We start from the raw sequence: 69716 nt of genomic DNA on the forward strand, positions 1-69716 counted from the left end.
TTTGTAATTAGTATTTTAAAAAATATTTTTTTGTTTTTAATTAATAATTTTAACACATTTGTAATTAAGCACCAAAAAGAAAAAATGGAAAGTACTATGTTATTAGAGGGGTGAAAAAGTAATTAAGCACTAAAAGTGTTTTTGGGAGAGGAAAAACTATAAATTTTAGCTTCTACTTTTCAGAAGTGATTTTGAAAGCACTTCTAACAAGTTAAAAATTTCAGTCAAAAATAGCTTATTTAACACAGTTTTTCTTTCAAAAGTGCTTTTTGAAACCAGAAATATTTTTTTTAAGCAGTGCAACACAGGCCCGAAATCTACATACAAGTTTGAGAGCCACCTAAAGATCAACAAAGCACAACCTTGTTTTTATATCAATATACATGCAATAATGTAGGTGAAGGAAATACCTAATTGGCCATAATAAAGTAGGCCAAACTTAAATCATAAAAATTCACCAAACTCTACTTTAACTCAAATATTTTAAAAATATCAATTAAAGATAAAAATAAGTATAATTTTTTAGTTAAATTTTATTATCAATTGTTGTATTATGTGTAGTTTGTGGATTTAATCTCTATATATTAATTTAGTTAATGTCAGTAATGTATTTATCGAACTAATCGATTTTAATCTCTTTTTCAAAATTTAAATTTTTAGTCTTGACCTGAAGGATAACAATCAAATTCATTTGGTTAAGTTTTACTATTAGTTATGTACCATATGTAAAAGTTGTAGATTTAGTCCATGTTCTTTAAATTGATTATTCTTTGTATTTATACTTTTCGAGTTTTAAAATCTTAAATCTTGATACAAATGATAGCCCTTAAGTACATTAACTGACTTCTTTTAGTAAAATGTGTGAAAACGACAAATTGCTATAAAATTACGCATGCGATAATATGTTTATTGCATGAAATTTTGGAAATAATAGAACTTAATGAATTTAATAGTTATCTTTTTATCATAATTGAAATTTCAAATTTTTGAAAATTGCAGAGTTTAAAAATGATCAAATTAAAATTTAAGGATTATATACACAATTTACACATAGTATAGAGATTAATAGTGTAATTTAACCGAACTCATCAATTAAGTTTGTTTTAACCGAACTCATCAATTAAGTTTGTTTGGTTAAAAAAAACTTATGTTATGTTTGGTTGAAGTATTATTTTTTCGACATGTTTTAATCATTGGTTAGCTATAAACTATTTACAATTGGTAATTTTTTATCACTTATATGGCTTGGTTGTGGGAAAAAAATGATTTTTTTCTTATATTGAAGATGTATTATTTTTTATAAGAATTTTTACTTGTAGTAATTATCATTATTATTATTATTTTGGACGTAAAGAGGTTCATTTCATATAACAAGAGTCGTTACAAATGGAGCAAACATTGGCATTTAGCCTAAGACAATGGTTCCCAATAACCAAGATACCCAACATAAGCGATCAACCCTTTTAAAAGCATAAGAAGAGGAGGAATCATCACCAATAATTTATGCTTCAGCCACTATCGAAAAATATTAGTACGGATGATCTTCGTTATTGAACGACCTCCGTTTTCACTGAAGACCTTGCTTACAAGGAGAAAAACAGTGAAGCACGAGACGGAGTCAAGCATCCTCAATCGCCAATTGGGAGGCATCGTAAGAGAGCGGAGGCTCAGAGCCACCCCAAACCGACCAGAATCAACCATCGATGACATTTAACCTTGATTAGCAACCAAACAGTGAAGCGGCAGAAATCTTGGATCTAGCGGAAAACAAAACAACAAAGCAATATCTGGAGGCTTTTGGCACCACCATCCATCCACCATCCGAAAGTCGCAACAAAAAAACTCTCACCTAAAGTGGAGGACATCACCAACACTGAAACACTACACTGATCCCTCCTTAACAAAGGCCCGCTCAAAAGAAGAGAAACGAGCCACAAAAGCTCAAGCAAGGCCCCCAAAAGGGGTTATTAAACTGAGAGGAGGCATAAAAAAGACAGCAGGAAAAAGTAAGGGACAACCAACCACTGGTGGCAGGTGGTTGACAATCTAAAGCAAGCATAGGTGGAAAGAGCTGGAGCGGTGCTTATGGTTTCAAAGAAAACAAAGAGTTTTAAGTTCTATATTAGTACCTCATTGAACTATCTTCTTTTTCTTGCAAGTCCTGTAATTATTCTTCTTTATTTTGGTAGAAAATACACAAGTTCAAGGACCTAGTTATAATAAGGCTGATGGGAGCCTATATTAACGGTTGCTCGATGAGCATCTTCTTCAAATAAAGATTGAGTAGGATTAGGCGGGTTTTCAAAAGCCGATAACCTGTTAAGATCACTAGGAACAATTTTGGCCATGTAATCTGCCAGTCTATTATGCTATTGTGAGACATGTTGAAATTTAATATGTTAATCTTGCTTGCATAAATCATGTATTAAACGAAATTCAGAAAGATTATTACCAGCCACATAACCATTCCCAAATATATCAATTAACAATGCATTATCGCTTTCGGTCATAATCTTGCGAAATCCTTTCTTCCAAACTAGAGTGAGTTATTCATTGTTATGAATATAGGTTCTTGAGTTACAGTTAGGTAATACAGTTATATTGTTAGACTGTTAACGTTAGTTGTAAGTATCTTTGTGTATAAATAGTCTGTAAAACAACTCTTGGAAATATACTTTTGTGATATCTTGACATGGTATCAAGAGCTAGGGTCTTGCAATTTTTTAGCAATGGCTACAGAAGATACTTTGACGAATGATACTCCCAGGCATTCTTCTAACTCTGGTAATCTTTCTTTACCCAATATTCAGTATTTTTCCAAACATGATACTGTCAAGCTAGGAGAACATAACTTTCTCCTGTGGAAACATCAGCTTCTACTGATTCTTGAAGGATATGGTCTTGAGGGTTATGTTCTAGGAACTGTTTCAATTCCTTCTCCTGTTGTTTCTAACAATGAAGGCCAACTCATTGACAATCCTGAGTTTATTGCTCATAAGAGGCAAGATAAATTTTTGGCGTCTTGGTTGTTGTCAACTGTTACAGATGAAATCTTGGTTCATCTCACGATGGCCAAAACCAGTTTTAAAGTTTGGAGTACTGTTGAAAGACGATGTGGGCAAAAGTCAAACATAAAGATTGCTAATATGCGTCATTCTTTATACTCAATCAAGAAAGAAGGTCTCACGGTTAAAGAGTATGTGCTTAAGGTTAAACAGATGAGTGATGACTTAACTACAGCAGGCAGTCTGGTTACTGAGCAAGAACAAATCAGTATCATTTTGGCTGGTCTTTCTTTAGAATATGAGTCCATTCGGGTTCTTACGACTGCAACTACTGTTTCTCTTGATCTGTTAACTGACATGATGCTTGATTGTGAAGCAAGACAGGTGGCCTCGCTAGTTGATGTTCCTATGCAAGCTAATATGGTGTCTCAAGAAAGTTCGGATAAATTCAGGTCGACTGAAGTATATACTCGTTCTTTCTCAAATCCTAAAAAGGGACAACGAGGCTCGGGTCGTAGCTGGGCTCGTGGAAAAGGTCGCAATGGTGGCAGAAGTTGGTCTCGGTCTAGACCACAGTGTCAACTTTGTGGTAAGATCGGTCATCTAGTACAGACTTGTTATTATAGATTTGATGAGAGTTTTTCTGGTCTAGAAGCTGGTCATTCGGTGCAAGCCAATTATCATGACACTAATCATCAATGAGTTTCTTCCTCATCTCCGTGTTCTTCAATGCCTCATTGTTGTGGAATGTTTTCACCTAACTCCACTGCTTCAGGACAAACTACGTCTCAGGGGTCTTGTTCAAGTTCATTTGACCAGATGTGGTACCCCGATTTCGGAGCAACAAATCATATTACTCCTGATGTGTCCAACCTCACTACTGCCACTCCCTATACAGGTACAACAAAAGTCTCTATGGGTAATGGTGAACTGGTCTCTATTAATAATATAGGTTCGTCCACACTATTGGCTGGTTCTAAGATCTTACGACTTAGAAATATTCTTCATGTTCTTAACGTTTGCAAAAATTTGCTGTCGGTTGGACAGTTCGCAAGGGACAATGATGTATATTTTGAGTTTCATCCGTTCTTATGTTTTGTGAAGGACGTACAGACAGGGGCGATACTATTAGTGGGCCGCATACATAATGGACTTTACAGATTTGATGTCTCACGAGCCACTCCTTCTAATGTTTCTACTGGTTCTTTCAAGTCTGCTGGTGCACAACAGTCCAGGTCCTTTTCTCTCAACAATTCACAACTCAATTCATCCATGTCGATGTGGCATGCCAGGCTGGGTCATCCATGCAATGGTGTTTTGAATCGTGTATTACGCACTTGTAATATTCCTATCAAACGTACTGATTTACCTCATGTATGCTCCTCTTGTCAACTAGGGAAAGCACATAAGCTTCATTTTAATAGCTCAAAAACGGTGTATACATCACCTTTTGATCTTGTTGTATCTGATATCTAGGGGCCGTCACATATAAAATCAAGTGGATATTCCTATTATGTAACGTTTGTTGACATGTTTAGTAGGTACACTTGGTTGTATTTTCTAAAGACAAAGTCTGAAGTTCTACAGTGTTTTGTTCATTTTTATCTAATGGTCAAGGTACAATTCGGACGTTCCATTAAAATGCTTCAAAGCGACTGGGGAGGAGAGTATCGAGTACTGACAAGTGAGCTTTCTAGACTTGGGGTTCAACACAGAATTACGTGTCCTCACACCTCCGAGCATAATGGAGTTGCTGAAAGGAGACACAGACAAGTTGTTGACATGGGGCTTACACTCTTAACTCAAGCATCCATGCCTTTGGAGTTCTGGTCTGATGCTTTTGCGCATGCTGTTCACCTAGCAAATCGGTAACCTACACCTGTGCTTCATCACTGCAGTCCTTATGAAAAACTCTATAATTTACATCCTCCTTACACACATCTAAAAATATTTGGGTGTGCATGTTTCCCTTACCTGCGACCGTTTAATCAGCATAAGCTCCAGTTTCGGTCAAAGCGGTGTGTCTTTCTAGGTGTCAGCTCAAATCACAAATGTTACAAGTGTATTGATGACGGGGGTCGAGTTTTCATTTCACGGCATGTGATATTTGATGAATCACAGTACCCCTTTGCAGGTGGGTTTTCTACAAAGACAGTGTCAAACTCCATCCCATGCAGTCAACATCAATCTTTTCTTCCTGTGGTTCTACCCACTAAGTCTAATACTCACATGGGAAGGTCTCATTTAGAGCCAACGAACTGTTCTCCTTCCCATCTTTCGCCAGTTCAGTCATTTGATGGTCCTGTTTCTTCTCCAGCAAGAGCCTCATCCACGACGACTTCTTCTGATGATTGCTTAAGGGAATCAATTGGCAATCGACATCCTATGCAAACACGGTCCAAGAATGGCATCTACAAGCCGAATTTTTTTTCCTCCTCTTTGGCTGAGAAGGAGCCCACGACTATTTTTGAAGCTTTTCAGAGTCCTCACTGGACAGCAGCAGCTCAGGAAGAATATAGTGCTCTTCTCTCGAACCACACTTGGGATCTTGTTTCTTTCCCTGAAGGCCGAAGGGCAGTTAGCTGTAAGTGGGTTTTTCGACTTAAGAAGCATGCTGATGGTTCGATCGCAAGGTACAAAGGTCGGTTGGTAGTAAAGGGGTTTTTGCAAGAAGCAGGTGTTGACTTTCAAGAAACTTTCAGTCCTGTTGTCAAACCTACTACAATACGGGTGGTTCTTACACTGGCGGTGTCGTTTTGCTGGGCTTTACGACAAGTAGACATTAACAATGCCTTTTTGAACGGGGATTTAAGTGAAGAAATCTATATGGTGCAACCACCAGGATTCGAACAACAAGGAGCCTCGGGTCAGCAACTGGTGTGTCGATTACGAAAAGCCTTATACGGTCTTAAACAAGCACCTAGGGCGTGGTTTCATAAACTTAAAGAGTTTCTACTCAGTCACAAGTTTATAACTTCACGGGCTGATAGCTCTCTTTTTATTCATCACTCAAAGTCAGCATTGATGTATGTCTTAGTCTACGTGGATGATATTGTTGTTACAGGAAGTGACACTGGTTTGTGCAAGAGTTGAATGCTCGGTTTTCTCTGAAGGACCTTGGCAAACTCAACTATTTTCTTGGCATAGAAGTCTCTTTCAATAAGGAAGGTTTATTCCTAAGTCAGAAGAAATACATCTTAAAGCTCCTTCAAAAAGCTTTCATGCATCAGTTAAAAGGCACTCCTACACCTATGACTACAAATTGTAAGCTGTCAGCCATGAAGGGAAGTCCAGTTGAAGATGAACATTTTTACAGAAGCATTGTCGGGGCGTTGCAATACGTCGTTATAACAAGGCCAAAAATAGCGTTCTCTGTCAATAAGGTGTGCCAGTACATGCATAAACCACTGGACTCGCATTTTAAAGCAGTGAAGAGGATTCTGAGGTATTGATGGGTGTCGAATCCACCAATATAAACCTACGCCTTAGTTTGCAAATTATGCAGTATAGGGAGTAGGGTCAATCCCTCAGAGACTGGTTTACTGTAAATTGTTGCTCGCTTGACCAGATTTATGTCGGGGCAGCTGTCGTGCCCAAGACGTTCGGGGAATAAAAATTTGAAAACCTAAAATTAACAGAAAAATAACGTCAAAAGTAAAATTTGAAAACAGAATAATAAAAACCGTGAAATAAATATTAAGAAAAATTAATTAGAATGAGCTCAGCTTTAGGCGCGAATTTTCCTCGTCTTTGAACCGATCCTCGAAATTGGATGAACTCCTCGTTTCCAATAAGCTAGTTATAGCTACCAAGGACGCCTCGGACACCAACTCTTCCTTGTGTAAATTAGTTATGGAACGTCTAATAACTAATTCTTACCGATCGAACAACCACGAAACGTTCGTGATTTAGAACTCCGGTAGCTTTGCGTTCTAGAAGAGCCTAGCTCGAACCAATGCCCTCAACCGCGTGGGACATTTAAATCCGGTTACTACTTCCCTTGACGGAACCAAACAGTAATCTCCACTTGGCACGCCAATGTGTTCACAGAAAACCGATTAGAAACGTTCCTTTCGGAATTCCAACTGTACGTCTAACCACACTAAATCAAACGACGTCTTTTTTGACTTAGTGTTGATCTGACTTTATGAGTTGACAAAATCATACTCTTAATCCGGAGAAGTAATAAGTACTGGAATTTTAGAAGTTAAATGGCTCGGGTTCGTAACTCACAGGTTTTAACGAGGCTAATTTCGGCCTAAAGCTGAAAATGGGTTTAGTTGGCTAAGGTTTAGGGCATGTTGGTATTTGATAAATTAAATAAGGTGGAAATGGTGAAAAGATGGGTGATGTGATTGAGTATGGGGGTTGGAATATATTAAAGTGGGGTGGTTGACTATTTGGAAAAAAAATTGAAAAAGGAATTGCAAATGGCTTGATTTGGTGATTAGCTACTGGAAATTAAAAATTGAAGGAAAGGAAACTAAAAAACAACAATGCTACGTGAGAAAAGAGAGAATGTATTGAAAGACAAGAACTTAATATTTTTGATTGATGATTGGTGAACAATGTAGCCTCTATTTATACTAGTAGCTTTACTAAATTAGGAGCCAATTAGTCATAGAAAATTAAGGAAAAAAATATTCTATGATATAAAATCAATCCCAAAATAATCTCCCCCACTAAGTCAACAAAATTTTCAGCTAATTAATATTGGAAAAATTCTACTTTGCCCCTCCTTATTTGCTTATTTCTTTAATTTAGCCCAATTGTTTCCTTTTTCTTCTATTTAGTCTCAAATTGCATTCCTACACAAAATTCAATAAATATGGCAAAATTAGTGGTGCATTCTCATAAATTAACCAATTTAATTACATAAAATATGTAACTTTAGCATTTAATCAGGTATCTTAGAGGAACGTTAGATCATGGGTTTTATTTCACTCGATCTTCGAAGCTACTGTTGGAAGGGTTTTCAGATGCCAACTGGGGGTCTGATCCTGATGATCGAAGGTCTACATCCGGGTTCTGTGTGTTTCTTGGAGGCAATCCCATCTCATGGTGCTCGAAAAAGCAACCGGTGGTTTCCAGATCAACAGCGGAAGCGGAATATAGGAGCCTTGCTCACATTACTGCAGAGCTTAGTTGGATTCAGTCGTTATTGTCTGAGTTGTTTGTTCCGAAACCTAAAGCCCTGGTCTGGTGTGATAGTGTTGCTGCTATTGCAGTTGCAGGAAATCCAGTCCTGCACTCTAAATTTAAACACGTTGAGTTGGACCTATTCTTTGTACGAGAGAAAGTTGCAAGTGGAATGCTTCAAGTTGGTCATGTGTCTAGTAAAGATCAAGTAGCAGATATTTTAACAAAGCCACTGTCTGAAGGAATGTTCAACAAGTTCAGAACTCGACTTCGAGTAAGTCACAAGGGTTGAAAGGAGAAGAAAGATTGAGGCATGTTATGAATATAGGTTGTTGAGTTACAGTTAGGTAATACAGTTAGATTGTTAGACTGTTAACGTTAGTTATAAGTATCTTTGTGTATAAATAGTCTGTAAAACAACTCTTGGAAATATACTTTTGTGATATCTTGACATTCATATATAGCTCGTGTTTCAATCTGAAAAAGGTCAAATACACCGACCTTAATAGCAAAACCAAACCGACAACCTCCTGTTGAATCTCAAAGAATACAACCAATAGCAGCATTAGAGTACTGCAACAAAAGTGCGCCATTCGTATTAAACTTCACCATTCTTCCTCAAATGGATTTCTATCAATTTTAAAATATATATGTTAAATATTTTTTTCGTAATAAGTAAATGTTGCATTAATTTTCATATGATTAATATTTGATCTGAAAATTTTCAATTCCAAAATTAAGGTTCTCACATATTTTTTTCTAAAAAAAATATTTTTATTATTTTGATACAAGGTAATTGTCACCCTAAGCCTACTTTTTGATATTTTTTAACCTAACCTACTTGTAGGATTTTTAAAACAATATCCCTAATTTCAAACTCTATTTGTACTAGCTCAAATTAAAAATTTTAACATTAATTACAAAATATAAATTAACAATAAAAAACTTAATTATACTCAAATTCAACTCCACCACCAATCAAATAAAATTCAATTTTTTTAAAACTAACTTGATTATAAATTTCATTACTTATTTTTTGAAAGAATGAGAAATTAATTACTTTATATTAAATTTCTCAAGAATTAATTATAATAATTTGTTTAGATTAAAAATTAATCTAACTATTAATAAACATATGAATTTAAATTGATTCATTTTATCAATTAGTTACATATAATTTATCGAATAATAAATATTACTAATTTCTTAATATTTGTACAGATAAAATTTAACACTAAACTTTTACATATAAATCCCTTTACTGCTTTCAGGCCGACTTAAATTAAACCCAAATAATCCACACTTCTAAGCCCATCTACCGTTACATTTCCCGCTACAAAATTTCCCCCTTTCGGCAGTTAAACGCAATTTTGTCCTTAAGTTTAAGTTTTTAAAATTAATTATTATATTTTTTATTTTTTTAAAATTTCAAAATTCAGTTACATATATTAACAATATTAAAATTCTTTTAATTTTTTAAATGGTTGAATCTAGTGACGGAAGGAGGGTCTGGCCCTAAAATAAAATTTGTTCATTTAAACCTTTTATAATTTATAAAATTTTAAATTAGTAATGATAAAATTATATTTTATTCTTAAAAAAGGATAAAATTTTTATTTAATCCTTTAAAAAATATAAAATAAGACTATTAAAATGATAAAATTATATTTTTACTATTATAAAAATATATAATTTCATTTTAATCTCCTAAAAAATTATCTCACTTATTGAACCTAAATTTTAAATTTTGAAAAATAAATAAACTAAATTTTAAAAATAAAAATAAAAATTTTAAATTTTAAATTTTAAATTTTAAATTTTAAAGAGTATAAAGATTTATATCATATTTTAACTAAATCAATAATATCTTAATAAATAATTTAAAGGGAGCCGTTACTAGTTAAAATTAAACCCCCTATTTTTTCGTAATCTCCGTTATCTTCTCTCTAGAAAATCGAAAACCACAGCGAAGCTAGCACACTCAACAACAGGGAGAGAAAAAAAGGGAGAGAGTGCTCTTTGCCTTATAGTTAGCTACTGATCGGAGCTTCACCTTTAGCTTCATCGGCGTTATTTCGTGGCGGCGAAATCAAAGTTTCGGTTCTGTTTGATTCAGTTGTGGTCGGTTTCGTTCTGATTTTAGCTGCATTCGGCGTTTCGGCTCATCGCAAGGCTTCGCTCTTTTGTTTTTGGTACTGTTTGGCTTTGATTTTCTCACTTTCTTACCTTATTCCTTTGTTTCGAATGTGTTTTTTCATTTTCTTTAAATGGCAGAAGTTTGATTCGGTTTCTTTTTGTCTCGTTGATTGCAGTCGTTAACTGTGAAGAAGCTATTTGCAGCTATTTCTGGAGAAGAAACATATAAATAGATCGAAATGATGAACTATATATGAAAGGAGAGAAAGACAAGAGGTGATAATGGACGATAGAGGAGGTTCCTTTGTAGCTGTTAGGAGGATTTCTCAAGGTCTCGAGCGAGAAAATTCATGTCATTCAACTCCTGGTAATGAAGCTCTGAATTCTAATTTAAATCCGCTTTTTCTTTTTCTTTTTATTTTCCGTGTTTCGCTTTGTTTTCTTTCTAAGAGAAAAAAGTAAAAGAAATAATATTTTAAAGAGTCGTCTCTTTAGTCTTTTAAAGCTAGAAAACGTCTTTCCTTTTACTTTTACTTTTTTTTCTTTTCCGGTTAATAAATTACGAATCTGCAATTTAAACTGCGAGGTATAGTCAGCTTTGAGTGTTTCCAAAAACAATCTCTAACTTAATGTGCGATGATGCTCAAATCTGTTTTGGTGAGTTTCCTTTTTTTTTCTGATATTCTGTTTAGATGTTTCTTCTTTGGATTTTTTAAAATTTTAACTGAATTGTTGAATATATTTTTTTTGTGGTATTTCATGTGTATATTTGATAATTACTTCATACTCTAAAGATTGGGGGGCTTAATTGCTTGGCTGACTGTTATCTTCTTGTTTCAAACCTTTTTGCGTGAAATAGAAAAATAATAACTGTAGAGAAAGTGATCCGGTTGGTACCAAGTGAATTAGGTGTGCTTTTCCGTTCTCATTTATCTTAGGTTGGCTATGGGGATTTGGATTATAAGAATAAATAAATAAAAGAAGTAATTGTGTGTTAAAACACATGTAACTGCAACATTGATGGATTTTTTAGATGTCTATCTAATAGTGAATTGAAATCATTTTCATATTTTTATACCTTTCAAATATAACTAACTGAACTTCAACTAATTTATACATAACATATTAATTTCGTTCTCTCAATTTGTATAGTAAATGAAATCTAAATCCAAAATTTTAAGCAACTAGATTCTTCCTCTCTTATTGAAGCCATTCGTTAGTGCAGTTTAAGGTTGCAAGATTCATGCTTGATGAAGTTTTCATATATCAATTTTTATCTCTTTCCATCAGATTATATTGCATGCTTTTTTTGTTTATAGTTCAACAGTTTAGTATATCAGTTTTTAGGACTCAATCTTTTTTTTGCTTTAATGATTCTATGCCTGCTACTTACAATGAAGATTTTACAATTTCCTTGGTGGGGTGTAGTTATCATTTTCTATTTTAATCTTGGTTGGAGATTGTTGGCTGATGTTTTCTCCTATTTTCCTTTTCCATTTGTCTTATTTTTGCTTCTATTAGCTGCTGAAGAGAACCATCTTTTTGAAGATGAGGTTGTGCTTGGTACTGGTAATTTTGAAATTGTTAAAGCAGTTGAATGAAGAGATAGCAACTGCATTTTCATTATTAGAGTTTTTTCTTTTTGTTACAGCTGAGGTTGTGGCAGGATCAGCAGCATGGTTGAGCAGAGGCCTTTCTTGTGTTTGTGCACAGAGAAGAGAGAGTGATGCTCGTCCATCATTTGATTTAACCCCTTCTGAGGTAGTATTTACGATCTGATCAATAGGTTCTCTTGCTTACCTTCCCTGCAACTTGGTATGATTTCTCCCAAGTTTACTGCTATCATCTGAACCCAACCTTTGCGTTTAAACTCTATTATTACTGAAATTGCTCTCCCATTAGTTGACTCTTGGGATTGTTTTCCATCATTGTCGAAGTATTTGAAAATGGCATGCTCCTTTTTTGACTTTCAAGCTTCATGTTTTTTATTTTCTTGCAAAAATCCAAAATTTACTTGCATTTACTGGAACATTTAATCTTGGCATTTATGCTGTCAGGAAGAATGCTTGCAGAGGCTGCAGAACCATATAGATATTGCCTATGATAGTTCAATCCCTGAGCATCAGGTATCAGTTTGTGATGATGCTATTTACACTTACACCGCAATTCTAAATCTATAACTATCTCATTCATTATTGCTGCTTCTCTACAGGAAGCTTTAAGGGCCTTATGGAATGCTGTCTTCCCAGAAGAAGAGCTACACGGCTTAATATCCGAACAATGGAAGGAAATGGGGTGGCAAGGGAAAGATCCATCGACAGATTTTAGGTAATGTAGTTCCCTTTTATCTGTCCATATCTCTGTCTGTAAATGATTATCATATTGGTAAGTACATCTTAATTATTGGATGTATCTTGCAGGGGTGGTGGTTTTATATCATTGGAGAACCTGTTATTCTTTGCTAGGCACTTTCCGGTATGTACTTTTACTTATCTTGTGTTGCCTAACCCACAATGCCTTGTTTTTCGTAATTCTCTTCTGTTTTTGCATGGTCATTGTGTTTGGTTTTCTTGGCGATTTTTGCAATATCAAAATTAAGCGTACTTGGATTTGTATTGCTATATACATGCAATGATTACAGGTATTTCAAATAGGTATATATATTATGATTTCTGGAAAGTATTTCATGTACATTTTAAAATCTAGATATGATCTTGCTTTGCTACTTCAATAAATTTTACTTTATCTTTTGGTCTTTGTTCATCCAATGCTAAGGTGTTTTTGAACATCTCAATGCAGAAATCCTTCAAGGATCTCCTTTGGAAGCAGGAAGGTGACCGGTCAGCGTGGGAATATCCCTTTGCCGTGGCCGGTGTGAACATTACATTCATGCTTATTCAGATGCTTGATCTTGAAGCAGGTAATGTATTGTTGAAAATAAAAGTGATGTTCTCGAATTCTTGTTTTATTTCCTAAGCATCCATTAGGATTGGTATTTCATATTTTTAATTGATTAAAACTGCATGCTTCACTTCTACAGTCAAACCAAGAACAATGGTTGGAGCAATTTTCTTGAAGTTCCTCTCAGGGAATGCCAGTTTATTCCGAGTTTTTGCACTTTCTATGTTTATAATGTTTTTGTGGAAATTTATTTCTTTCCCAAGTCACTTAGGGCTAGTTTAGCAATGCTTCTAAGAAGCAATTTTGGGACAAAAAAACGTTTTTGAGATAAAAGCATTCCTAGACAAGACGCTTTTGAGAGAAAAAATGCTTTTCAAACGCCAAAAATTGGCTAAACACAGAAGCAGAAAATTTGAGCTTTTCTCAAAAGTGCTTCTTAGAAGCATTGCTAAGCTAGCCTTTAGACTCCAATCTAATTATACTCCTTTTAAAGTAAATTAGCGTTGGTTTTTTACCTTTGAATAGAAAACGAATCAGCATTTGACCTTCTCTATTGTATCGCATTCAAGCTAATGGATCGTCAATGGCTTGCTATGTGTGCATCTTACATGGACTTCAATGTAAGTTTTCTTGAACCAGAAAATTCTTTTTGGACCTAGGATGATATTAAAATGAAGGCGACCTCAAATATTTCTAGCTTGAATTATCCATCTATCTGTCTATGACTGTTTTTTGTTTGGTTTTCACAGTGCCATAGACCTGCTCTCCTATAATCAAATCATTCTTTCTCTGGTATTTGGTTTTACAGACTGTGATGAAAGCCACGCGTCACCAACTGGAAAGGGAGTTTTTACTGGAAGATATAACACGTCTGGAGGAACTGCCCTCGTACAGTCTTCTTACACTATAGTTGAAAGGTACTTCTTTAACTATACTTCTTTTGTGAATGGCAAGAGCCAGGATGCATGCTATGAATGAACATGTTGCCCTTTTCTGCCTTTAACCAAATGTCTTTTAAGCTAGATACATGTGCTTCATTTCAAACAAGTGGAATTGGTGTTCCCTTCTGATTTCTTAGAATAAGAAAGGGTTTTCGATTTTGGGCTATAGTCTTAGGAAGAAAGCTGAGCATGCTTGTTTTAGCCTCGTGAGTCTCAGTATCCACATCCGAAAGAAAATCAGTCCAGAAATCGATAAATTCTACTAATGGTCCTCTCTAATGTCTTTTAAGCTAGATACATGTGCTGCATTTCAAACAAGTGGAATTGGTGTTCCCTTTTGATTTCTTAGAATAAGAAAGGGTTTTCTGTTTTGGGCTATAGTCTTAGGAAGAAAGCTGAGCATGCTTGTTTTAGCCTCGTGAATCTCGCTATCCACATCCGAAAGAAAATCAGTCCAGAGCGATAAATTCTACTAATGGTCCTCTCTAATGTCTCTGTTTCAGTGTCTAGTTAACTAGGGATAGATAGGATGTTTCAGTCTCACGTCCAAAAATAAATAACTAAAGAAGAGATTTTGGGTTATATATGTGTAGACATTGCATTCGTTATGCAAAAGGAGGGTAATTGGGAGTAACAATTTGAATTGTGGGTTTGGGTTTTTTTAGATCCGATTCGTTTTTTGTGGATTCGGATGTTAAAATTGTTACCCGCTGCTGATTTAAAATGGATGCGAATAGACACCTCCAAGTATTTGAATTGCATTGCTTATTTGAATAACGGTTTCAGAATCCAAATCCACATTAGAATTGTAGATTCGGAATCAATTATCTTACAGATTCAAGGATGATTGGTTTTAAATTTTTAAAAATTCATATTCGGATTTTTCTGAATTCAAATATTATCTCAGATAGATGATTAAAATCTTAAATTTGAAATTCGGATATTTAATTCAGATTCAAATTTGGATAGTGATAAATGAGTTATGATTTTTAAGTAAATTTACGGATTTGAATAAATAAAAAAATACAAATATTACATTGATTAAATCGTTGGTTCTAGATAAGTTGTCAGGGTAGATGGGGTGGATACACCGAAACACAACCTCAAAGCTATTTGAAGGGCAGACAGGGCAGGTTACCATGATGTAGAAATCGTGAAATTAGATGAGAGAATTGTCAAATCAAGCACCCAAATGAGTAGGCAAAAAGATGTTTCAATTCAGCATTGGAATAGGACGATAATGGTCTGGTCCCACGACACTAGCCAGGCTGATAGTACGAAATTGGCCTTACCAGTCATCCATATGATGAGACCAATAATCAATTCAACTCTTGGATCTCATACGTGCCAATTAGCTTAGATTTTATAATACACCACCACAAGTGCATAAAAATATTAGTAAGTATATTATTTTGATATTTAATGTTTAATTTGATACTTATATTTTTTCTAATTTAATATTTAATTTTTTTTGTCTTAATTTAACATGAATTTAGCTTAAAATTTCAATGCACAATTTAGTAATTGAACATTAAAATCAACAGTAACCCAATAAATAATAACTACTATTGTAGTTTCAACCAAGACCACTGGAATGGATGGGACAGAATTTGGCCTTGCCTAGCCTGAAGGGTGACAAAGCTATCAGGAAGAAAAACATTCGCCAAGAGCCATACGAAATTAGACTGTTATTTATGAAACACAAAAGTAAAAATTGAAAACAGTGTGTAAATGGTAATTGGTTTAAATACTGATCAAAACTTTAGAAACTAGAAAATACAAAACTGAGCATCACTAGTTAGCATTTCTTTTTTGAGGGAGAGGGGTGGGGCAGTAAAATACTGCTAAGATCACAGTATAACAACACTACAAGAAAAAAAACTGAAATATACATCCAAAACATAAAGAGTTCTTCAAGACACCCTTTGGCAACAGGAAACCAGATTATTTGAGTTCATTTCCTGCCCAAAATTTTGAAGAACCCAAAAATTCCAAAACCAAAAAGTACATAGAAATTAAAATAAAATAAAGCCATGGAAATAGTTAGTGGGATTCTAGAGAAATCTCACTTGCCACCTAAAGTAGGGAAATGACTGCGGTCTTCGATGGAAGGTGCTGCTGCCATACTACTTCTTGCATTTCCTCCACCAAACCCTCTTGAGCTATGCCCGCGACCTTGATCTTGACCCTGAACCCGACCCCTTCCGCGTCCACTTGGATTGTAGTACCTCTTCCTTTCAGCAGGCTTCAGAAATTCATTAATGCTCAAAGACTACAACCATTACCAAGTAAATAATAAGGATCAGTACATGCCATAAAGACATTTTTCGGAATTAAATTACAAAATCACTATAAAGAGAAAGGAGCACATTTGCAAGCTATAACTTATGGATAAATTACAAAATAATCATCCAAAGTTTGCCAAGTGCCCAAGTCTATAAAATTAAAAAAGCACAAAGTGTGCTGCAGTCCAATGAACTTAAATATTGGCTCACATGAAACTCGAAAAACAGGAAAATTGTAACACGGGTTGTATAAAAGGATGTACGAATACCTTCTTAGCTCTCTCTTCTTTCTCATAAGCCTCTTTTCTCTTATCCTTATCAGATCCCTGTAGTAGACAATTGAAGGCACATATGATTAATAGTCAATACATATTTGCAAACTAATAAGTCGTCGATGATAGAACTCCCGAAGGAATCACCAATGATGAAGATTTCATCATTACTTTTCTTATTTGAAAGCTGTTGCATTGACTCAAACTCCTTGGCATCTACTTTTCTTCCCTCGGTTTTCAGTGCCTGCAGAGCCTTCCTCTTCTCTTCCATCAGCTTTTCATATTCCTCAAGAGTCATCACCTATTAGTATGACAATTAGAAAAGATAGCGGATATCTATATTAATCCGACTCTTCATGTTCATTAAGTATCCATGCTTTACATATATTAGAACATGAGTTTAGGGGTATGATTCTCCAGATACATGGAAGCATTTGGAAAAACTCAAGCATACTCTTGTTGGACTCATATTTGTATTGACACTCACCACAAATTCAACAACATAGGTAGACATCAATGACAATCTAAAATGATAAATTATCAGGTGAATCAACCTTTTCCTCGGGTTCTTTTTCTTCAAGTTCATTTGTAAGGCTCTCCTTGTCAGCATCTCCTCCATCACCATCTCTTGCCAGCTTCTCATCACCTAAATTCTGATTACCTTCATTGGCAACTTCTTCAGTCACCCTAAAAGGCGTATAATGATGAAAGAAGAACAAAACTAAGTAATGATTTTGTTTAATTTTACAATACTATTGAAGGTTCAAACCATTGACACTTTTAAACACTAAAGATAGCTCACCGAGCAAGTTCATTAGTTTGAGTTCCCCAATTCCCACGACCAAAGCCTTCACGTTCGAGCTCATTTCTATAGACAAGAACCACAAATGAAAAGCATGAGTTCCAAGATCTGGATAGACTAATATGCAGGATATGTCAAGATAAAGATAAACAAGACTTCATTTACCCGCGTCCAGTCCCACTACTGCGTTCATACACCCTGCGAGGTCTCTCCCCATCTCCAATTTCCCCATTACTGAAACCACCACGGCGACCACCACCACAATAAGGTCGAGGACCACCGTAGCCACCACGCCTTTCAGATGGCCTTCTACTCTCACCATCTTCAGGTGCACCTTGACCGAGTTCAGCACTGTTGCTGAATGAATTCTCATCATTGGCAAAATCACGTCTGTATCCACCACTGCCACCACGCCCACCTACACATCCACGCCCACCACGGCCTCCACCACGAATACCTTCACTCTTCGCCTCCCTCACTTAAAAAAAAAAATCAAATGCACATAAATAAACTATAATCCCAAAAAGCTATAGGAATCACAACACATTCACCATGTCCCAAATCTTATATAATACAAATTATTAACCTATAATAATAATGCAAAATTCTTCAAACATTATGATGGAATGGATACATGAATTGCTATATACTATATTCATACGAGTTATGTTTCTTGTGTAAACTATCATAGAAATAACCAATCAAATTCTATTCTCTACACCATAAATGAAACCCAAATATATTAAAATAAATCCATTCAAACCCATTAAAAAGGGTAACTTTAATATTACACAACCAATTAAACTAAAGACCCAACACATAAAAATGATTCAATTTTTGCATATAAAATGATGGAAATCCTTCTGCTACAACATTGAAGCAATAAAGCTGGAACGGTAACTTCCTTTTTTAGGGGAAGCTTACCAGCCTGAGCAGGAGGGAGAGGCTTGGAGGGAAGCTTAGCCTGCGGCTTCGTCTGAGATTGAGCCTGCCCTTTCTTAGGGACGCTGGAGGGGGCGGTGGCAGCAGCCTTTTTCTGAGCGGCGATCAGCAATGAGAGCTCCCCAGTATCATCATCACCCAATAAATCAAACGGGTTGGAGCTCGACATTTTTCTTCAATAAAAAAACACTCAAACTAATCCCTCCAAGCGCTTTCTCTCAAAGATAGAATATTTCCATAGTTTAGTATTTTAATAACATGCAAAATCAGACAAATGTTGGGACGAGTAGATCTGCGAGATAGAAAATATAATGAAGAGAGAAAAACCCTATATTAGCCGCGAGAGGAGAGAAATTTTAACTGTAATCAATTCTATTTTATAATGGTTTGGTATGAATTATGATACTTTAAAACTGACTTTATTGATCATTTTTATATACAAACGTATGGTTTTTTTTTTGAACTTTTTTTCTCACTCAACTATAAAGAATTTTAAAATCATTGTCCAATTAATTGTCTTCATTTTTTTAATCCAATTCTATTAGCTCTTTTAACTTTTCTTTAACATTAATTGATCATATATGTTATTTTTGGTATAATGCTTAAAATTATTTATAGTCTTTCGTCAAACCTTTAAATAGAAGGATATTGCGCTTCAGCAAATTCGAATTTACATCTCCTGCATGGACAATAATACCAATGTCAATCAAGCTAAGACTCAATCGGCTTACTCTTACTTTTTTAATTTTACGATAGAGATATTATAACAAAATAAAATATGACACGGGAATTTAAAAATTAATATAATAATAAATTTAGTCTTTAATATTTTTAGATTATGTTAATTTGATCATTGTTTTAAATAATTAACCTTTAACATTTACTCGAAAAATTTATAATTTTTTTACTTCAGATTTTTTTATCTTTTTCGTTTCTCTATTTTCATCCCTATTATTTTTTATTTCCATTTCTTCTCACTCAAACTTTCTCTCCTACATGAAATCTCCTTTTAATTCATCGTAGGTCATAAATTTAGTTTTCTTTTTAGATTTTTTATTTCGGGTTGAAAATTTAATTTTAATTCAGCGGGTTATTTTAAGACATGCCTTGTTTACGTTCAAGCCTGTTTCATTATCAACATTATCACCGTCATCGTCGTCCACATAATTATCATCATCACTGTCATCTCAAACAGGGAGCAGTGGTTCATTAGGAGGGCTTAACCATGGTGATATGCACTCTTCATATTCCATTTAATTTTGTTGATGCTCTCATCGCAAGTAACAATATTTTCACAATATATAATATTATTTTTATTTATTTTTTGAGGTAAACATGATATTACATTTTGTACTTTTTCATAATATATAATAATTTAATTATATTTTATATTTAATTATGTGTTTAAGGATCAATTTAATAAAATTTACAAATAAGGATTAAATTTATTGAATCATTTAAAATAAAAATTAAATTGATAAAATATATAAATATTAAGAATTAAATGTGTTATTATACCAGTTAAAAAAACCGCGTTACCATTTTCGTTAACCATTCAAGAGTAACCAAAACAAAAACATTAATGACAAAATTAAAAATTTCTATAGATAATCAAAATAAAAACACGTTAATAATTAAGGAACTAATTCTATAGTTTACCCTATAATTGAACAAGAAAATTTGCCAAACCTTACTCAATAGGCTTGGCCCAATTAGCACCGAACTTGGACAAAGATTTTTGTACCACAAACTGGCCCAACTCAAATTCAATTAATTAAAAAAACATTTTTAAATATTTTATTACTTTTTTAATAGTAAAATGGATTTTTTGGACAGGTCAGTCTACGAATTTGGAAGATCCTTTGAAGTTTATACGATATATCCCTGCCTCTAGGAGTTAAGTGCTTCAAGACTAAAAAAAAATCTCAGCAATGCATACATGCATACATATATATCTATATCTAAAAGTAATATATATATGAGGGTAGATTTAAGGAAATGAATTAGGGGATGGAAAACCAATGTATGCCAACAAAATTTTATAAGCTTTGCGATGTCAAAACTATTATTTTACACATCAATGCACAAGGAATAGCAATGTGGTACATTGATACAGTGTTGGACTCTTACTTCCAGAAAATAAATTCAACTCCTACTCACCTCATCTTTACTCCAATGGAAGCATGTACATATTTGGATCAAAATCCAGGCAAAACTGAGAGATCTACCACACCTTTTGGAAGGTCTGCAATTTTCTTAAGCAAACACAACCTGTTCTTTCTAATTCTTTCATCCTCCTGCACATAAACATGACGTATCAGTAAAACATTATTTTAAACTGAAACAGATAGGGGGGTCAAGCATGCTCTTGCACCACTAGAATATGATCCAATCTTAATCATGAGATCACAGGCTTGCAAGTCGTTTTATTTAATGTTTATATTAACCAACTTGAGCTTAAAAGCTATGCTACTCCCCAACTCACTATTTTTCTTAAAGTAAACATTTCCGACACCCATGTCTGACACATTCTTATTTCTGATACCCACAGCTGAGTCCAAATAATATAGCATAAAAGTGCTCAAAGCAAGTTACTTTTAAAGCAAAATGTCTGATCTCAGAACTTGAATCTAACTCAATTTTAAACTTTACCTTGAATTGGTGGTATTAGTGTAATACTAAGGCAAAATTAACCACCAAAGCTTTCTTTGAAATACCATCAAATAACTTAAAATAACCAAACATGCCGAGGCATCCCAAATAAAATTGTCAAAGTACATTCTAAAGAAAAGCATGGTGGTTGAAATAATTTAAAGCGGTATTTTCTCCTTTAGCCTTAACAAACTATGTATTATAAATAACACGAATAATATGTGAAGACAAACATACCACCATCACAAAAACTTGATTAAAAAAATCTTCCAATGGTTGTACTAGCTCTGAGGATACTTCAATGAAGTCATCAACCTCGATACCTGCATTATCAGAAAAAGTTAGATATCCGGGTTAGTTGGGAAAGATGTTATTCGATCAACTTAAATCAGAGTGCCATTTTTTATACAAATGACAACTTGCAGGCTGCTAATAGACTGATGAAAATACCAGGGTGAATTTTGTTCTCAACAGACAAGAAAGTGTCCCATAATGCTCTCTCTTCATTTGTTTCAAATGCAGTAGCATCCACCTAATGAACACGATTAAACAGCATTAGATTCCAGAACTTGCAAGTGATGCATCTCTATGAATCAATCAAAGATTTGTGATAACTTGTTGTATCTTGATGACCTAAACAAACTAGAAATCTTACTAAGAGGGAGAGAACAGCAATTTTCAGTTTTCAGTCAAGATCTTAATACAGAGTTTCACTATCAAATTGGGGTAAAAACTAACATGCACATTAATTTGATCTAAAGCTATTTGGTATTTCTTTGGTGTACCCAAGGGAGTAACAGTACCTCAATATCAGCATCCACCTCCTTTCCACGGACAATTCTAGTTGGACGAGAATAAGCTTCTACGACCTTGGGGAAAAGATCTCCTTTCGACAAGGCTTCCAACTGCATTCATTTATTTTAATATGCTATCATATAATATTTGAGGATACTGGAAATGGGTGAGAAATGAAAATCAAAAGGGAGGGGGAGGGGGGCCTTTCCATCTTTTATCAACATGCCATGAAAAAACTCAAAAGAACATTGGGCAGCTCCCTAACAAGGAAAAAGAAACAAAACACACAAACGCACAGGAAGGGCAGCTCAGGGTACGAGACTCCAGCATAAAATGAAAACATAATACATTCCAACTAGACAATATCAGTCACTGCAGAAATGCATTTAATTCAGGAACACCTTAATCTATCTCCTACGCAGAGAGCAAACCTTTTTTATTTATTATAAAAAACAAGTAAATTCAAGCCATACGCAAATAAAGTGTGAATAGCCTGCAGCAAGAATATCAGAAATAATATCACCTAAACAATTAACAGGCTTTTCCCATCCATTAAAAATGTCTTCATAATTCAGACAATCCCTTTTTAGTATTAAAATGAACATTATTTTGGGTGTTCTTCAGTCATTTAATACACAAAGATAGCTTCCTACTATGGCCCCGTGTTAGTGTCAGTTATGAATTGAGGGGCATCAATAAGTCTCATTTCGGACAAAACTATCATAGGTATAGCTGGTCATTGTTGAGAGACATAATAAACGAATACTTCAAGTAAATTGAAACCAGATTCACTTACTTTCCATGCTGTTTTAGCAGCTAGACAAGGCAAGTTAGCACGCTCTGCAAGGGCGGAACGAACCACTTCTGGACTTATTCCCTTATCAACCTGTAAAAAGAATACAGCCTATCTGCATAAAGTTCTCTAGTGGCATGATAGTTGGCAAAACCTACACTAACTTTACTTTTGTTTCATTCTTAAATTGGAGGTTTTCCGGTTCAGATGTAATTAACAATAATATATATTTTACTGGAAGTAATAAATCCAAAAATCATTTTATTTTATTTTATTTTTAACAAAAACTCAAAACATATTTAAGCACAGAACATCCCAAGGTTGAAATAAACTGGCTAACTAAACATCATCCCTACTTTTCCATTCACAGTGTCGTTAAAAGCATTTAACCAAACAAAGATAATTTGAAGAAATCTTTAACACAAAAAATTTATACACACCAGATATTGCTCTAGTCTTCGTGTAACAAACTGATATACCTGAAACAGGAAAGGAAAAAAGGATTAAGTTCCACATCATAAATTGATGTTTATGACTAACATCACATGATGCATTTAGAGATGTACAATCACATAAGTGGAATTGGCAATCACTACAGAGGAAGTAAACATGACATTGTATTCTGACAGAAAAAGAACTTGCTTCTTACATCCTCTATTGTGGTTGCATCAACTTTAATGGGCTGAACATCAGCAGCAAGTTCCAGAGCATGTTTCAAATTCATATTTTTATCCTTTTCCACCAGTATCTGGACCTGCACTTAACAAGTTTAATATTATAACAGTAAATATATTATGGCCTTAAAAGAGTTTTATGTGCTTAACAGATCAAATACTTACTAGGCCATAAGAGATTCTTCTTAGGCCAAATGGATCGCTAGTGGAGCTAGGCTGACAACCAGCAGCAAATAAGCCAACAAGACTGTCAAGTCTGGGGAAAAAAACATCTAATCAACTTAGAAGCAGAATTCTACTCCATATAAATGAGTAAGCAGAAAGAACAGAAATAGTTTCATATGAACTCGTACATAAGATAAAGAACTTGGACTGTCACTTATCAGTATTGGTGGAGGGGATTTGGGGGGTTGGGGGCTTTTTAATTATCAAGGACACATGTTATGTAAGATCCAGACATATTGCAGATCTTCATCATATCCCTACGCTATTTAGAGATTGTTTAATCTGTTAAAGATATTATGGCATTTTAGGCAGTAGGGGTAAGATGCAGCAATTTAAGCTCCTATTCATTTTCATGAAATTTAGAAAGACGAAATTTAAAAATCTAGGAACCTTTACATTTATGAATCAAAGGCTACACTTTCTTTAATAGCCATTTCCTTTGAGCAAGTTTCAAAAGCCTAGTGCTAAGACTCTAGTCATAAGAGCAGCCACTTCATGAACACTAGTTGCTCAAGTTTCATTAATTTGTTTTAGCTTCTTCAGACCTTCAAAAGCTTCCATGGCAAAAGAAAGGAGTGCGGTAAGGACAGTAATTAGGTTTTAGTTTTACTCAACAAATAAACAAATACTATATACACATTGAGAGAGGTTTTGCTTTATATATTTTCTTTTGCCATCATTCAACCCTTCATAAAGCGGCTAGCAAAATGCAGAAGTTTAAGCTTAAAGTCATTAATTAATCCGACCTCTGACCATTGATATTTATAAAAAAGAAATTGTACTGTAAAGGCATATTGCATTCGTTAACTTCAATTAGCTATATTTCTAATATGCATGCACAGCAAGCAATGAGACTAAGAAAGGGGTAACAAACACATGGATGAAAATTTACCGGTCAGCTATTGCAAGAATTATTCCCACATCACTTTTGGGGAGCACATCTCCAGAAAACCTAGGAAGTGTTATCTCAAACAAGGCCTCAGCAATCTATTACAACAAAAGTACCAAAAATGTCAGATGCTTGGTAAATTCACTACAGGTAAAGAGCACATAGAAGTCGAGCAGTATGAAATATTTCATACAAGCATAGAAAGAGATGGGAAGAAACAACCTGCTCTGAATAGCCATCTCTAAGAGCATAATGACGGGCCATTATGCCAGAGAGTGAAGTAAATTCAGTGACAACAGCAGTAGCAAGATCTGACATTGCAAGTGATGCAGCCTCCTTAATAATCAGAAGCATATCTTCTTCAAATCCAAAGCCCATGCTTAGCTTGCAAACCATGCTTTCAACTCGTGACATCTTGTCCAGAATTGTTCCTAACTTCTCCTATCATTTCATATCATCAAATTATAAAGGTTATTGTACTTTTAACCTTTCTGTACAGCCTAGTCCCAATCTAATCCTAAGAGAGAGAAAGACCAACAGACAGCTAAGGGTTAACATCATTTGTCACTTCCAGATCATTTTATTCTTTGATATCAATGTTCAGATGTTCACCCATAAAAATTATATACTACGTACTAACTTCATCCAACCTTTACCTTTTAATGTTAAATAAGGTAAAATTGACATTCTGAGTTCAAATTTGATGAAGAAATTCTAGACATCACCAAAAAATTCTAGCAACAAGTAATCTATGTTTCACAATATACATAGAAAAAATTAAAAAAATAAAAAAACTTACATGAAAAAGAATCCCCTTCAGTTGAGTACGGAAATCCTTAAATCTTTTATTTGTATCCAGCTCATAGAAAAATTTGGCATCTTCATATCGAGCTCTGCAAAAATAAATAAAAATTTTACTCCCTGTTTAGATTTTATCGAGGATCAACAAAGATGTAAAGAAAATTTTGCTAACAAAAAGCCTAGCTCCAGGTGATAAGACAGCAACCAAGATGGCAATTGATCAAGCATCTTGGGTTAAAACATCCATTCTATGCAAAAATTCTAATTATGAACTCTTAATGGAAGAACATAAACAAGGATCTATGTTTAATTCTATTCACTTCACTGTGAACAAGAAGTAACAAATTAGTTAAAACCTGAGAACAGCTTCATTTCCTTTTCTCACCACCATCTCATTGATTGCTCCGTTTGCTACCTATATAAACCACAATGTTAACTGATGAAACCATCAAAAGCAAACTGACAACTTTTCTCAAAAAGCAATTCTTACCGCAATGAAGTAGGGCAACAGCTTTCCATTATCATCAGTAATGGGAAAATACTTTTGGTGCTTCTGCATAACCTGCATTTGTTGGTGCATAGCATTAGTCCATATAAAAATATCATCCTATAGAATACCTAAGCATGCAATAAGATCAGTCAGTTAACTTAAAGAGCCTGGAAAGACATACAATCGCATGTGGGGAAAAAAAGTCACGTATAAATTTAGCCAACAAAACAGTCACACGGGATTTCTCAACAGCTTACCATAGTTAAAAGATCGTCAGGAAGCTCTAAGAAAGACTCTTTAAACTTTCCGAGCACAGGAACAGGTGCTTCAACAAGATTAACAACCTGGTAAATCAATATACTGTAAGAACAAGTCTCTTTGCAAGAGAATTCAACAAAGAGAGCAGCAATTGATATTTGCAAGAATTACCTCATTGAGCAAGCTTTCCTGAAAAGCAATATTTCCGTTGACACTTTTTGCTAATAAATGTGAGCGCTCCAAAATTGTTTTCTTTCTATCCTGTCAATAGACATTCAGTACAGCTTTAAAGTCCAAGAAGAAAGAAAACAGGAGTTTATAGAATCAAAATCCTGATAAGTAGAATATATGTCAGTACCTCAATATCAATACCAAGTCCAGCATTCTTCATTATACTACAATAAGATTCTGCACTTTCTACCTGTGGAAAGCATTTCAAAGCTTAATAAAAGAAGTGGCACAAGCACTACACGATGTTTCATAATGTCCAACGTAGTAGTGCAACTCCAATAAGTTTTCCATAAGCACTTTAAAATAAAATGTTAGGTTCCATCTGCTTAACTCTGTCCACTTAATGATTGTGAAACGATAGTGAGACAAAATCAATTAGATCAAATAATCATTTGGAAAGGAGATTGATTGTTCATTATTTCATCATAATGCTTACAGATACCACAGAAAAATAATCTTTCAGTACTTCATATAAAAACCAGATTAAACTGGTGGAAACAAGTTGCCATATATACCATGACAGTAGCTGTTGCAGTATTACGAAGACCATAAGATAAGTTTCCACTACATATCAAAAAAGAAAATGGTAAGCAGAAAGTAACATCTGACCATTAGTAAGGAGGAGAGGTTATATTAGCAATATATAATTATAACTGAATTACCTCAAAATCCCAGCAAATGTAAATGGAACCACTGCATCTCCATGGAGGGACATAATCCAACGAATAGGTCTGCTGAACATGACCTATTTTAAGAAAGCAAAAAAGAAAGGAAAAATAGCATGCTCTTTAAGATGTCTAAACTGGTAAGAATAACATATTATCCTCAGATTATGTTTCAAACAATTATGCAAACACAAAAACAGAGAACAAACAAGCCTTGAATAGAATATGCATTGCTAATGTTCACATAGACGAGAATGAAGGAGAAAAAAGAAATAATAGAAGTACCTGTGAGTTCCAACGCATCGACTTTGGGAAAGTTATTTTAGCAAGCATTCTGGGCAATTCTTCAGATAAAACCTAACGTACACAAAAGATGCTTACAAAGATAAACAAATCAAAATGTCATAGAAGCCCTAGTAAGAATGAGGCAGTTCAAAAGAGAAATGAAATAACAAAGAAAAGAAAGGGACTATCAAGGTGAGAAAAACTCAATGATATAGAAAGCAAAAGAGAGATCAGAACTCAAACCTCCAAAGCAAATTGAGCGGATTCTTTTACACGGGCATAAACATACTCTGTTTTCCCTGAAAAGCATTTATTATAAGAATAAAGCAACAAATCCATAAGTAACCATGATCTTTTTCACTGACAACGGGAACAAACTCAGGCTAAAATAAAGATTATGTTTACATGCAACCAAACCAGTTTCCATTAAATTGGAAGATGATCAGGTTTTTGCAGAAAACAGAATTTTTTTCCTTTTTGCAGATAAAGCAAATGCAATGATACCATCTAAACATGAAAAGATATTGCATGGAGCTGTACCAAAGATATCCTATAATAATTTGTTCCACTAATGTAAGGGCAAGGACTGTTATAAAGTACATAATATACCTGAAAGGTAAATAATTTCTCTTGATTAATATAGTAACAGCAAGACAATTGTTTATACCAATTAGGTACAATTCATTGCTCTGAATTTGAGAAATTTATACCAGTGGGAACGTAAGAAGCATTTTTGTGTTTGACCAAAAAAAAAGAATCACTTCTTTTACAACATGACATGAAACTTAGGAGATCATAATAAATGTTGGTGAAGAAATACGCAATGCCTGTTGTTTTCCTTCCTATTTGATGTTTTTATCATGATTGTAAGTTGTAACGTGTCATATTAAGTAATTTTATCAAGAAAATAGATGAAGCACAGAATACTGAGACTCAAGCCATATGCAGGAATCAAAATTGACTCACCGTCTGCCTTTCTGAACAAAGAATCTAGTGGAACAGCATATCTGCGGCAAAAACCCTCAGCAGCCTGCAGTAAACAACAAATTTCATATAGGTAGAAACCAAAATAAAAAGAAAAAATGCAAAACTCTAAGGGAACTGCCAGAATCTTCACTACTGAAGTTATACAGCCCAACAACCAAAATCACCAGACAAAACATCATACTTCCTTCTTCTCAGTAGAAAAATATATAGCAAAGCATAATAAGAGGCGACCAAAACCTTTGTAGGATTTCCCTGAGGGTCAAAGGCTTTCAAAGCGGGAGGTCCCCGAACCTCAAGCTCATTCTCTGCTTGCTTTGGACAAAGACTTTCAACAGATATCTGAAACGACAAAACAAGGCTTGGTTATCTAACATATAAAAGAATTTAAGCATCTACCTGGTGTACATGCTCATAGAGGAACTTCCACTAAATAAATAAAAGACATAACAATAAAAATTAATATATTAGCAATCTGAAATGCATCACAATAAACATTTAACAATTCTGACAAATGCATCCCTATAATACACTTTAGGTATGTCCACACGGGATGCCTTGTTATACATCATGATATTATTCAAGAGTACTTAGTCTTTTTAATTTAAAATGGGTTACTTGGACCAGCTAACATAAGAGATTCTTAAACATCAAATAATATATTGACAATGAGGTTACACATTAAAACTTACAAGTGCAATCAGCTTTATATACACTCTTTCAAGTCTACATGTATAACCCCAGTTCATCACGTCACAATTCAAGGTTTAACAAACTCAACTTCTTAACAGCAGCATCCCCAAAACAGACAGTATTTAAATAGACATGCAAAATAAGAACTACTGTAGACTACAAAATCACGCAAAACACATAGTTGTACCACTAGTCTGCGAGGAGTGCCAAAAGCCTGAATGCCACCATGGTTCAATCTATGTTTTTCAAGTAGCTGCAACAGTAAATCTTTAAGCTGCAATGACCAGAACCATATGTTCAGTCAACAACAAATATTAAATTAAGCAAGCGCCCATCCCATTGATAAAGATGCATATAAAATGGCCGGTAAAATATAAATCAAATACGCAACATGTCAGAAAGAGAAAGATGAATGCTCCATAAAAAATCAATCATACTTGCTGGCTTGCGTTAACTACATCATGAGGTGGCATCTCTTCAGTCCCAATTTCAAGAACAAACAATCTTGGATCATGGTGCACCTGTAAAACATAATTAAGATAAACAAAAGATATTAATGAAGGTGAAAAAACAGTAGAAATTGTGTTTTGAATTTAAAGATACGGTTATCAAACACTCAAGAAAACGAGAACCTTAAAAGAAACTATAGAAATAGCATTTAACAGAACTTTCAATGTGGAAAAACTAGAGCTGGATAAATAGAAACATTTCCAAGTTTCAACCAGAGAGGAACAAAAGATAATGTTTGGACTTGGGGGAAAAACAACAACAATGGTGGAGGTAATCTAGAGCATTTTTTGTCCACAGGTGCAGGATAGGAAAATGTCAAGAAGATAACACATTTATTCTGGAAAAATAGAAAAAAAAAAAAATTGGAGGGAAATTTATAAAAGCATCGACTGGTATATGTGTCTTAGTTATGTGTTCATTTATAGAAGACATATTTACATTAAGTTAAGAGCAATGTAACATAGATTTCTTCCATTAAGCTATGTTCAGTTAACATAGAATGCCTCCAGCCTCTATGCTTCCAGCTTTATAAGAAGAGGGAACAAGGAGGCATCACCAATCCACTTGTATGAAGTACCCCATCACTAGCACTCCAAGCACCAATGCACTGGGGCGGTCTGGCTTATTGCAATACAAAACTATACATCATCATTTCAAAAAGGACATGTAACAGAAGACTGAAGCCAAAACTAAAAGTCTACAACAATGGTGTACCCAAAGTTGAGCTACAACAGCACTATAAGTAGGCTGTTTGTGCAAGGATAACTTTCCCAAATCTTATAATTGGCATGTATCTAGGATCCATATAACTACATAAAAATTGAAAGAGCAAAAACAAAGAAATAAGACATTAGTTACAAGTAAGCTCCCAATAGTCTAAGAAGTGCTATGACAAAGAGGGGGGGGGGGGAAGAAATATTTAGACTAACCTTTTTGACTGCTGCCTCCAGAACCTCTTTAGGACATACATGGTCAACAGATTCAGAGACAACACCCAAAGGATGTCCAAGAGATTCTCGTGTCTTTAACCAGAGTAGAGCACATTGACGGGCTAAACTATAAACCAACAATGACAAGCACCATGAGAGATGCAGCACTAGAACAAGGAAAAACAACTAAAAGAACAGAGCAATTTCTTTTGTTCAAGGGGAGGATTAATCATCTATCAATCATGCAGTCCATGCCTCGAGACTAGAATGAAAGGGAAAAACAATTAAATAAACAGAGCAATTTCTTTTGTTCAAGGGGGGGGGGTCAATATCTATCAATCATGAAGTCTGTGCATCTTATAAATTTTTCTGTTGTAGACATAGATACAATGTAGAAATAGTATGTCTATCCAAAGGTTTCATATACTGGCTCTACATATACAGGATAGGAAGTATGCTTAACATATTGGGCCTTCTGTATCTCATCAGTTTCCAATATGCATAAAATGATATAATGGCAGAAAAGTATCATACCTGCGCATGCGACCGAAATAACGAGCACGCTCTGTTACTCCAACAAAGCCTCTAGAGTCCAAGATATTAAAAGCATGAGATGTCTTCAGAAGCTGGTCATACCTAGCATGTTGTTGAGAAAATGTTAACTTGAAAGGAAAATAAATAAGGAAAAAATAAGGACTATAAAAAGGTTGAAACAGTAGTAAACATACGCAGGAATTGGCAATCCTGAAGCAAGTAAGGAACGAGCTTCTTCCTCAAAAAAATCAAAATGCTTTTGAATATGGTCAACACTGGCATGTTCTAAATAATAAGCACTCATCTCCTTCCTGAAAGTACAATTCAATAAAACAATCATTCGCATTTTACATTAACAGTAACACAAAAGCATTTCCAACCATTAGGCTGCAGATACTGATGAATTCAACAGGAATAATAAATTAAAGAAGATAATCTAAGTTTGGGTTTCTTTGGGGAATCAATGTGTATCAAGCTATGGACCTTCAACACAACTCTTTGACCTAAAAGAATTCTGAAAAGAAGGTGAAAAAATTTACTCATTTTCCATGAAAAGTTCACCATATGTGATCCCATCAGCATACTGAATTTTCTTAAAATGATCGACACCCTGCAAAATGTAACAGAAGTAACTTTAGGCACACTAAAAGAATAAAATAAAGCAGAAGAGAAGAAAGATGAACAATGTTATGAAATTCACCTGAAGTAACATAAGTATACGCTCAAGGCCATATGTGATTTCAACAGATATTGGTGACAATTGAAGACTTCCAGCCTGAGAGAGAGAGAGAGAGAGGAACAAGCTCATAGTCTGAGTAGTCGCAACTTTCAGAAAGAAAAACGGGACACATGTAGATGTCAAAGAACAAACCTGCTGGAAATAGGTGAACTGAGTGATCTCCATACCATCCATCCAGATCTCCCAGCCCAAACCCCATGCACCCAGTACCTGTAAGAATGTGAGGACAATAACACCAATTTGATGCTTAAAATATCATAGTTTTAAAATGCTCAAAGTTAGAAGGCAGCTGGTTCTAACTGATTACATGAAAGTATGCAGATTGGAAAACATACATACACATAAAAGAAAGCCACCATGAAAATAATCATATTACCGGGCTCTCCCAATTGTCCTCAACAAACCGTATATCATGCTCACTAACATCAATACCTGATACATACAAACAAGCATTAAAAGGCCAGAAATTCTTATCACTAACACCAAGGTATATTAAAAAAATGATATAAAATTACTAAAAGACTCTAAGAAATCAAAGAAAAAGCTAGAAGTTCTTATATTCTTCAAGCTTACATTGTTCACAAGCATTGATCTATATTGTTTTCATATTCTTCATTTTTATCTCTTCCTTATCTTATCTTCAACTTTGCTAACACTCTTCTACTAGAAGATTTATTTTGTTTGCAAACATATCTTAAAATGGGATTGTGTAATCTTGAAAGAATCATACTTAAGAATATGGGTAGAATTCTTAAGGGGATTAAAGGTTTCTATCTAAGCATAGAAGATAGAGACTGTAAGGTTATACCTTAACCACAAAGGTAATTTCTCATTGGTGAATTTGGGAAACACCTTGGAAAATAAGTGCCAAGAAAACAGGACGTAGGTGCTGACCTAAAGGACCAAACCTTTATGTATCGAGTGTTTGATTCTCTATCCCTTAACCCTCAACTTATTTATTTTTACTAATCATTTTTTATTCTTGTCATTTCTGTTTATTAAGTTCATTAATTTGTAAAATTTCTTTAGAACCAATTCAGCCCCACCCCTCTTGGTTCAATCCATATTTGGGCTAATACAATCCTTAGGCTGCATAAGAATGAAGCTATGATACAAACCATAGCAAGTTCCACAAAAATAAATCGAATGAATAAGATTAGCACAAATGAGAGCAATGGCAGCATTAGAAAATTATGGCAACTTACAAGTAGAAACAAGCATCTAAATAGCAAAGCTCACCACTGTATATCAAGAATGGAAGAAAAGGAGGTGAACTAAATACCTAATGCTGAAAGGCTACGAATAAAGAGGTCTTGAGAATTTCCTGGATCAGGCTTTAGTATAACCTGAAAACAGTCAAGGAAAAAGGTGTGAAAAGATAAAGGAAACTACAAAATGACTGCAAAGAAACAGCTTGATAAATCATTAAATTATCATAAACCCAACCTATTCAATAAACCGCACAAACCTGAAATTGAGTGTGGCGTTGGAGCCTGTTAGGATTTTCCCCATAACGACTGTCATCTGGCCGGATGCTAGGTTCCGCATACCTTCAATAGAGAACTCCAAATTCTCCATTAGTAATTGGACATTAAAAGTTCAATGATGCATGGTAGATGCCATTCAGTATCTGAACAAGAAATTAACTATAGATGTGCTCTTTCAATAAAATAAAATAAAAGTCCAATTAACCCTAAACCCTAAGTCCTGAACCCAAAATAGAAGAAAACATAATTGAAAATGGATGGACGAAAGTCCATGTAACACTGGCCAATAACTTGCAACAAAAACATCAAAGCCTTCCCCATTCTATTTAAGACAGACATGAGACATGTAAAACACACCCAAATGGAAAAAAATGTAATCATGAAAATCAGACTCAAAAATACAAAGGGTTAAAATGCATAAGTAATTTATTTAAGTTCAAGAAACTTGCAACCATAAGCATACTTACGCAACATTCCATGGTTCTGGACCAAGAACTCTCAAGTATGTCAAAGGATTCATAGTCCCGGCTCCAACCTACTCATTAGATACAAAACCTTAATGAATACTGACCGTCAATTAACAATAATTGAAAAATCCAACGAAATAAAAGTAAGAAAAAAGTGGAAGAATATAATGATAAGGACAATTATGCTAAATGAGCTTCCAAATGAAAAGAACTTAAAAAATCCGCCACAAAAACACTTTCAAGCAAGTAAGAAGAAAACGATAAAATAATCACAGCAAAGAAATTAGGCCATTACTGCTACATTACCTCGGTGTTGCTGCATTGCATTATAGCACATCCAACAGACGCCCAATATTCCTATCAAATTAGCAACAATTATACATAGTTTCCGTCGCTAAATACTTTAATTAATTAATAATTAGTTAATTAATAGAGTGAAAACAGTCATCAATATAATGTAAGTAGTAGTTATGAGACCTGGAGCCTTTGAATAGCTTGTTGAAATGTCAGAACAGAAGCTTTCTTCGGCTCATCGCTGGCATCTGTCGAGGACTGCTGCTGAACTGAAGAAGTGTGAACTGCGGAGGCGGCGGTTGTTCGGCGGAAGTAGCGGCGGTTCAAAGGCGGCGGAGGCGCGGTGAGGATGGCATTGGGCTTGGCGAGACGGAGGAGAGAGAAGTAAGGAGCGTTGGGCTTAAGAAAGGAAATGACTAAGGGGAAAGCAAGGGTAGCCATTGCTGCTGGAGCAGTTTTTTGAGGCTCGGATTAAGCCTTTTGGCTTATCCAAACAAATATATGTATTAGTTTCTGTGTTGGATTGAATGAAATGGGAATTGGATGAATAATTAGGAGAAATTGGTGTGGTTAATGATGGTGCGAGGTTAACACAGAAACATAAAACCCTACACTTACTAGACAAAGGATAAAGAAGATAAGGTGATTTTTCTTTTACATTTTTTATTTTTGCCATAAAAATTAAAATTTAAAAATTTATTATTATGGTAATCATCTTTTTGCCAGGTAGTTATTTATTAGCTTAAATTAATATAAAAAAATAACTATTAGAGAAATTATTTTATGGACCTTCCCATCATATGTATATTTTTTATTTAATTATTTAATGATATTTTAATAAATTTTTTGTTATTAATATATAATTTTAGTAATTTTTTTACCCAAACTCCTAACCGTTCGAGATTTAATGTTCTAGTTCATTATTTGAAATTCGAGGTTTGGAATTCATGAGTCGAGTTCTGAGCCAAAGTTCAGGGTTCCAAGATTTTGGTTCGGAGTTTAAAGTAAAAATATTAACAAAATTATGTGTTAATGACATAAAAATTTGTTAAAATGTCAATTAATATGAAACATGAATAATGCGGTGGTAAAAGTCCATCAAATAATTTATTCTAAATCTTCTTTTTGAGAAATAATAAATTATATAATTATTTTTAATTGCATTTGATGCCATTTACTCAATTTTCTTTTTCTTAAACACTTCTACTGCTAGGCTAATACATAATAATTACACCAATTAATAAATTAAGTTTTCTTTTTTTTTGTATAATTAAGGTATTCTTTGTCTATTTTATAATAAATAAAAATCTTTTTAGAGCTTATTACCATTCTTTCAATAACATCATATTCAAAATTTGAATTTGCATTATCTCACTAAAAATGTACTTTACCTTAATATATATACATAGCATATCTTTACACAAGATCAGTCTTTGTGAGGAGAGGGGGAGGTGGAGCGGAAGAGGTGATGATCGTTGAGGAGAAAATAATCCTGACCTTCCCAAAATGGTAAAATTGTCTTTTAACTCCCTAAAAAATTTATAATTCAATTTTCATTATGTTTAATTCTTTTCTACCGTCACCCCTATTTGTGGAGCTAACTTGAATGAAACAAAACACTTTTTTTCAACAAATGGAGTACAGAGATTCATCAACTTCTCATGATCAACCATTTATCTCTTCGGAGAGTACCAAAGTTAAAAAATTAGTCATCGATACCAATAATTAATATCTTCGTACAACCAAACATAATTAGAACTCAAGACACCTACAATTTATCTGATATTGTGAGAATTCTATAATCAGAATGCCTAAAACATATAAATAAAAATATAACCAACAGCTACTAATAATAGTTTAAATTATATATAATATAGTAATGAATTACTTTTGTTAGTGAATTTTTTAAAAAACTTCACTAAGATTACAACTAATTAATACTTTACTGATATTTATAGACATTAATTAACAAAATATTATATGAATATATATTTTAAACACAATTATAACCAAAAAAATAATTCAAATACAAACATATAAAATTACTCATAACGATTTTTTGGACAGTTGAGACCTACCAGTTCTTTATTTGCCAAAATAGCAAGCAGAAAAAATAAAGCCCATTTCTTTTAGGTCACACAAAAAAAACATGTTACACATAAGCATACTCAACAAAGCATGCACCGCAAATCAAAATATAAGACCCTTTTGAAACTTGTTTTCAGTGTTTAAACAGTTTTTTTTCTTACCCTTTGCTACACAGGCACGTGTCAGTCACACGTGCTTCTCCACTTCTACGATGTGGAGCTGCTTTGTATATTTCATGGAGATGGTGATGCAGGCGACGAGGTGTTGGAGGCATGTTGCTCGTCATCTTCAAACCCAAATTTACCATACAACCCCTGCACCATTAAAAAGTAGCAAGTGTCAAAAGGAAAACCACATTAATCGCAATCAAAATGAGTAAATAAAATATTGGTAATCCCAAGCTGCTTAAATTTGAGAAAAAAAATTTTATATTTGACTCCGAAGACGAAGCTTGAGTAGATTGACCTATAATTCCGATTAAAATGCTTAACTTGAACTCATGAGCCTAAATTCAATGTTTCTTTAAACCGGACAATGGCCTAACCGGTCAAGTTAAAAAATTATTAAAATTAAAAATAATAATAAAAAATTAAAAAATCCAGTTCAACCACCCTGTTCAACCAGTTTTTTACCCGATTCTACCGCTCTGTACTGGTTCCTGGTCCAACCCACCAGTCTAGTCCGGTTCAAACAACATTGCATAAATTACAAATACAAGTAATGCTTGAAAACTCAAGTCACTCGAACTCAACAACGAGATTGAATAGAATTTAAGGGGTTTTTTTTTTCAAACTGAACTTGAATAACTTGCAAACACAAATGACTTTTACACCTTAGGTTCGAAGAATGCAATGCTAAGATCGATGCTCATGCATGCTGTAAAATACTCTAGTAAAACCAATGAAAAATTGTGGACATACCATGGCATCATTGATTCCACAAGCGACACAATAGTGCTCCTGAAAACCAGCAGTTTCAAACAAAATCAGTGGTGAACACAATAGTAGTATGCATGGAACTTTTTAATCAACAGATGAGAGGCATAGATCATGTATGTGCACCGCTTGCCTCGTCACATGTCAGGCTAACACCCACACACCAAATCTATGCTACTCAGAGTCAATTATGAGTGTTGGATACAAGTGCATTTAATTTTTTTTTCCCTATATTTAGAGGATCGTTAATAATCATATTGTTCATATCCATTTTCAAATTCAGACAAATTCTTCAAGAAAAATAAAGCTTGGAGTAACATAAGACCAACTTTGTCTTATTTTCTAGGAACTCCTACGTTAACTTTCAGTTTGAACCAAAGATTCACTTACCTGCATCATATGCCATTCTTCAAATTCATCGAACAATTCCAGCCGCTCGATTCTGAACACCAGAAAATCAAATATAAGAGATCCTCTCAAAATATTTCAGAAAGGTAAAAAATTGGCAAGCTTTCCAATTAAAGTAAAATAAAAAGAGCTAAAGATGTGAAGAAAGAAATTGGAAGGGATTCCTCTTTATATCTTCTCAAAAACCTTGAAAGAATGGCGACTTAAAGAAAGGAAACAACCATTCTTCTTTACAGTAATGCACGGCACACAAAACAAAGGAATTCATTATCTGATTCGGATTTGAACTTATAGAAGTATTATGTTATATTATGTTAGAATATTTTCACCCTCAACAGAAAATTAAAGGTCAAATTTGAAGTTACAACTTGCGTATTTACTAAGCCATTTAAACAGGTCATTGCCTAGGCAATTGAATATCTATCAAATAAAAGTGGTCAACAAAACCATAGGAACATGCACAGGAAAGAAATCCACAGATGGTTTACGTAATCAGAAAGCAATAAATAACTACAAGATGATCTAATTCTTATTTTCAAGTTCATGATACTGCTACATATCAAACTTAGCTAACAAGATAATAAAAAGTCATCAGAACAGAACCTAGTTCAAAATAATGAGTAAATTCCATCGAGTTCAGGCAAATGGCCATCTGCACTGGCTAAATCTCCGATGGGCGATGACATATACGAAAAGTAATTATTTATAATGATAAAGCAGTATCTACCTTCGTCTTTCATTGGCGTCGACAAATTTACTGTAAACTCTCAGCATGTCCCAGGCAACGGCTTTCTGAAATCCCAGGAAATACACCAAAGAACATAAAAGACAATTGAAATAATAAATTTTTAAAAAAAAAAAAAAGACCAGAAAACAAAATGAAGAAGAAAAGGGACAAAGAATATACAAATATTACTTCTATTAGATGATGCCTTCACTTCTACATATTAAAGTTCATCACTGGCAGTTACTAGGAAGAAAACGAAGAATTGGAAAGACAGTTGCTAGATTTTTAGCTTTATATAGCCAAAACTAGGTTTTTATATCAGGCATTACTTTTTCTTTTTTAGGTATGGAGGCATTAATGAGTTTACCATCATAGAAATGCTGCTCTAAAGGCACCCAGCCAAAGTATATCGTGAAATAAATAAACTGACAAATATATATGATCTACCTGATCCTAAATCCCCTTATGAACAGACCACACAATTTCAGTCAAATTAAGAAAACATAAAAAAAAAGGGTATAGCATCAAGTTGAATTAAAAAGACAAGATATACTCGTTTACCTGCCATCCCTGATCAAGAAATAGTTTTTCCTTTGCTTGCAAAGTTGGTGTAGCATCAATACCCAAAAGTGCACAGCCTCGACTCTGCAACAAAATGCTGACTAATAGTTATTGATCTTCACTAATAACTAGAGTAAGTTACTATAACTTGGTATCAAGACATCCAAGCCTCACATTTCTGGCATTAACAGCACTTAAGAATGATAACACATTCATCTGCATTCCCTCATTTATCGCAACTTGACTAATTACTAAGCTCGCTTCATTGAAACCCTTATTATGTATGATGAGCATCTGCTGCTGCAGAATAAACCAATTTTAGAAAGGGGGATAACATGCTCGATAAGGCATGAGTTCTAGTATCATAAGTGTTTCCTTATAGGAACGTTCACAAATCTCATCAATTATTCTTCACGCTTTATATGAAACTTGGTAATATAAACAAAATTTTAAAATAAAAGGTATTGACTGCAATTATATGTCTCAATTCCTTAAAAGTTTCTTGCATTTCAACCAGAAAGAAAAGAGGGGGAAAATGGCATTCTGTAAGGGGAACCTGATGTTCATATTCCTATCTAGCCAGACATCTTTCCTCCTAACATCAACAAAGTGTAAAATAAGAACAAACTACAAAGAGGCTCTGGGTTCAAAAGAAATTCACGCAAACAGTGGAGAAACTGCTAATTCACTCATAGAATCAAGCTAACTCCAAATAAATGAAATCCAGAAAGTAAGATGTTTTCACCTCCAAATTTCTTATCATTTGCTGCCCAAAAGCATCATCTGGATGAATCTGTTGACAAGGACAATAAATGGCGGATTCATCAAGTTCTCTTCAGGCATGGACACAGAAAGCACGGCAGCAGTCAAGGAAGGAACATAAGCAAGAAACCACAACCAACAAGACAGGAACTAAAGTTGTCGAGGTTTCAGAAAAGTACAATACCTGCTCATATAGGAAAAATATTGCTGTTGAAAACGTCTTTGATGCCCAACCAACAATAGAACGGCTTGAATCTGGATCCAGGTATATTAAAACGCATTCTGCAATAATAAATGTTGGCAGACTGATACCAATATCAGATGACCTTTAACATGAAAATAATAAATAGATTCCACCCATAAAAGGCAGAAAGGAACAAAAGATCATGAAAATAGCTAGATAACATACAAATTTAAAAGCTAAACAAGGGAAAGAACACAAATTCAGCAAACCCTCATAATTACAATCATTATATATGCAAAACGGAATAGCCAGAAAGATATCAACTATTTGCAGCTTCCAAATGGATGAGAAAAATGCTAACAAGTGCAAAAGAATAGGATCGATTCATGAAATACCTGGGATCCATATTTGCCAATGATATGACATCATCCAACTTCTGAATGTCACGCAAATCAACTGCAAGTAGCTTGTAGTGATCACTGAGCACTTCTCCATTCTCTGCAAATATATGAACTCTGTATCATTCTACAAAGAAGCATGTGCCAAAATGCACCAAAAGCAAGATACTATAGAGTACAAGAAGCTAGCTCTGTGATTCCTTCAATCAAAAGTTTGTTGATGCACAATGAACTATAATATATAAAATCTGCCATCAAATCCTCAAAACATCTACTAGATGCAATGGACATATGACTTCCCAAAAAAACATATTTAACAAACAAATAGAAACTCAACCAAATATGAGCTATTCACAGAATGGTTGAAAGGGACAATTTTCTGCTTCATGTTTTGCATGGCATCTTTAATGTTAAAGTTTATGTACAATGGAAAAAGCACTCTTGGTAATAGCACTAAGCATCCACATAAACCAGAAAAAGAAAAATGGGAATTTGATATATAAAAACAATAATAGCAGCAATTTTTCGTACAATAACCCAGTAGCCAGGGCAACTTACCTCGCGAGATTGATGCTGTTGCACCAATTTTGTCCCTCAACTGACTGTAGGATTCAATAAGGGAAGCCTTTTTGCTGGTTACCTAAAGTAAGAAATCACTGTTTAAAGCACAGTATTGCACAAATCAATTGCAATCATAAATTAAAAAATGCACCTCTTTAAAATCCAGTTCCACGTATAGATACGGTGCTTTTCCCTCATCCTGTGAATGAAAGAAAACAAAAGGCACAATTAAACTTGTTAATATTCAGGCTTCCATAAGGTAAATCAAATCTTTCAAGAACTACACAAAACATGCAGCAAAAATACAAGGGAACATGCATTTTCTCTAGATAATTATTGAAAAATAAACAAAGCAGATAACTAATGCCAACAAACAGAAACATGGAAAAACTTAAGTTACAAGTGTTCAACACAAGTTAAACAATAAAGGTAGAAATTTCATAAGTCTGTATTATGTTATGAGTTTATCCAACTCACAAGAAAAATCAGGCACCTGCAACTGAAAATAGGTGGTATCAAATCCAGCACCAAGTGATAGTATCTGCCTCCTTGTTTTACCCTTTTCACTATTAGATCCCTCACAATCAAGAAACTGATATAGAAGCTTCCTGAAAGCAGCCCAACGTGCAAAATAACCTAAAATACACAGCCAAATAAAACAGAAAGAAAGAATAACAATCCATTAGATTAAATTCATTAAAATAATAATAATCCATTAGATTAAATTCATTAAAAAAAGAATAACAATCCATAAAGATTAAATTCGTTAAAAAATCGCAATGAAATTCAAATGAATCAAAACTTACCACGGTTAATAATAGGAGATCTCCTCACAGGTCTTCTAACAAACAAATGGATGTAGTCATCTTTCATGTATCCCTTTTTAACGCATGACCTTTAAATACACAGTGTGAAAGAAGCGAGAAATAAAATGCCAAGTGATGCCCCTCAGTTTTTTGAATGAGTTAAATATACTTCTTTTCAGATTACTGTGTATAGAAAAGCATCCACTTACAGTACTGCAAAACTAAATTAGTTCTACACATTTTGATATCATTTTATAGGATTAATATTCTATTTCACAAACCAATAGTTGGATTTACAAATATAATTGGACTCGTCATGCAAGTAAAATTTCAAATCTATCCTACATCTCTGTCATATCAATCCAGAATACGATTTTTCATTATTAAACTTTTTTGCATCCAACCAATTATACATCCTAAAATCATTCAAAACTAACATAAAATAAAATAGCCTATTAAACAAATATAAATCGTACAAGCAAAACTAATTTAGTATTGCACTAGTATATGCGATATCTCCATATGTATATATACACAAAAAAACAAAAATAAAAATCAAGAAATGTTCAGAACAAAAAAATACTTCTAATCTAATTGTTCATTAGAATCATCTCTTGCACATTGAAATGCTGCATCAAAGATCGATGCTAAACCGTTTCGAATAAAATTCAAAAGTTCCGAACCTAATTTTTTTTTTCTTCGATATTCTCAAATAACGAAAAGAGAAAAAGTAATAAATGAAAATTAACGTTTGCAAGGGGGCGAAATACAATGGAGATAACATGGCAAAAAAAAAAAGAAACAAGGAATAGCACTCACAGTTTACTGGCTGAAGCATCGTCGTTGGTGGCTTGAACCGCTGCCCTGTTGCTACGTGAATCAGCCACCGAGTTCGCCATGGAAAGCAATAGAGAGAAGGGGGGTTCGATTTTTTTTTTTTATACGAGAGAAATTAAAGTGCAAAATACTATAAGTGCGTATATGGTTCGAGGTTTTAATTGAAGGGTTCGCCCGAGATTTGGTTTGGCTCGCAATTTGACGCGTCAGCATCTGGTAAAATTATTCAGAAATTTTGGGTTTTGGATTTTTATTAAAATATTTATCCAATATTGTACACTGTAATAAAAAATTTGAGTTTTGGGTTTTTATTAAAATAATCTAAAAATTTTTATGTACTAAAATATGTATATAAGAAATTTATTTATTAAAATAGTATTTCTTTTTCTTTTGACAAAAAATAGCAATTCTTTTATTTTCTTTAGAAGAGGTCCTTAAATTGGTGTTGTTTAAATCGGATTAATTTGATCAATCGAATCAGTTGAATCTAGCTCGAAACCGATTTAACCAAGTTAAAAACCGATCCAACCAGCGATGGAATCAATTATCTATTTTTAATACTTTTTTACTTTTATGATTTTGTTATAATTTATTTAATTGAAATCGTCAAACCGAAAATTTACTATTTGATTGATTTAACCATTCATCCAATTTTAAAAATCTTGTTTATCGATTAGATAATTTTTTAAAAGTATCCAAAAGATACTTATGGTATTTTTTTTTTGTGTGTGTAAAGAAACAAAGCAGATGAATTACATTATACTAAACTGAGCGAAAACACTACTTGCTTTATCATAATAAATGATTGCTAGCATCTCCCTAAGAGGATTATTGAACACCTGTAGATCCTCTTTCTCGTTTGAAGCCATTTTAACTATACGGTCAACAACTTGGTTATCCTCTCTCAAGACGTGTCAAAAACATAAATGCTCGACATGCATCAGAAGTTGTTATGCCTGATCAAAGCTGTAATACCCTTGTCTCGTATTCGTCGCCAGATTAGGGTTATAGAGCATTACCATGCAAACAAATACCTTTAAACGTAATATCATACAGTAATTCAAACACATCATAAACCATTCATACACATGCATATTGTCTCTAAGTCGAGCCCTTGAGGCCTTAAAAATAACTTAAAGGCAATTCGAAACCAATTTGAATCAATTTAGAAAGTTTGGGAAAAAGTAGAAAATTTTGAAAACAGGGGACACACGGCCGTGTACCTCACACAGTTAAGAGACACACTCGTGTCTAAAGTTGTGTAACTCTCTGAGTAGGGAAAAACGGTCGTGTCCCAGCCCGTGTCTTCACCTGTGTAACTCTCTGAGTAGGGTCACACGGCTGTGTCACATGCCCATGTGCTAGGCCGTGTAACTCTCAAAATTGCCCCACACACCCGTGTGCCAGGCCGTGTAACTCACTGACTTGCATACAGATGACAAACAAGTGACATATGACCGAGTCACACGCCCATATCTCAAGTTATGTGAGCCCAAAATTACTCATTTCATAGCCAATTTCATTCCCTTTAAGAATAGGTACCTACACATACTTTCAAATGCACGTACAAGAGATATAATTATACTTCAAACATTCACAACATAATTATATATCCATTCTCAACTTGTAACCACAACACGTTTATCTTTTAATAGACACCCATTCCATTCCGATGTACTAAAATAACCTATAACATACCATTTCATATTTTGAAACTTTCAAACATATTAAGTAACAAGTAGGAATTCACAAGTTGAACAAGTGTATAACATGTCACAACATTTTACTCAAAAATTAGACATTCAATACAATAATACTTAGGTTCCTAGTGCATGTCATATACCAAACCGAGAAATTAAGTCTACTAAGATTCCCGGATAGTGTGATTCCTAACATTGACCCGATCCTCTTAGCCTTCAAAATGTAATATACAAAATGAACAAATTATAGGTAAGCTTATACAAAGCTTAGTAAGTTCGTTTAGAAGTTAATAAACCTTTCAATTCAAATATAGATTTAGTCAACATTAAACATAGTTTCCAATCCACACAACTTTATCATCATCTACATCCAGAAAGCTGTATGCTTTGGAAGAAGCTTGTACAGTTTGGGAAGGGGTTTTGATTGATCGATCAAAAAGAATAATCTACTTCAACCGATATGCCCTTAGGCACGGCCATACATAACATAGAAATCACACTTGGAAGGGGTGGACAATTAGCTAGAGTAGCGGGTGCATGCAATAATTACAATCAATTCAGTAGCTTAGTATAATCATATGCATTGCTCGATTGAGCTTCTCATTAGTATAACCGTAGGTTTCTACTCGTTTGAGCTTTACTTAGTATAACATTAGAATTTGTTTGATAAAACATCAGTCAGTATAATAATAGGATTTGTTTGGTTAAGCATCCATTCAGTATAAAGGTATGATTTACTCGATTGCGCTTCATTCAGTATAACAGTAAGGTTTGGCTCGATTGAGCGTATTTCCAGTATATGAACAACGTTTTAACAAGAATGTAAGCATTTAGGAGTATAATTAAATATACGAACTTACCGAACTGTTTTGCAGAATATTTCAAATTACAGGGACTATTTCGTGGTTTTACCTTTTCCCCGATTATCCCCATGTTATTGATCAAATCAAGGTTTGAAAATCAAAAGGAAAAACCTTAGCTTTTCCTCTATTAGCCGTGAAGAAGATGAAGAAAATGAGAAATTTCTTCAATTTTTTTATGTTTAATTTAATATATATACTATGATATTTTTGTAATTTTAACAACTTTCCTAATCAACCTTAATTAACCTCTGTTTAAGCCATTCACTTATGCAAATCATAATTTAATTCCACTAACTAAATTCCCATGGGTTTACTATCCATTTAGTCCCTTTAATTTAACTATTCAACTTTTACAATTCAATCCTTTTTTACTTATTAAACTATCCAAACAATAAAAATTTTCAACCAAAATTTAATATGACCCTGTAGACCTCATGAATACACTAATTAAATAATATATACCAAGTATTTTGTCAAAATTTATTGTCTCAAAGCCACTGTTTCTGACATCACTGAAAATCAGGTTGTTACAAAAGCAGAACTCGATGTTGCCGATGGAATGGTAATTTACTTTCAAATTAAATTCATAATCATTAAAGATTTTAAACTCTAATGAATATAAGAAAAATACAAGTGTCAAGTTCCTTACAAATTAAATTCATGAATCTATGGGGGTGTTTGGTAAACAAAATTTTGGGTTTTTTTTAGTTAATTTAGGCACAAATGGAGGATTGAATCATCAAATCATCTAATTGAAATGTTTGGTGAATAAAGGTTTGTAAGAGCTTGTTGAGTTTAAAACATTCAAAACAAAAAACTCTAGGATAGACAACTTTTTTTCAACAACTAATTGAGAATAAGATATGTGGAATGACATATCTAATCATGCTTGCTAAAAATTTACTTCATTTGCCACATGCTCTTAAACCTAATAGAGGCGTCAAGATATCAGTAGCATTCGTTATTCCATTTTCACTTTCATCTCCAACGTCCAAAGTAAAACTAAAAAAAATCAACATTGCTGCAAGAATTTTTTAATTGAATACATTCATCCTTCAATATTTATATACTCTTTTAATTTATTTTTAATTTACCTGTGTAAAATGATTTCTTATGCAACTTTATATTAATTGAAATACGCCACTTGGCAAATTTTTTCAGAGTGTGACATAATTATCACTAGTTTACATACTAATAACATGACATAATTATCACTAAGAATATAGTTTACAATCATATTGATACACTATTAATATTTATCAAATTTCACAAAGTTAATATTTGCAAATAATAAACTTACAAATTTTGTTTATTTAAAATTAAAAATATTCACTAATTAATTTCCACAACGATGTTTGAATTCTTTGGTAATAGTGTTTTATTTAAATAATTTTACCCAATAAAGATAAAAGTATTATAAACAAATAAATAATTAACAATAAAATATAACACGTTCTTATTTATCATTTTACACATATCAACTTTCAACTATCATTTAAGTTTTATCAAACACTTTTAATTAAACAATTAATAAAATCAGTTGGTCAAACCAGTCGCTACAATCAACTACCAGTTAATTGCCAAATAAGACCTATATTTAATCTTAACCACCGAATATTCATACTAAATAATACAAGAGTAATACCTCAATACTCATAGGTTTTGAACTCTTTAATTAAATTTAAAAACCTAATTATAATATATGCTTTGAATGAAACTCGACATTTATAATTGTTGAAATCCATATACCTAGTCTTTATCGAGTTACAAATATTCATTTTTCTTCTTTTTCTTTTTCGGCACAACCAAAAATTTACTAGCACGTGAAACAAACTTTTCAGACTAGAAGAAATGTGAAATTTTCAATGCCAAATGAGAATCAATATAAGTTGAGAGCATAGCTAAAACAACTCAATTTCAAATGCGCTCATCACTACATGTAGTCAAAGTGAAAATGTTGAAATTAGAGATGACGCATGATCATGTGCAAACATGAGTACTTTGCTTGAAAACGCGAACAATCGCATATTTGTATATGAGGTTTTAGTGGCGAATTCAAGGCGTTGGGAGGGGCAGCCTTCCTAAAATGGAAAAAAATTATTTAGGTGTTTTATAAATTATAAAATTTTAAATTAATAATGGTAAAATTATATTTTGGTATTAAAAAATGATAAAAATTTAATATAATTTTTTAAAAATTATAAAGATATAGTCTATTAAAACGATCATATTATATTTTTATTATTATAAAAATATACAATTGAATTTCGTCTCTCAAAAAAAATTTTCTGGATTCACTCCTGAGAGGTTTAATTTCTCCAACCTTAAGAGTCTGTTTGGTTTGATAGAAAGAATGAGGAATAAAAGAAGAAGAATGAAAAGTGGAAAGAAAATAAAATTTGAGTATATTTAGTAAGGAAAAAAAGTGGGGGAAAGAAAATAAGAGGATAAATAGTTTTTTATCTTAATGTATAAAAAATTAATCCTTTCAAATTTGAATGATGAGAAGGGAGAAGTATACTTTAGTTCAAATTATACATTTTTCAAATATTTTATCTTTTCATTTTATTTCATTTTTCCTACCAAACAAGACTATATCTTTTTATTTTCCCACCCTTTCAATTTTCTATCTTTCTTATTTTCTTTCCACTATATCAAGCAAAGCCTATATGCGAGTAAATGACAGGTAAACTTCAACACCCCATTTTCATACTTGACAAGGTTTGTTGTCAAATTATGTACTATCAACCTTTATCATATGATTGTGCACATTACTTTAGGTGAAAGCTATTAATAAAACGCCGCACATCATGATCCGTTACACTTATAAGACCACATTCAAATAGAATTTATGACAAATCAAATCATACATTGTTCAACATAGAGTATTATATAATCCCATAACAATAATAAAAATACATCCAACATGTCAAATTTATAAAAACTAATATTACGAACCTGTGTTTACAAGTTGTTAACACAATTATCTATTCGAGCAATCCTTTAAAAATTATATGTAATAATGAGAATACATGATAACTTATGATTTAACCCATTTGTTATCATATAGGATCCCTATACCAAACAAGTCTTAGCTTAGTTAAAAAATTACTAAAAAATCATTTATTTATTTTATAAAATAATAAATATTACTATGAATGTGTTTTTTTATTTATTTCTTAAGTTATTTACTGGATTGAGTTCAGTAATTAATATTCTGCATACTGTACACCTATTAAGGGGTAGATATTAATCCATACCAAAGACGATGATTGAACCCTCATCCACTAGATAAGGTAGGAGAAACATTTACCATCATTCTAGGTAAAATAAAAAAAAATATCGATAAAATTTGAATGCGAAACTTCCTATTATTATCCTAACTTTACCATTCCAAAAATCAAAATATCATTTATTTTTATACCAATTTTTTATAAATATATTACTAAACAATTTCAGGAACTTTGGCAATAAATAAATAAATTGAACAACTGTTTTTGTGCCGGTCTCAAAACGCGGGGGCCATTTTACTAGTTCTCAGGAAACTATCAAAATCCCACAAATTCTACAAAAAATTCAGCATTTTTATTTATTTATTCAAACTTTTAAAGGCTTTCCGTCGCTTAATCAACCGACTTCAGCACCAATCCAAACTCTTAATTTCCATTCACATTTTTCAAAATTAAATTTATTTAATTATTAATTTTCCTTCTGTGTGTGATTTGGGAGGCTGTTTCTGAAGATGGAAATCGAGGAAAAACAAGCAGAGGTAATTGATCATTTCGTGAAGCAAGCATCAGCTCAGAAGGGCTCGGCCCTTGGCTCCGTTGTCGTTGAAGCGACGTCGCATCCTTCACTTTTCGCCTTCTCTGAGATTCTTGCTGTGCCCACTGTCGCTGAGGTTAGGGACTGTTCCATCTTCGATCTAAGAAATCAAAACCATAGTCAATTATCAATTTTCCTTTTTGTGTACATAGTTTATTAGCTGTTGAAGAGGTTTTGGAGTAGGATCGCACTGTTTGGTTAGTGAGAAAAAGGAGCGGAAAGTTAAGGATACTTCAAATTTGGTTTACACTATTCGGCAAACCATGTTGCTTTCTTTGATGTTACAATGGAATTAGGTTTGAATATTGTAGGGGTTTTTTGTTGTTTGTTTTATTTAAATTTTTGTGGCAAATTGTTTTATCAGTTTCATGTGGCATTTCATTTATGACTGTTGGTTTGATCATACTCTTTCCTAGCTATTCAATGGTTACTGAGTTGTTCAGTTGTTTTTTGTTAAGCTTTTGTTCAGAGGCATTAGTTTACGAGTATTTTATTTGAAATCAATGTACTTTTTGCAGCTAGAAGGAACTGACAACTCGGTGCACCTTGAGGTGCTTCGATTGTTTGCACATGGAACATGGAGCGATTATAAGAGTAAGTTGGGGAAAAACCCATGTTTTAGGCTGAGCCACTGTTTGGTTAGAAGTTTGTAATGCCTTCAATGCACTTGTTTCTTTCCTGCATTTAAGATTTTTAGTAGTAAATGTGTTGCTACTGTGTACGTTTTAGACTTCAATACCGAATAACAAAGAGGTTGAAATGTGTTTTCTCCCATGTTGGTTGATTTTGATGTTTAAACATGAAAATTGGTCATTAAAGCTCGGCTTGGTAGAGTGGAAAGAAAATTGGAAAGATGGAAAATTGAAGGGGTAGAAAAATAGAAAGATGGAAAATATAATTTTTCTTTCCATAGGTGTGCTTGGTAGGAAAGATGGAAAAATTGAAAGAAAAAATAATTTCTTTCCATCCATTGCCTGGTAGAGTTGGAAAATGAAAGGAAAGAAAATAAAACATTTGAAAAATACATAATTTTGAACTAACATACCTCTCTCACATTTTCTCTCCTCTCATCATCCCAATTTGGAAGGACTGGTTTTCTATTTTATTTGCTTTCACTTTTCTGCCACACTCCAAATTTATTTTCTTCCCACTTTTTCACTCCCTCCTTCCGTTCTTCCAATTTTCCACCCAACCAATCACACCCAAAGGGATATGGGTTTTGCTTCTAGTAAATGTTAAGTATTTTAATTTTATAGTTGCTCATGACTAAAACTGCAGCTTTCTATTTAAACATATGATGAAAATGAGCTTCGGGAACTGGAATTGAACCTCATTTTATGAAGTTGTAAACTATCTTTCCACTAATCTTCTTGAAAATGCACTGAGCTTATTATCTAAATGGAAATTTTGAGGTCTATTGATTGGAAAGGCATTAAATTTGAATATCACTTCTCCAGATTGACAAAATGACTTTTCCCCCCAAACTCTTTCTCTTCATCACTTTTATTGTCTTCCTTTTGATAGTGTTTGTCAGTAATGTTTATTCTTCCTGGCACAGTAGGCAGCAGAATACCTTTTCAGCTTTTACTTAATTAAACTATTTGATGTTTATATATTTCTTAGACTTGATTGTTCATGTTTTTCTTCTGCACATCGTCATGCGATAAACTTTGCAACTATTTTATTAGGAAATAGCGGTAAGCTTCCTCAACTGGTCCCAGATCAAGTTCTCAAGTTAAAGCAACTTACTGTCCTTACACTTGCCGAGACAAAAAAGGTATTCTCTTTGAGTTATGAGGAATTTGCACATCTTTTTCTTTTGCTCAGAAAAAGTAGATTTTATTAATAAAGGTATTGAACACAAGATCATGGATTACAACATAACACCTAAGAACAATGCCCCGAAACACCTACAACCTAGATAAAACCAAATTCGCCTTAGAACAATACCCTGAAATGCCTACAACCTAGATATGACTAGATTCACCCTCATATCAGCTTAGAAAGACGCCTTTGCACTTCTACACATGCCATTTCTCAGTCTAGTTCTGTTTTAGTCATTATAGCACATTTTGACATTTAACAAGCATGCAACTTTTAAATCTCTGTCCTCTAGGTAACTGAGTTCATAATATGATTGAACAAATTGCTTAGCATTTCTTGAAAATTTAATCTTTTTCAGAATTCATTTAATTCACTTTCTAATGTAAAGGGATAAATGTCAAATTCGTGGGGATTGGAATCCTTGTATGCTGATTATTATGTAGGTTTACATCAAGTTCTTTTATCTTTTATTAAATAGTACTTTTTAAATATCTTGTTCAGGTACTATCATATGATCAGCTAATGCTGGAGTTAGATGTCACAAATGTCCGTGAACTTGAAGATTTTCTAATCAATGACTGCATGTATGCTGTACGTAGTCTCCTAGTGTGATTCTCTATACCACTTGTCTTTAAAGGATGATTTTCATTCAACAGACTGAAAGAATCATCCTGCTAGTGCATCATGCCTGTTAGTTTTAAGGTGGCTCTGCATCAAACACAGCATGGCAAATAAGCTTCTTCAATACAATTTCACATTTCATATGTTTTGCCCTTCAGACATGTACCTACAACTATCTGAACTGTCATTTGGTGTTTGGCCCTGAAACCCGAGATCAAACTTAGCTTTTAGGGGTTGTTGGACTTTTTAAGGGAGTAACACTACTGAACTGAAAGTTTGCTGATTCTTCGTTCTTTGTCAACCATTTTGTCAGGGTCTAGTTAGAGGAAAGCTGGATCAGCTGCGAAGATATTTTGAGGTATCAATTTGCAGTCTTCAAGTTTGAAGTTTTTTATACTTTGCTGTATTCCTTTCTTTTCCCCTGCTTATTAAAGTTTCTCATATATGCTATTGGAGGTTCAATTTGCTGCTGGGAGGGATTTGAGGCCAGGACAACTTGGAAGTATGATACAAACACTATCAAACTGGTAACATCCTGGTTCTAATTAAATGTGTGATTAAGACCTCTGTGCTTGCAGCATTAATAGTTGCTACTGTCTGATGTCATATTAGCTTTTGGCTTTGTTCATTAGAGCTGGCTAGTTCAACAAGGTTTGATAGAAATGCAAACACAAATTTGATTGATATCAGCTTATATAACTACCATCTATCTATGGATGAGAACCTAGGTTGGCTACGTCAGATAACTTACTTGTCACAATTCAAGACAAGATAAAATGGGCTGATACAATGAGTGAGTTGGACAAGAAACACCGAAAGGAGCTTGAAGATAGGGTGATGGAAGTAAGGAAAGCTGTCTCCGTCAAGGTCAGTTGAACCCAGTTTTCCCTTAAATAGATTGATTGGACCATTACAAAGCATGAGATGCAAAATGCAGCTGAAAGTGTTATCATTATTTCTATTGTTGTGTTTTTAGTTTTTAAACTAATTCTATATAAGCATTGAAGATAGCAGAACTAGTTTGACTTTCCATGAATGTGCTAGTCGTAGACATGAATGCATCTCTTTAAATATTGAAATTGTTTTGGTAGGAGGGGTGGTCATGGGAAAGAGAGTTCTTTAATTCTTCCAAAAATGCTTAGACAGAAAAAGCTTGGAGCTTAAAGCTGCAACTTGTTAAGATGCAAATGAGTGAGCTTAACTGGATCTAGGATTAGCATGCCATGACTTTACTCATTCGATATCGAGGTATGTTGGTCGATGAGGCTTATATTGTGCCAGAAGTTACAGACTGCAAGCAGGCCAATACTGGCTTCCAAGGGCTCAATGAAATTAACTCTGAACCTGGTGGAATGATGGACTTTGAGGAAGACCAGAGCCGACACAAGAGGTTAATACTTTTTTCAACTTAATCCACTTTCGTTCTAATCCTTGAATAATATTTTTACTGAAGAGGTTTTACGCTTTTCACGATATCTTCTGCTTTTCCTTTTCTTTAAGTCTTCCACGGCTTGATTTTGGTCACTATTTTACCCATTCTTTAACGCTGTGGATGGTTGGTTATCACCAGTTTTAGAGTTATATTTATTTATTGAATTCACAGAACTTCTAATTGTAGTGCATTGTTTGAACTGACTGCATTTGTTGATAACTATCGGTTTGGAGAAAATGCAGGAGAAGGCATCTGATGTCCTGAAGATAGAACATGCAACTTATTGGACGGCGTTTAGAAGACCAACCAGATTTTTGTTCACGATAGTCCCAGTAACCAATGATTCTGCTTTTCAGGCAGTGATAGTGCTGCTTTGGTAGTGAATTTGACAATTGTGGCGTTATAATTTCAGAATTGTTAGCATATCGTAAACCCATTGCTATTCCTATTGAGTTGGGAAAGATAGGACAAAACACAGACTCAAAATTTAGAACACTTAGATATCCAAGATTTACAAATTCAAGTTATTTCACTTTTTAATCATGCACTTCATGCTGCATCATGAAGATTATATCATTGCTTATTTCTTTGTATGGCTGATAGTTCCATTATGTTAGAAAAGTTGGACTTGAGCGTTCTTGTTTCCTATACTTTGTTTATCGGGGCTGCCTGATCTAATCTTTGAATGCAACAGTGCAGTATGACTCGGCCATTCTAGGGTCCATTGAGAAACTCAAACCACCCAGAGGGAGGAAACCGAGTGGAAGCTGCTTTGGACTTGCGTCATACGGCATTGGAGTTTTGATCATTCTCTGGCTGCCACTTTGCTTTTATAACGCTCGGGATTCATGGTATTTCTCATTTCTATCTTCCTTTCGTTTTCATTTTTTAGTTTTTGGTAACTCTTATTTGTGCTTCACTGATTCAATGGTGGTTGAGAACACCATTGAAAAAACTGTCCATGGGTTCATGAATCCACCGGTGGCTTGGCTTCATGGTGTTGTTCTTGTGTTTGGTTTTTATTTTAATAAGAATTTCCTAAAGCTAATTGTAATCATATGAATTGCTTTGCTTTTACATTTGTTTTGGTCCCTATACGGAAAAAAGTGCGACTAATTTTCTCGCATATTCTCAAATTTGATAGCGATGCTACATGTACAATAGCTATTAGCTACCATGTTTTATTATGTTAATGTTGCGTACATATGGTGTTGATATGCATGGATGAATCATGTACATTAGCGTGCACGGAAAAAAAAATCTGTTCTAATTACGGCTTAGTCCCTATATTTTTTGCATATTTAATCCCTCTGCTTTTATTACTGGGATTTAGTTCCTCTACTCTTTGGGATAACATCATAAAAGGAATTATGTTAAATTGGATTATGTGGCATTTTTAAAATGAAGAAAAATAGTCATATGACCAATTTAAAGTTGTGTGGAAATCATGTAAGTAATTTTTTTTGATAATTTAATTCATAAGCTTTAAGTATGTGCTTTTTTTGAGTGATAATGTGTGTTTATATTATGTTTATATAGTTTTGTTAGGTCATTTAAGATATTTTATATTTATATAAATTTTGATATTTTAATAATTTATATTATATATAAATTCTAACGTTGGTGTATTTGTGTCATGTTTATGTTATTCTTTCATGTCGTGTTTGTGTTATGTACTCATGTCTAATATTACCTGGTGAAGTTTAATATATAGATTTTTTTTTTTTGCTTTCTATTTTTTATACATCTAATTAATTTAAAAGATATTACGCGCTTTTTATTTGATACTACACAAGGGAACAAAGATTTTATTCGTTGTTGTTCTTTCCTTTTCTTTTTTCTTTTCTCTTTTTTTTTTGTTTTAATCTTCTGAAAAACAAAACTTCAATTCTTCAAAATTGGGTTTTGGGCATTTTTAGCAGAAATCTAATTATGGACCAAAAAGAAAAATTGCAAACTAAGCTGAATCTGCTTCTGAGTATTAAGTATCAATTTTGTCCAGTTTTTTTTATTTTATTTTTTTAAATAACATTTATGTTTAACACCTGTTTTGAATATTCCATCTAATGTATTCGAATTTAAAAATTCAAACTTGATCATAAAAATTTAGCAATTTAAATTGGATTTGGTCAATTTGATCAAGTCCGAAATAATCAAATAACTCAAAATGAGATAAGTTATTCAAACTTGTAATTATTTAAGTCAAAAGATTTAAGGTCTCAACTTGAACTCAAATGATGGAATCTATAATTGTTTTAAACTAAAATTTTTCAAAATTTCAAGTCCGAACCGATCCAATTTGATAAAACCCAAACTAATACAATGTTATCAAACGAGTAAGAATATAATCATTCAAATCTAATTTTTCATGGGAAATGTGTGAGCAGTGTAAGGAAAAAGTGAAATGTCAAGTTGCAAAGCAAAGGGGTTGATAAAGAGCTTATAATGATATCTCCACAAAGCTTGTCTTCAATACTGCTGCAGGTAACATACGTCAAACAATACCTACAATGATCATCATCATCTCACAATTTGTTATTGCCATTTATGTTGGAACCATTCAGCTTTGAAGGTGTCCTGGGTGAAAAAGTAAAGGGATGGGAGGATGGAGTGAAAAAGTAAAAAGAAAATAAATTTTGAATACGCTTGATTGAAAAGAAAATAGAAAGAAATGTACGTTTAGAATTATGCATTTTTTAAATGTACTATTTTTTTCCTTTCACTTTTCAATTCTACCAAGCAACCATTTCTCTTCCCAAACACACCTCCGGAAAGAAGAATTATGTTTTTCATCCTTCTAGTTTTCTACCCTTCAATTTTCCATCCCTCAATTTCCTTTCCATTCTACCTAGCAAAGTTCAGCTATTTATAGTTTTAAAGAACAACTCAATCTCCTAGAATGTCATGTAGTGGCGAAGCCAGGGAGGGTTGGCAGGGGCCCGACCCTCCTAAAGTGAAAATTTTCTATTTAGGTTCCTTTATAATTTATAAAATTTTAAATTAGTAATAGTGAGATTACACTTTGGCCCTCCTAAATGATAAAAAATAATTTAATCTTTTAAAAATTATAAAGATATAGGCTATTAAAATGGTGAAATTGTATTTTTACTATCGTAAAAACATACAACTTAATTCCGCTCCCCGCCCAAAAAAATATTTGGCTTCACCCCTGATGTCATGTGATTATTTCTCAACTTTCTTTTATCTCATTCACTTAGAGGCAAAATTTAAGGAGTAAATTACATTCATGGTCACTAAACTATCAGTAAATTTATGTTTTGGTCACTCAATTTCAAAAAGTTACAAAATAGTCATTAAATTTTTTGAAAGTTTTCATTTAAATCATTAATGCTTTTAAAACCGCTGTTGTATGGCTTTTTCATTTCGCATTGATTATACCAATAAAAAACTCATCTTCCCTTTCACTTCAATAGTTCAATTTTTTTTCTTGAAACAATTTTAAATGTCACAAATCTAAGAAGCAAAATCCAAACAACTTTCTTCTACAATATTTGATATTGATCTTCAGGTCGACTTGGATTTAATGTATATTTTTCAACTTGTCAATGGATACTAATCCACTGCACTGTTCGTTGAATTGTTGCTTAGAGTTCACTAGCCAAACTTTAAAAAAAAAACTTAATTACCCAAGAACTTAAATAAAAACTTTTAAATAATTCAGTAACCATTTTGTTACTTTTTGAAGTTAAGTGACCGAAGCATAAAGTTACTACTAATTTAATAACCTTAGGTGAAACTTACCCAAAATTTAACTGTCATTTGTGACCGTGGCCCACATATTTTATCCATTCCAATGTCACCAAAATGCTATATATATCATTACCCAATATAAATTCCCATTCAGCTACTCAAGCACAAGCTTAAAACAAACTACACGAAGATGAAAGCTTGAGATGAAGGGTTTAGTGATCTCAGTTATTGTGGTGGTTACCATGGTGCAATTCATGGCGGAGCCAGGAGAAACGGCCGTCGTAAGTTGTGACGAAGTGGATGAATGTTTAGTTTACTGTGTTCCTTACCTGACCTCAAGGACAGGTTATCCCTCGGCACTCTGCTGTGGCGGGCTGGCGAAACTCGAGAAAATCACCGTCACCACCGCCGAGAAGCAAACAGCCTGTAGCTGTATCAAACAGGCCGCCGCTGGATTCCCCAGTGTTAAGGAAGATGTGGCCTCACTATTCCTAAGAATTGCAATGTTCAATTAATTAACCAATCTCTAAGAACACCAACTGCCACGAGTAAGGGCTTTTTAAAAAAAATTAAATTTTAGATTGAATTCGAATAGATTTTTTTTTAATATTAACTAAAAATAATTTTTTAAAAAATAATTGAATCCGTACGGTGGTTGAATCAAGCATTAAGATACTTAAATTTGATATGTTAAAATATTCGACAATGATCTAATAACGTCAAGAAAATCAAATCAAATTCTTAAATAAAACAGTTTAAAATATTAGTTAGGGTAAACTATTAAAATAGTCACTTTTATTTGCCTCAAGTTATATTTTGGTCACTTTTGTTTGAAATGTTACGTTTTAGTCACTTACGTTATCGTGTTGTAACATTTTAGTTACTGAGCCGTTAATTACCGTTAGCGGTATAGTAGTAAGCTGACATGACACGTTAAATCATCATTTTAAATGAAAATTTTAGGTTAAATTCTACAATTGATCCCTATATTTTTTTCATTTTGAAAAATATAATTTTTTTTCTTTTATGTTCTTTTAATTTTTTAATTTTTAATTTCCATTCTCTTCTGTTTCTCCCTCTGTTTTCTCCCCTTCTTCATTTCTTTTAACATAGTTTTTCTATATTTTCCATTTGTTAAAACTAATCCACAAGCTCGCCTCACTCAAATAAATTAAACTGTTAAAAAAATAAAAGTATAGGGATTAGTTTTAGCAAATGGAAAACATAGAAAAACTACGTTAAAAGAAATGGAGAATGGAGGAAAACAGAGGGAGAAGCAGAAGAGAATGGAAAAAAAAGAAAAAAAAAAGTAAAGTTTAAAAAATATAAAAGGAAAAAATTAAATTGCTCAAAACAAAAAATATAGAGACCGATTGTATAAATTAACTTAAAATTTTTATTTGAAATGATGATTTAACGTGCCACGTCAACTTACCATTACACCATTAACGACAATTAACGGCTCAGTGACTAAAACATTACAACGCGATAATGTAAATGACTAAAACGTAACATTTTAAACATAAGTGACTAAAATGTAACATGAGGCAAACAAAAGTAACTTTTGATAATTTACCTATTAATTATGGTATTGTTATTGTATGATCAAAACTCAATACTTACAGGTTCCTTTTATCTTGCAGCATCCATTAAGGATTGAAGCCCTCAAGAACAGACAGAAACCCTTCAATCATCCTAAGTGCTTTGTTCAATTAATTATATTTATGATTCATAATTTCATATATATTTTATAAATAAAATTGCAGTTGGTGATGGAAGTTAATTTTTTTACATGTAATTATGATCTCATTTTTAAAAAAAATAAATGCTCCTGATGAATGTTGGATACAGATTCGAACATCAATATGTATAAAAGTAAGTATCATTTTTAATGGAACAGACAAACAACTCTGTTTACATAGCAAAAAACAAAACAAAACAATCAAAATATTTTCAAAATAATAATTGAATATACTCGTATAAAATACATATATTTATTTGACATTCACTTTTATCCAAATAACTATATATATATATATACTCCAATGGAGATTTCAATTCATAAGTCAAACATATTATCTCCATTTTTGTTTTTCAATGTTATAATTTGTTGTTAAATAAAAAAGACAGTCTATAATAAATTGAATTTGTAGTGAAATGACAAAAGATTTTCATTAATATAAAATTCTAATTAAAATTAAATTATGGGAATTAGATGAGATGGTAATGATCTCTTTTACCATTAGTTAATGGTTGAGAGTTCGATACTCGCCTTGAGCATAGAACAATTTTAAAACTTGTGGTCAGAATCTACTCTTTTAATAAACTTACAAAATTAATTACTAGACTTAATACAAACGTTTTAGCTACCTCTATTTATATATCTGTTGGTAAACACATTGCCAAAGTTTGCTTTTTACCATTATCTATGATTATATATTAAACTAGTGTTCAAACCATGCTTTTTTACGACATCTGTCAAAAAACAAATAAAGCACCCTTTTTTAAGATTTTAAAATAGTGGTATAATTTCAGTTTTAGTCCTTAAAATATGCTAAAAATTTAAATATATCCATTTATATACCTTAAGCTGACACGTGGCACCCACCATGCTTATTTTTTTTTTCTTTTCATTTTATATCAATGGTTAATTTTCTGGTCCTAATACATTTAAAATTGAGATTTAATATTTATACTTTAATTTTTAACATAATTCTGTCTTTATATTTTTATAATTTTATTGATTAATTCAAATAGTTAATATAGTTAACTTTTCAATTAAAATGTTACGCGGTTATATATAATTTGAAAGCGTATTTTTAAATCTAAAAAGTAGAGGAATTAAATTCTTAAAAATAACACTGTGTTTGGTTCAGTATAATAGGTAATCTATTACGCCCCGATTACGCGCCTATTACATTACGCCCCTATTCCGGCGTTTGGTTCGCTGTAATAGATATTACACGCGTAATACAATCCCGACCTAATCCCCAAATTCCATGCTTTTCTATTCCCTTCCTAAATCCCAGATTACCTATTACGTCCGGCTTCCCTTCCCAACTCTCTGTTTTACCCTCCCTCCCTACCCGAAATCGACCTCCACCCTCTCCTTTTTCTGTCCCCATCATTTCTCCTCCCATTTCCCACTGCTTCATTTTTCCTCTCGGAGCACGTTTGGTTGTTGAATCTTACTGACGGCTGGGGTTCCTCTCCCTCGGAAATCCTTAACTCTCGACTAAAATCGCAAGGTAAGGATAATGGGTAATATATTTTGTTTTTCTTTTGTTTACTATGCTTTTGAGGTAGAGTATGTTTAGGTCTTAACAGTTCTCTATTTATGTTGATCGGAATTATTTGGGGTTAGCTTAAAATCACTACAAAGTTAAATGTCTCCATCTCTGCAAGTCCCCCTAATATATATTTTTTGCGAAAAATTTTGAACTTGGGAGAAGATATCTAATTCTTATAGATTGGTTTAGTTTTCTATATGGAATGGACATTGTTATCAGTTAATCCTAGCGGCTTGATGAATCTTTCTTCTTCTTTGACTTCTCTTAATCTGTTTGGGTGTCGTATGCAATGGAACTTCTCTTAATCTATCTCGAATACAACTAAATAAAAATTCATATTTTTTCAACCATTCTTCTGAAAATTTATTTTGTTTGTTTTGCAGTATCTTTGAAGTGTAATGTTTTTTTTCTGGGTTTGATTAAATGGAGAAAAACAAGGATGATGATTATGGAGAGGAAGAAGATTCAGAGTATGTATTACTTGATCTTGAAGCTGTTCGTGGGCAGATTGACATCCCTCCAAATGCACCTTATACTCTTTCTGTAAGTTCTAAATTTTTGTATGTTACAAATTTGTTAAGGTTTTTTTTTGGCAGTTATGTGAAAATTAGAATTTATAACTGAATGAGTATTTAGGAAGTTTAGTCTTGAATACATATGACAGATACAAATATTTTTAAAAAAACTAAGAACCCAAGAAGAAAGCTTTGCCTTTGGTTTTTGTTGCTCGATGTTCATTTTATATTTGTTAATTCATGAAACGAAAGCTCTCATATTTTTACTGGTCAGCTTATGAGGATTAGGGAATTTTAATGTGTTGATAGAGATCTTCATCTAGATATATAATACTAGCTATCCGTGTGATTGCTTTAACTATGGAGAACTTAATCTAGATAAACCTTGTTTAGATTATGTATGTACTTGCTTTGTACTTGTTGGATTTAATAAACATTAGATTCGGCAATCTGCATTTCAGCATTTATGGTGTTATATATTTATATAAAATTTGGCAAGTTTATAATTTGTATTATATAAAATTTCTTACATTTGCGTATTCATTTAGTTTGCAATATGATTAATCTTAATAAAAATCAACCTATATATGTTTTTGTTCTTTGATTGGAGCTCTGCATAGATGAATACGGATTTGATTTTGGTGTGTAATTGTAAGCTTCTAATTATTTGTTTAGCGATATTCTTGCCTGGAAATATTGCTTACTTGATTTACTGGTATTTTGCTGTCAGTTTTGAACAAGGTTTGATTGTTGTTTTTAACCCTTTTTTTCTTTGATTTATCATATTGTGATGATCAGATTGTTATGAATGTCAGGGTCTGGATACGATGAATCCAATATTAATCATAGACAAAAAAGTGAAGCTGGTAAGTTGTTAACTTTGCAAATCTTGCTATATTATTTAAATCAAGGTCAGTGTCAGATGTGGATCTGTACGTGACATGGATTTACCAAAATTTTTTATTTTTTTCTCTATATTTGGAGGACCATTCCTCCACACTAGTGTCTGAATATGTTATGTATACATAAAGAAACTGAAAAGTCCGACCAATATTAAATCTAGTATTTACCTTGAACAGCGAAGGTTCCAACTTCCAGGTTATTTATGTTTTGAAAAGTTTATTTCCCTTGATGACCATTTTTACTAAATATCTTAGGACTACCATTATTTATTTATTTATTAATGTTTATTGCTAGAAATTTTAAATGGTGTATGAATGTCTCTGTTATGCATGAGAATGACGTAAAGAATTCAGGAAGCCATAGACCGAATATGGTATTATAAATGGAAAATATTATCTAGAGATCATTTTCCAAATCATTATCATTCAAGTCTGGATAACTGGATAGATATTCATATCTGACATTTGTTTCCAATTCCGGTAATATAAAAGTTTGCTTTGATTTGAACTAGGGATTTGGTGGTCCGCTATAGGCCTAAGCTATCGCTTTTATAGTTTGCTTTGATTTGAGCTTTAAGAATCACCAACTGATTGCTGAGATGAGGGTTTTTTAATTCATGAAATTTTCATGTTTTAAGTTAATTTATTTTCCAAATTACAGATCGGAGAATATGAAGAAACAATTGGGACTTGCTTTGTTTTCTCTGAAGATGGTGAGCAATATTTCTTGTTATACTTACTTTGAGCTAAACCGGGACTTGGTTAACTTACTCCATCCTATTCTCTCTTTGTTATCATCTTCTTGCCCCTTGCATAGCGGAATATCAAGTTACTTGTACAATCCAGGCATTCTTGTCGTGTTATTATTATTTTTCTTTGTCGTATTGCATTTAAGGTGTTATATAGTTTGTGACACGATAAATCCATGATAGATTTTGGCATGTTCGTGCATACATGTTGTGTTCCAGTAGTTGAACTTCAGTCCGTAACATCGGCTGCCTCTTGGTTTATTCTGTTTCTCAAACATTTTGCATTGCATGAATTAATAACTTGTGTGTGAAATTATGATTTACAGAAGCTTCACCTGTAGTACATGAAGAGACAGGTCCATCAGAGGCAAATCTCTTCTCAGGCAAATATATACTAGATCCAAATCAAGCTCCGAGAAAGCAAGTAAAACCGGTCGCTCGACTTCAGAAGATTCTCAAGTTCAGATTGTTACTCGACGAGGATGTTCAAGTCGAAACAAATTCCCAAAATAATTCAATTTTGTAAACTAGCAAACTCAAAATTTGTAGTTAAATGTTGATCCTTAACTTTGAAAGTAATTTAATGAAATTTTGAAAGTAATTTAATGAAATTCAAGCTTAGTTATGCTCTGAGGAAGAGTCCATATTTTTAAGCGGTGGATCTTGTATATAAACTATTTCAGCAGATTGCGAATTATAATGCATCAAATGTAACTTTTTAGTAATGAAGGTGTGATTGATCCGAATTATTTTAAATTGTATAAATTCATATAAGAAAATTTATTATTAAGAATTTTATGAAATTATATATTATTATTAAATTATATGTAATAATAATTATTTTAAATTATACAAATTCATATAAGATAATTTATTAGTTATAATTATTTTAAATTTTATTAAATCATATATTTTAATTAAAATATATTTAATATTAATTATTTCAAATTATCTTTTATAGTATCATATATTATGATTTGAGTAAATTCATATAAGAATATTAATTATTAAGAATTTTATTAAATTATATATTTTAATTATAATATATTTAATAATAATTATATTAATTTATATTTTATAGTATCATATATTATGATTTCAGTAAATTCATATAAGAATATTAATTATTAAGAATTTTATTAAACTATATATTTTAATTATAATATATTTAATAATAATTATGTTTAAATATGATTAAATTATTTATTATTGATATTAATAATCTTATTAAAATTTAAATAACAATAACAATAATCATTTATGCTAAGGGTATTCTAGTCATTTTAGTTTTTTCCATTATGCTATTACACCTCTATTCAATTCAACCAAAAACAAGATTACTATTACGCCTCTATTCAATTACATTCAACCAAACAGTTGATTTGCTATTACACCTCAAATCCAATACAGCGAACCAAACGTGCCCTAAGAGTCATGGTTGTTTGAACCGGACTGGATTGGCCGAGGTATTAGTCCACAAAGAGACATTAGATAATTTAAATCGTGAACTAGTGTCACGGGCTAAAATAGTCTAGTCCCGTGACACTAGTACGAACTGATTGAACCAAGTTAAAAATAGATTGAGCTGATTTTTTTTATAATTTTAATGATTTATTTAATCAAATCGTACAAATCAATAATATGACCGATTCAACCACTACTACGATTCTGAAAATTATGGTTTAGCAGTCCAAATGAAAAGTAAAAAAACACACTTTTTGGAAGTTTGAGAACTGATTTTTGGAAAGAATTTTTTTTATTATCTCACATTTTTAATTTTTTTTTTGGGAGACACAGTTCAATGGAACTTTTTCATAAAATAACCGAACAAAAACAATTTTAAAAGAAAATTACTAGAAATAATAGAAGTGCAAAAGAAGCTGTCATCAACTCTCCAAGATAGCTAATACAGACACAACAGGGAGCTGAAACAATTTTAAGCCCTCAAAAGACATTTATGTTCATATATATATAAAAGATATTGTTGCAATGAATACAGACACAAAAATGATGAACTACAAAAATAAGAACTTTGTTCTGATAGTTCTTATATTCCAAAAGGTTACAGACAAAGAGAGAAGACCTTAGAAATGTAATTTATGGCATATAAAATTAATGAAACTCATGAGTTGACTAATAATTAAGTTGGTTCCTGAATTTAAATGGATGGTTCTACTTGGTGATGATGCTCCAAGTTTCTAAGTACAATTCTCGCAAAGATTTTGGCCTCGATAGGGGACGTTGCTGCTGCAGCTGCTGCTCGCAGAACCCTTGCTGCTCCACCACCCTGCATAAGGCTAGCATGGTGCACTGCATGTCGACCACCGGGAATGGTGAACTGCAAAAGTATTCATGTGAGGATTCCTTTGCTGTAACTATTTTACTTCAGAAAGAAGAGGATTTTTGGGACTATTCGGGCCCAAAAGAAATTGGTAGTCACATAGTTTACCTGGAGTAAAGCAAATGCTGCACATGCCTTGAGTATTGAAGAAGAATTTCGAAGCATCGAGACAAATCTTCCTATTTCAGCCCCACTAAAGAATATAGAAGTCATGTTAATTCATAGAGATCAACTTAGACTCACTCAGCACGAAACAACATGATTAATCAATTTCAACAAAGATGGACAAATACCATATCGGAGATTAGCTTTTATTAATTTTATTAAAAGCATAAAGTATTTCGTTCTATTAATTTACAACGGTGTATCTTTGTTGACGTCTATAGTGGCCATTTTCTTTCTGCAACTTAATTTTGAAGTTGTGACAATAATTATGTGAAAAGCACAAATGAATCTGGAATGCAACCAGGAGGGAAAAGGATGAGGGAATGAAACCTGCATCTCAGATGCCCCGCTTCTTGAATACGAGCTTTTTCGGTCACTTGTGCCAAGGCTGCTGGAGCCGATGAAGCAGCAGCCGCAGCAAATGCTTGTGGGTTGGAGAAAGTACGAATAAAAGCTTCAATATGCTTCAAAGCCATTCTTCGAGCCCCATCCAAGCTTACACTCTTTGATGTGCTTTCTGATGATGAACTCATTGGTGCAAATTCATCGATTCTGCTAAAAATATCATTTGAAGCGAATTAGAATCAAAATGCTTTAGGTCCCTTTTTCGCATTATATGATATCTTGTGCATGCATAATAAATCATTAGTTGTTTGGTGATATTTAACCTTTTTTTTTTCAGGATAGAGATTATACATGTTTGACTTTTCAGACATTGGTAAAAATTGTCTTTAACCAGAGATTTCATCATGATAAGGCATGCTAAAACGTTATAGACCAACTAAATATTACAGAAAAAGAATACAGTAAACTTAATGCGACAAGGTCCTGAGAAAATATTTAGATATATAAAAATCGACAAAGGCGTGTTGGGTTTATGCAATTAAGACGGAAATATTTACCTCCCATCAAACATGTATGCCAGTGCTAACGCAGCCATGAAGCGTGCCATCTTGGATAATGATGAAGAACAAAGATGAACAAGCGCAGGAACCCCACCTTCTTCCACTATCCGAAGTGCATTACTATGGTTAAAAGCAAGGTTCCAAAGAGCCCCTGCAGCAGTTTCATGAACATCCTGAAAGCAAAAGCATAAGTTAAAATCAATTGAGATGTCACCTGACAAATTTAGATCATACACTAACTGCAAGGGTTGGCTTATGAAATGCTTACTTCAGCGTCAGAGCGTGCAAGTGCAATCAGGGGTGCAACACCTCCTTCTCGTCCGATAGCAATGCTAACAAAGACCAAAGATAAATAGCATGAATATTCTTCCTATTAGAGTTTCATAGCATGATCAATGAGAATCTTTTTCTAGGAAAAATTCATGAACAAGAAGAAAAATGTGGTTGCACCATTAACACGAAGAAATTATTGTCCAGAATAATAATGATTAGCACAAAAATGCATGTTAACGAAAGCAATATGCTAGGGTTGTATCTGATAGTATCATCCCACTTTGGCAAGGCCAAGCGCTGGATAATAGCAAAGGATTTGAACAGCAGTGTACAATGGAAAAGAACAAGAAGGCAGCAAAAATAAGAGTGGTTCTGCTCCTGTTGTTTTAAACCTTGTATGCCATATGCATAAAACCCCATGTGGGTCAAAAGTTAAAAAAATTCTCACATAATGTGCTCAGAAGCCAGGGTTTCTGTCACCAACTCTTGAATAAGTTCAAAAGTAAAAAATGCATTACCTATTGGCTTCCGACACTGACAATCCCCAAAGAGCACCAGCTGCCCTCTCTTGAAGACCTGGGGAAGCATTTGAACAGGATTGGGCAAGAGTAACCTACACAAAATAAAATAAATAAAAACCTTTATGAAGCAGTGAAATCTTACCAACAGAAGTTTTCTTCACATGAGCTCTTCCAAAGAATTATAGTGAAGCAAAGAACATAATTCAACAAATCTTTAACATTACGTAATTTCGGTAGCACTTCACTATAGTTACTAATATTTCAGGATTCAGAATTTTGCAACATGACACCACACAAGGGAAGGTTAAAAAACAAATGAAACACTAAAGGTATCAGTTTGAATCCACGGGATACAAGAAAGAGAAAGCCTCAGATGACCAAGGCACATCCTCTCCATATCTAAACATAATCCGGTAGATCTGCATTTCAATGCTGGCAACATACTAAATGATTTAAATGTCTACAAAAAATGAATATGTCTAAGCAAAAATTATTGTAACCTGTAGGCCAAAAGTGTTAAGGATATTTGGGAGGTATTTTAGTAGAACACAAAAATTATTCACTTTTTGCCGCACATAATGGTACCTGAGGCTACCCCTGCTTAGACAGAGAAAACAATAGAAGCATAAAAAAAAATGTCATACCAATGCCTCAACACCACCAGCAGCTGCAATTGCTTCTCGATTTCTGTCATCAAAGGACAAGTTCCACAATGCACCAGCAGCTTCTTGCCTGTTTCACTCAGTAGATATCATCATACATGTTAAAACAAACCCAACCTAATTTTGTGCATTTAAGACAAAACTTTTATGGTCTATGAGTTACAGACTGAATCCATAATTTTGGGACCAAAAGGAAAATGGATAAAGCTGAAACAAAAACTACAAAATATAAACACTGAACTTATTTACACCAAAAAATCTAATAGCTGGAACAAGGAGCCAGCTCAAATACATGATTGTAGCTACCTGACACCTTCATGAGGAGAACGTGTAAGTTGAACTAGCGCTTCAAGAGCACCAACCTCTTGTCCTACAGCAGCATTGTTACTGTTGCTATCACCATGAGAAGCCAAATTTGCTAAGGCACGAGCAGCCTAGCATATTTGGACATGAAATTAAAACTCTCAACAAACATGTCGAATGTGGTGACATGAGTAATCGTTGAATGCTGAAAAAGAAGAAGACTGGATTCCAATACAAATCATAAGACAAGCAAGTAGACAGTTGAAGCCATCAGTATTTAATTTACAAGATTACTTATTTCCATGCCTAGAAGAATGCATAGCATAATTAAGCATATCTGCATAGCACCATGCTTAACATCAAAAGAATGCAATATGCCATTGATAAGGGTACTCAGAAATTTTCATCAAACTAGAACATTCTTACAAATTAGATAGTTGTTGTGACTGGGTGTAAATAACCTATCAAAAATCAAATAATTGAAAAAGCCATGCTAACCATTTCAAATAGAAACAATTCAAAGGAAATGCAGTGATTGAATCATGCACAGTTCAAGGTTCCTACTGAATTCAAAGTAATGTCACCTGTTCTTGCACTCCTTCAAACTTGCAGTTACGAGCAAGCATCACCAATGCATGCACACCACCTACAATGGCAACTTCCATACTGCATTTATCATCAGCTGCCAAATTTGCCAAAGCGCCAGCTGCGCGTTCCTGGAAACACAAAAGGAAATCATGATCCAACCAACAAACTATAGCCTGAAAGCAACTTCAATCATGAGTGAACTTGATGCTACATGATATTTAAACGTAGTACACAAGCAAACACATCACATAAGGAGAAGCATACAAGAACTCCATCACCGCCAGAGGACCACTTGAATATAAGATCGACCAAAGCTTTGACACCACCAGCTTCAGCTATTGCAGCCTAATTTTTTAAGAGAAAATGTGGTTAGAACTGCAAACAGAAAGCTTATGTTCCCAGGTTAGAGAAAAAGCACTGAATAATAGTATAGCATAAAACCTTGTGCTCTTCCCCAACAGAAAGGTTCCATAGCCCACCAGCTGCCTCCTCAGCAACCAGCCTGTTCATGGACCTTGCCAATGCGGCGAGGATATTAATTCCTCCTTCTTCAGCTACAGCTTTAGCGACATTGGCATTGACAGACAAGTTTGCTAGAGCCTATGGCATTACAAAGTCCAAATCAACTAAAATTTCATTTAATAAACTAGCAATCTCAGTATTTAAGAAAATAGATGGAAAATGATAACAAGCACAAAAGTGCTGTGAATAGCAAATTCTTCATTTAAGCAGAAAGCATCAAACGATCCTATGATCACTAGAATAAGCAATTCAGTTAAAAGAAATGAATATGATAACAGTAGCACTGTGATGTGAACTGTAATTTTTCAAAATAGGATAATAACCTTTGCAGCCTCCGATTGAAGTCCTTCATGCCAAGACTTTGCTAGGTTCAGAAGAAGCCGGATGCCACCATCTCGCATAACTGCTTCAGCCCTTCCACGATCTATGCTTGCGTTTTCATCATCAATAACAACAAAAGTTGCTAGTCCAGTGGCTGCCCTTTCTTGAACATCCTCTTGTGAGCTCTGCATTAAGCTTAGCAATAATGCTGCCCCTTGCTTAAGCCAGAAATTATCAAGACCTTGTGGGTTGCTCTCAGCAGTACGCAAAAGCGTGTGAGATAAGATCCACTCAAGCCAAGTCATGATCTCATTCAAGTTTTTATCTTTGTTCTTTGAGCACCTCCAATCCAAAAACATATTCCTCCCTTTGTTTGAAGTTTCGGCAAATAAAGAAGATAGTTCTCTAAAAATATCTGAAAAAAGGGCAAGCAACAATTTGCCATTGGTTTTGGTGGTGCTAATGCTAGTTTCCTCTTCAAGAACCGGACAATTTAGTGCACACAAAACCTTCAAGCTCAAGGATGAGGATAACAATCTAGAAATAGCAGCTGATCCGATATCAGTTCTAGAAACATCCAACCCAATCAATTTAGGCAGCTTGTGCCAGAGATGCGAAACCACATCCCATTTCATATTTGATGTCCCAGAAACAGAGAGGAAACGAACAGATGAGACATTTTCCAATGCTGCCTCATCAACATTTAGGCAATCAAGGAACCCAATGTCAACCAGAGTTGGACAGTGCTTAGCCAAAGCATTGATTGCATCAGCATAAACATCCTTTATTCCAGACAACCGGAGCTTTTTCAATTTGGGACAGCAAAGGGCTATTGCTTTTATTGCATCACCAGTGATCCTCTCACAAAAGTCTGGCCCAAGCTGAAGACTTTCCAAAGCCTCATGCCGGGCAACAATCACAGATAGAGTAGCATCAGTTATTTTCCTGCAGTAATCACCGCTTATTTCACGCAAATTTTTAGCTTGAAGATGAATTATTGCATCGGCAGACTCTGCCCCACGAAACCTAAGCTTTTGAAGATACATACACCTAGAAGCAAGTGATGTAGCCGTTGCGGTGTCAAATTTATGAGCACGAAGATCCAATGAACTCCATAAACACTGAGAAGCACCCAAAACTCTCCATGTCTTACAGGTTGACGACAGGCTTGCCCTATCTCGATAATTCAGACATGAAAACAATTGAATCACTGTATCATCAGGCAAGCTTGTCCAATCAACATCACCATTTCTCTCAAGACCTAAATCCTCAACTTCAATTTCAAGATAACTTAGTGAAACAGCGTCGTCCTTCCCTTTCTTTGCCACCTTGCGCCGCACCCTACGAGTCATTCCTAATCAAATCTAAAAAGGACTCCAATACCAAAATCCTTTGAACCTCAAAGCAACTAAACCCTATAACCTGTAAGTGCACATGGAACTAAGTACATACGCCCTTCAAGCTCAAATACCCAATTCACAAAACAACTTAGCAAGCATAGAGAGACCAAAAAAAGCAATGGTCTCAGGTCCCCCAAAAACCCTAACTCAAAACCAACAATGTAATTGTATCTATGTCATAACTCAAACACCAAGATA

The 69716-nt window shown here is 33.5% G+C and overlaps 7 protein-coding genes across 34 annotated transcripts in view; 3 read left to right on the plus strand and 4 right to left on the minus strand.

Moving 5' to 3' along the window:
* The first annotated feature begins 10021 nt into the window (after window positions 1-10021).
* LOC107937443 (ELMO domain-containing protein B) lies at window positions 10022-18529 on the plus strand. Of its 17 annotated transcripts, XM_041099549.1 has the most exons (11): window positions 10047-10336; window positions 10457-10647; window positions 11932-12041; window positions 12338-12406; window positions 12493-12608; window positions 12701-12755; window positions 13080-13200; window positions 13321-13377; window positions 13707-13801; window positions 13990-14098; window positions 15697-16119. In XM_041099549.1, exons 2-10 carry the CDS (start codon window positions 10563-10565, stop codon window positions 14089-14091), a joined length of 810 nt encoding a protein of 269 aa, XP_040955483.1. In that variant the 5' UTR covers window positions 10047-10336; window positions 10457-10562; the 3' UTR covers window positions 14092-14098; window positions 15697-16119. The 17 variants fall into 17 exon arrangements, 15 of the variants coding, with proteins under 15 accessions (XP_040955469.1, XP_040955483.1, XP_040955472.1 ...); XM_041099535.1 differs by lacking the exons at window positions 13321-13377; window positions 13707-13801 and adding an exon at window positions 11802-11849 and having other exon boundaries at window positions 10022-10336; window positions 11911-12041; XM_041099538.1 differs by lacking the exons at window positions 13321-13377; window positions 13707-13801; window positions 15697-16119 and adding exons at window positions 11802-11849; window positions 18395-18529 and having other exon boundaries at window positions 10048-10336; window positions 11911-12041.
* Window positions 15851-18924, minus strand: LOC107937442 (RGG repeats nuclear RNA binding protein A). The gene is made up of 7 exons (XM_041099550.1): window positions 18406-18924; window positions 17647-17959; window positions 17482-17547; window positions 17234-17366; window positions 16789-16980; window positions 16677-16733; window positions 15851-16394 (listed from the first exon to the last, which is right to left on the minus strand). Exons 1-7 carry the CDS (start codon window positions 18590-18592, stop codon window positions 16188-16190), a joined length of 1155 nt encoding a protein of 384 aa, XP_040955484.1. The 5' UTR covers window positions 18593-18924; the 3' UTR covers window positions 15851-16187.
* Window positions 18925-20447: 1523 nt separating this feature from the next.
* Window positions 20448-34444, minus strand: LOC107937450 (glycine--tRNA ligase, chloroplastic/mitochondrial 2). Of its 2 annotated transcripts, XM_016870332.2 has the most exons (36): window positions 34002-34444; window positions 33831-33881; window positions 33525-33592; window positions 33039-33120; window positions 32853-32916; window positions 31947-32002; window positions 31703-31780; window positions 31532-31606; window positions 31371-31441; window positions 31026-31142; window positions 30832-30933; window positions 30298-30424; window positions 29296-29379; window positions 29046-29132; window positions 28406-28507; window positions 28148-28211; window positions 27425-27480; window positions 27182-27253; window positions 26894-26976; window positions 26747-26795; window positions 26359-26421; window positions 26172-26261; window positions 26000-26086; window positions 25743-25814; window positions 25609-25667; window positions 25251-25344; window positions 24674-24892; window positions 24455-24549; window positions 23503-23593; window positions 23313-23417; window positions 23104-23142; window positions 22667-22756; window positions 21879-21980; window positions 21526-21607; window positions 21313-21398; window positions 20448-20720 (listed from the first exon to the last, which is right to left on the minus strand). In XM_016870332.2, the coding sequence occupies exons 1-36, from the start codon at window positions 34257-34259 to the stop codon at window positions 20622-20624; spliced, it is 3219 nt and encodes a 1072-aa protein (XP_016725821.2). In that variant the 5' UTR covers window positions 34260-34444; the 3' UTR covers window positions 20448-20621. The 2 variants fall into 2 exon arrangements, with proteins under 2 accessions (XP_016725821.2, XP_016725822.2); XM_016870333.2 differs by lacking the exons at window positions 32853-32916; window positions 33039-33120; window positions 33525-33592; window positions 33831-33881; window positions 34002-34444 and having other exon boundaries at window positions 31910-32007.
* A 1370-nt stretch (window positions 34445-35814) lies between these two features.
* LOC107937420 (leucine carboxyl methyltransferase 1 homolog) lies at window positions 35815-42278 on the minus strand. 4 transcript variants are annotated; one of them, XM_016870293.2, is made up of 14 exons: window positions 42068-42278; window positions 41249-41337; window positions 40936-41078; window positions 40594-40641; window positions 40440-40521; window positions 39879-39981; window positions 39484-39604; window positions 39283-39330; window positions 38712-38834; window positions 38538-38621; window positions 37977-38041; window positions 37232-37283; window positions 36827-36865; window positions 35815-36220 (listed from the first exon to the last, which is right to left on the minus strand). In XM_016870293.2, exons 1-14 carry the CDS (start codon window positions 42145-42147, stop codon window positions 36140-36142), a joined length of 1158 nt encoding a protein of 385 aa, XP_016725782.1. In that variant the 5' UTR covers window positions 42148-42278; the 3' UTR covers window positions 35815-36139. The 4 variants fall into 4 exon arrangements, with proteins under 4 accessions (XP_016725782.1, XP_016725781.1, XP_016725783.1 ...); XM_016870292.2 differs by having other exon boundaries at window positions 38712-38837; window positions 42068-42252; XM_016870294.2 differs by having other exon boundaries at window positions 38712-38831; window positions 42068-42224.
* A 5836-nt stretch (window positions 42279-48114) lies between these two features.
* On the plus strand, window positions 48115-53552 carry LOC107937453 (COP9 signalosome complex subunit 7). 7 transcript variants are annotated; one of them, XR_001694679.2, is made up of 9 exons: window positions 48142-48549; window positions 48992-49067; window positions 50162-50250; window positions 50799-50888; window positions 51232-51276; window positions 51375-51445; window positions 51647-51785; window positions 52010-52308; window positions 52593-53476. XR_001694679.2 is itself a non-coding variant. In XM_016870338.2 (8 exons), the coding sequence occupies exons 1-8, from the start codon at window positions 48391-48393 to the stop codon at window positions 53410-53412; spliced, it is 1032 nt and encodes a 343-aa protein (XP_016725827.1). In that variant the 5' UTR covers window positions 48115-48390; the 3' UTR covers window positions 53413-53552. The 7 variants fall into 7 exon arrangements, 4 of the variants coding, with proteins under 4 accessions (XP_016725827.1, XP_016725828.1, XP_040955486.1 ...); XR_001694676.2 differs by having other exon boundaries at window positions 52061-52308; XR_001694677.2 differs by having other exon boundaries at window positions 52061-52308; window positions 53045-53288.
* Window positions 53553-59254: 5702 nt separating this feature from the next.
* On the plus strand, window positions 59255-62128 carry LOC107937424 (general transcription factor 3C polypeptide 6). Its single transcript, XM_041099553.1, has 5 exons — window positions 59255-59309; window positions 59775-59894; window positions 60682-60732; window positions 61430-61481; window positions 61844-62128. Exons 2-5 carry the CDS (start codon window positions 59775-59777, stop codon window positions 62041-62043), a joined length of 423 nt encoding a protein of 140 aa, XP_040955487.1. The 5' UTR covers window positions 59255-59309; the 3' UTR covers window positions 62044-62128.
* Window positions 62129-63377: 1249 nt separating this feature from the next.
* Window positions 63378-69716, minus strand: part of LOC107937444 (protein ARABIDILLO 1) — a 7161-nt gene continuing 822 nt past the window's right edge. The window contains exons 1-12 of one of the 2 annotated variants that reach the window (XM_016870321.2): window positions 68121-69716; window positions 67717-67875; window positions 67540-67620; window positions 67272-67403; window positions 66691-66818; window positions 66367-66454; window positions 65720-65814; window positions 65197-65260; window positions 64926-65101; window positions 64354-64575; window positions 63967-64051; window positions 63378-63855 (exon numbers count right to left, since the gene is read on the minus strand). The exon at window positions 68121-69716 is cut by the window's right edge and continues 822 nt beyond it. In XM_016870321.2, coding sequence (XP_016725810.1) covers window positions 63676-63855; window positions 63967-64051; window positions 64354-64575; window positions 64926-65101; window positions 65197-65260; window positions 65720-65814; window positions 66367-66454; window positions 66691-66818; window positions 67272-67403; window positions 67540-67620; window positions 67717-67875; window positions 68121-69470 — 2760 coding nt within the window. In that variant the 5' untranslated portion in view covers window positions 69471-69716 and the 3' untranslated portion in view covers window positions 63378-63675. Of the gene's footprint in view, window positions 63856-63966; window positions 64052-64353; window positions 64579-64925; window positions 65102-65196; window positions 65261-65719; window positions 65815-66366; window positions 66455-66690; window positions 66819-67271; window positions 67404-67539; window positions 67621-67716; window positions 67876-68120 lie in introns of both variants that reach the window. The other variant, XM_041099554.1, reaches the window with a different exon arrangement.

Source organism: Gossypium hirsutum, chromosome D08 (genome assembly GCF_007990345.1).
Source record: "Gossypium hirsutum isolate 1008001.06 chromosome D08, Gossypium_hirsutum_v2.1, whole genome shotgun sequence".
NCBI lineage: Eukaryota > Viridiplantae > Streptophyta > Magnoliopsida > Malvales > Malvaceae > Gossypium > Gossypium hirsutum.

Bases quoted from the DNA above. Each gene is read 5' to 3' on its own strand.
- LOC107937424 (XM_041099553.1), top strand. From the start codon at position 59,775: ATGGAGAAAAACAAGGATGATGATTATGGAGAGGAAGAAGATTCAGAG. The intron at 59,895-60,681 runs GTAAGTTCTAAA...TATGAATGTCAG, and splicing joins ATGCACCTTATACTCTTTCT to GGTCTGGATACGATGAATCC. The intron at 61,482-61,843 runs GTGAGCAATATT...TATGATTTACAG, and splicing joins CTTTGTTTTCTCTGAAGATG to AAGCTTCACCTGTAGTACAT.
- LOC107937450 (XM_016870332.2), bottom strand. From the start codon at position 34,259: ATGGCTACCCTTGCTTTCCCCTTAGTCATTTCCTTTCTTAAGCCCAAC. The intron at 32,917-33,038 runs GTTTGTGCGGTT...GACTGTTTTCAG, and splicing joins AACGCCACACTCAATTTCAG to GTTATACTAAAGCCTGATCC. The intron at 32,003-32,852 runs GTATTTAGTTCA...TGTATGTATCAG, and splicing joins TCGTAGCCTTTCAGCATTAG to GTATTGATGTTAGTGAGCAT.
- LOC107937442 (XM_041099550.1), bottom strand. From the start codon at position 18,592: ATGTCGAGCTCCAACCCGTTTGATTTATTGGGTGATGATGATACTGGG. The intron at 16,981-17,233 runs GTTGATTCACCT...TCATACTAATAG, and splicing joins AAAAAGAACCCGAGGAAAAG to GTGATGACTCTTGAGGAATA. The intron at 16,734-16,788 runs GTTTGCAAATAT...TGTCTACTACAG, and splicing joins CTATCATCGACGACTTATTA to GGATCTGATAAGGATAAGAG.
- LOC107937420 (XM_016870292.2), bottom strand. From the start codon at position 42,147: ATGGCGAACTCGGTGGCTGATTCACGTAGCAACAGGGCAGCGGTTCAA. The intron at 41,338-42,067 runs GTGAGTGCTATT...GTGTATTTAAAG, and splicing joins GATGCTTCAGCCAGTAAACT to GTCATGCGTTAAAAAGGGAT. The intron at 37,284-37,976 runs GTAGATACTGCT...TCTGGTGTTCAG, and splicing joins GACGCCAATGAAAGACGAAG to AATCGAGCGGCTGGAATTGT.
- LOC107937453 (XM_016870338.2), top strand. From the start codon at position 48,391: ATGGAAATCGAGGAAAAACAAGCAGAGGTAATTGATCATTTCGTGAAG. The intron at 49,068-50,161 runs GTAAGTTGGGGA...CTATTTTATTAG, and splicing joins AACATGGAGCGATTATAAGA to GAAATAGCGGTAAGCTTCCT. The intron at 50,889-51,231 runs GTACGTAGTCTC...CCATTTTGTCAG, and splicing joins TCAATGACTGCATGTATGCT to GGTCTAGTTAGAGGAAAGCT.
- LOC107937443 (XM_041099549.1), top strand. From the start codon at position 10,563: ATGGACGATAGAGGAGGTTCCTTTGTAGCTGTTAGGAGGATTTCTCAA. The intron at 12,042-12,337 runs GTAGTATTTACG...TTATGCTGTCAG, and splicing joins TTGATTTAACCCCTTCTGAG to GAAGAATGCTTGCAGAGGCT. The intron at 12,407-12,492 runs GTATCAGTTTGT...GCTTCTCTACAG, and splicing joins GTTCAATCCCTGAGCATCAG to GAAGCTTTAAGGGCCTTATG.